The sequence below is a fragment of the Platalea leucorodia genome, assembly GCF_965183815.1.
Source record: "Platalea leucorodia genome assembly, chromosome: Z".
Taxonomy (NCBI): domain Eukaryota; kingdom Metazoa; phylum Chordata; class Aves; order Pelecaniformes; family Threskiornithidae; genus Platalea; species Platalea leucorodia.
The window spans coordinates 20,957,900-21,029,486 of NC_138858.1; the positions used below are offsets into that span (position 1 = coordinate 20,957,900).

The 71,587-nt window shown below is 41.2% G+C and overlaps 1 protein-coding gene across 11 annotated transcripts; it reads left to right on the forward strand.

Annotated features, from left to right (window-relative positions):
- Nucleotides 1–367: 367 nt before the first annotated feature.
- On the forward strand, nucleotides 368–36,510 carry GPBP1 (GC-rich promoter binding protein 1). 11 transcript variants are annotated; one of them, XM_082336688.1, is made up of 15 exons: nucleotides 368–466; nucleotides 1,251–2,390; nucleotides 3,177–3,238; nucleotides 5,247–5,897; nucleotides 6,043–6,170; nucleotides 16,275–16,394; nucleotides 21,611–21,768; nucleotides 22,268–22,491; nucleotides 23,145–23,211; nucleotides 25,652–25,836; nucleotides 26,642–26,782; nucleotides 27,258–27,422; nucleotides 31,654–31,838; nucleotides 34,705–34,807; nucleotides 35,891–36,510. In XM_082336688.1, exons 6-15 carry the CDS (start codon nucleotides 16,342–16,344, stop codon nucleotides 36,047–36,049), a joined length of 1,440 nt encoding a protein of 479 aa, XP_082192814.1. In that variant the 5' UTR covers nucleotides 368–466; nucleotides 1,251–2,390; nucleotides 3,177–3,238; nucleotides 5,247–5,897; nucleotides 6,043–6,170; nucleotides 16,275–16,341; the 3' UTR covers nucleotides 36,050–36,510. The 11 variants fall into 11 exon arrangements, 10 of the variants coding, with proteins under 10 accessions (XP_082192814.1, XP_082192815.1, XP_082192809.1 ...); XM_082336691.1 differs by having other exon boundaries at nucleotides 370–466; nucleotides 21,645–21,768; nucleotides 35,891–36,430; XM_082336689.1 differs by lacking the exon at nucleotides 5,247–5,897.
- Nucleotides 36,511–71,587: the final 35,077 nt, after the last annotated feature.

A 71,587-nucleotide genomic window follows, 5' to 3' on the forward strand; every position in this document is an offset into this window, starting at 1 on the left:
GGCCGCGGCCGCGCTCACCGGCCGTTCCCGCCCACGTACGCGGCGCACGGAACCTTCCGGCGGCCGGCCGGGGCCCCGCGGCGCCCGGCTGGACCGACCCGCGGCCTGAGCCCGCCGGGCGGCTGCGCGGGCCGGCGTCGGCCCCGCAGCGGGGGGGGCGGGGCGGGGCGGGGCCGCGCCGCTGCACGGTTCATTACGGCGGCGCCGGGGAGTCCCGCGGGCGGGGCGGGGGTGGGGCGCGCGCTGGGGATTCCCCCGCCGCCCCGCGCGGAACGTTCGGGATCGTCCCGTGACGTCACGGCCTGGGGGCTCCCGCCGGCAGGGCGGGGGCGGGGCCGCGCCCTCGGCGGCGGCCGGGAAGCCCCGCCCCGGGCTCCCGCGGGGTCGCGCGGCGCCTCTCGCGAGGCTAGCGCGCGCGGAGCACTGCGGCGGGCGGCGGCGCCATTTTGGGAGCGAGGCGAGCGGGGTGTGTGCGGGGTGTGTGTGTCTGCGTGCGCGCGCGCGCGGGCGGGGGGTGTGCGCGTGCGGCGCTCTCGCGCCCCTGCCCCCCGCGGCTCGCGGCGGGGGGGGCGGCGGCCGCCGGCGGGCCCGGGGCACCCCCAGCGGCGGGCGGGCCGGCCGGCGGCGGCGGGCCGGGGGCGCCGAGGCCGGGGGCGGGTACTGGCGTGCGGGGCGCCGGGCCGCCCCGGTCCCTCCCCCGGCCAGCGGCCGGGCCCGCCCTCGGGGAGGGCAGGGGGAGCCGCCCGCGGGCCCCCGGCGGGGCGGACGGCGGCGGCGCGGCCCCCCGGGAAGGCAGGGCGAGCGCCCGGCGCGGGCCGGCGGAGCGCTTCCCGCCGCGGCAGAAGGCCGGCGGTGGCCGGGGAGCGGGGGGCCTGCCCGCGCGGCGGGCGGGCGGCCCCGCGGCGGCCAGGCTTCCCCCGGGCGCGCCGGGGCTTCCCCGGGCGGCTCCCGCCGCTGCCCCGGCGCCTCCCGTGCTTCCGCCCGGCGTCCCTGGCCCGGGCCGGCGCCTCCCTCCCTCCCTCCCGGGTGCCTTCGGCAGAGCTGTTCATCTTCCCAATAAAATGAGAAATGCCCCTTTCCTTCCTTTTTTCTTCTTTTTTTTTCCTCTGGGGGATGAGAGGCAGGGGAGCGTTTTCGCTGCGTTCCCCGGTAAATATGTCTGCTGCTTTCTGCGGGATGCGAGGGAAGGTTTCACCGAGGCTCCTGTACTCGGGTTCGGCTCCCTGACTGCATCTGTGTTTGCTTTTTAGGGTTCAGGTTTATGTGTTTGCCTAACGCCAGTTCAGATTTCAAAAGAGAAAACTGATTGTTCCGGTTCTTTTCACCGTAGGCAGTTTGGATTACAAAGAAAGTCCTGGATGTTCGCAGCCTTTTGCCTCAGCTGGTAGGGAGGGGAAAAAAAGGTGGAAACCGACCTGCAGCACTTGCTTCTTCTGGAAGGGGAGACATATTGGACACTGTTCTGGGATTATTTGTCCAAGCGCTTCGTCCCGAAAAGGCTCCTGAAACGATCAGTAGGCATCTGAGAAGCAAACTGGAAGTCTGAAGTCCTGAGCTTTTTCTTTCTAGCAGTGCTGAGCACCTCACCCTAGGACGCTTTTGTCCCCGTGGCATGGATACATGGCTAAATTTATCAAGTTCTGAATACTTCAGCTGCCAAAATAAAGTGCTTTCTTGCTTTTAGATACTGTTTTCTTCTAGGCAGCGTTCTGTGTGAGTCATAGACATAACCAGTTTTGTTAACTGGCTCCGGGTTAAATGCAGCCTGAGTCACTGTGTAGACATTGCTGAAAAGTTTCATGGCAGATATTTTTCCCCTTATCTTATTTTTTATATTTTCTGACATAGCCTTCTGTCATTTTGCAATGAGACCTACTTTCTAAATGAAGAATCTAATAGACGTTTGTTTATCATTTTTTCTTTTATATTTTATTTAATGTTTTTGTGGAAAAATGTTGTTGCCAATAAGCAGTATGGAGGTATCCAGATAGCTGTTGTTTACCAATGCCTCTGTTACCGGAAGCTAGGAAATGTTCCACAGTTCAGATGTGAAATTTGGATTTTTGGCTTCCCAGTTTGTGGTGTAAAAAGTGTATTTATTTCACCTGGAGCTGATGCTTCTTATACTGATATGTACATGGAATAGACAAGAGAAGAAGCTGTCAGAGAAAAAAAAAGCTTTGTAAGACAGAGAGTTGGCAAATTTCGGAAATAGCCTCGTGGAATCTGTAAGCAAGAAGGATGGGTAGGTGATTTCTGTGAGGTCAAATCTATGTCAAACAGCTACGAATGTAGTATCAACAAGAACTCGGGATATTATCTCAAGGAAAACAAACTGGAAAAATATAAATCAAGCAGCACTGACACCTTGTGCGGTCCTCTCGGATTAGGTAAGTATTGTAGTGTTCATAAATCAATTTACATTTGAATAAACACTTTTTCGGTAGAATGGTTAAACCAGTAACGTTTACTGCCTAGATGATGGTGGTTTTTTTTGAGAATGTTGAAATGAGCTTGCAGAATCTAGTTTTTACTAGCTGTTTTTAATAAATAAGGGTATAATTCTTTTAAGAATTTGAAGAATACATGTGCAGGGAGAAATGTGTAGGTATGAGTGTGATTTTTCTGGGAGATTAAAGAATAGGTACACCTAGACTGAATCCATAGGTAACTTAGCCTTCACTGTAATATTGTAATCTCAACAATGAGCTATTTTACTTATTGAACAAGTCTGCTGGATGGCTTGAACATCCCAATCTTTGTATTAGATGTTTTAGCAGCATGAAGGTACTACTAATGTGGAGTGGGTTTTGTTTTGTTTTGTTTCCTTCCACTCTTCTTTGTCACTTACGGAAGCCAGATATTTTTTACCAAAAATTAGTTTGCTGCCTATGCAAACTAGCTTTTTAATGTGTTGTTATTTTAAAGTTGGGTTCAGAGTAATTTCTTGTTCTGTAATGGGAATGAATGAGTCTGAGTGGTCTGCAAGTGTAACATTACAAAAAACCTCTACCTTTTTGGAAGGATTCAGAACAAAACCTAGTGGTGAACTAACTAATTTTACATGTTAGTTTTAGATGTATTGCTGTCCCCTTCCTCCTGTAGTGGTTAAATATTTCTGAAGATAGATAGAGTTTAAATGTTGAAGTTAATATATTCACAATAATTTTTTGTAGGTTTGCATTCAGCTGAATTGCTACTGCCTCAAAGAAAATGGACAGAACAACTTAATTCAAAAGTCAGTGGTAATTTTACTTAAGCTCTCCCCCCCCTACCCCACATTGATTATTCATAAAGCTTTAAATAATTAAAGCATTATTGGTTAGACTGTAAACTGAGTGTCTGTAAAGGTGACACATTTAGTTTAGTCGCCACCTTTTAAAAAAATTTTTCAGAGCTCCTGCAATACTGAAGTATTAGTAGTAGTGAGCTAATGAAAAAAAAAAAAAAAAGGTTTTCTTGCAGGGCAATGCAAAGATGTTTGGGAAGATGGCTTGTGTTAAAGCCTGGTAGAAAAAGTAAAGTTAAGCATGTGAAACTGTATGTGAAGATTACTACAGTGTTTTCCCCCCTGTAGCTTGTTATTTTGACCACAAATGAAAGACAGACTTGCATCTAAATAAGTTTTTTTTAAATTCTCAGTCTCACTGAAGTGGTTCTGTTCTGTATGTTGTCTTGTCAGTATCTAAAAGTTAATCTAGCTTCAGTATTTTGCTTTCTTTGGATGGCCTTGCTGTTTTGTTATTTTAACTTCTATTTCAATTTCGTTGTTTTGAAAACATGGAAACTGTGGAACATGAATAGGAGGCTGTTTCTGTAATCTCTTGTGGCTGTGGCTTGTGGCTCTTCTACATTGAGTCTCAGTGTGGCTGGGGATTGACTGAATGAACTGAGCCATATGCGAAGGAACCAAACCAACAGAGAAGAACGATCTTCTTCATTCCTTTAGTTGGATTAATCTGTGTTTTATTTGAAAGCATTTGGTAAATGGAAAGAGTTCAGGCATGAGTGGCCATTTAATTTGATTTTTGCCTATTGTATGGTCATAAACAATAGCAATACAAGTACTTGCTTCTTAACGCATAGAAAAAGTGATGTGTCTCTTTTTTCAAGCTATTAACTTTCAGTGCTATGAGATACTTCTACCTCTTGACAAGAGGCTCTCACTGAAATCAAGGAGCTGCCTCCCCCACTTACTGTTTTGGGTGACATCTTTGTCTGGACTCTTTCCCTTCTGGATGTTTTGAAGAGTTTGCTTTTTAGCTTCATTAAAGTAACTCTGTCTCCACATCTCTCTGTTTGCTAGTAGGGTAATTCTTTTTTTCCTTTTTGTTGGCACTTGGGAAGTGCAGTTGTTCTTATTTGTATGCATATGTATTTGACAAGGATTCAGGTGTGTTTTACAGCTGTGCCCTTGTACCCAAAGCAAAATTCATACTTGGGTGAGGCCCATTGAGGAGAAAATGCCTAGCATGCTGATCCACTTTAATTCCTTCTTTAGGTATTTATTTGTATAGTGCTGACAGTTTAAGTGGTTTGCAGACAACTATGAAGATAAGGTCCTTGCCCCCAAGAGCTTATACTTTAAGCCTTGATGTAAACATAGCTTTTGTACTGGAATAACTGTCAGCAGCTTGGCTCTTTTACTGATGCGTTGATTCTGGTAGAATCCTAAAATGGGTACGTTTGTATTGAGAAATTGTCTTGAATGGTGTAGACTGCTCTGCTGTGTGAAGAAAAACCTGTTGGTGGAAGCTTTTAAGAGTAAGCAGAATCTAAACTTGTAGTGAAGCTTAGGTGGAATTACATCTGTAAAGTGATACAGGGAAACTGTGTAGATATTTAGCTTTGTTAGTACTTCACAAGTTAGTGTACTTCATGCTCCTTTTTTTTTTCCTCCATTCTAATGAGATTCTTCTGTTTAAAATGTGTGGATAAAACAACGTGACAGTGATAGTTCATCAGTAACTTCTAGGGAACTTGCTTTTATTTGGTTTTTAGTACTAGGAGTAAATTCTGTCCTGCAAGAAGAACTATGTGCAGACCTTATTATAAACAAACTTGAATGAGTCTTGGCATGCTTTTTGTTTTGGTTTTTGTTACTGTGTGTGTTTGAGCAGTAGTATTACATAGTGACTGATGATAATGCCCTGTGTGGTGCTATCAGTTCTTCCACAATCACCTCCTTTCATTTTCTGGGTAAACATAGCTGACATAGAATTGTTTTTTCTGCTTTGTATGCTCAGGATATGTCAAACCCGCTACCTTTTTCAACTGCTTTTTCTTCAGACCCTTGTGAAGACTCCAAAGTGCAAAAGAATTCCCGGTGATTTTGTTACGTGATGTGTGCTGGACGGGGTGGTGATGTTACTGCACTAACACTTCGGCTCTTGGACTTTGAACCTTGCAAAGGGCAAGAGATTAGTGTTTGTCTAGCTTTCTGCTGAGTGGTACTGGAAGTGTGTAGGGTTTCAAGCAGAAGGAAACTGGTTGTAGTTTACCTTCAAACGTGAAGTTATTCTGTATTACAAAACAGTTTGCGTTTTTTAATTTACATTTTGGTACCATGCAAGAAGAAAAAACTTTCTTGATAAAAGTTGTGATAAAGTCATCGGAAGCTCTCTCATTAACTTTGGCTGTTTCTAAAACATTTTCTAAAAGATGTTTTGATGGTTGTGACATGAACATTTGATTCACAGAAGTGATGTAAACCCTGTTGCTTGTGACCCATACCTATATATAGAAAGGGGATGGTACGATAAAGAGCAGCGGTTGGGATTTTTGGAACACCAGTGTCCCCCCAAGTCTGCCGACATTCTAGATCCTTATGCAAAACAAAGTGTGCTTTAGTTGATTCAGCCTCACATAAGGAACTTGAGCCATAAGTAAAAATCAAGGTGGGTTTTCCTTTTTTTTTTTTTTTTTTTGTTTGTTTTTTTGCTAAGTCACTGTAAAGCTAGGTTTTAGGGCTGTGGCTGTACTAAAGAATGTATTGGCTTTAAATGGTGAAAAAATTGACCATTACCATTTCACTCCATACAGTTCTCATACTTAGGCATGTCATAAGACTTTTGGAGGTGTTCAGATTTGACAGAGGACCTCGCTTCTTCCTCCATGTTCTGCAGGAAGCCTTAGTTCTCACACTTCTTTTTAAAAGATCAGGCAAGAAGGTAAATTAAAAAAAAAAATCTGGATATTTTCTTTTATACTTCCTTATTGTCCAGGGCTAGAATACTCATCAGAACAGTTCTGTATTGGGTGGTGGGCACAGCGAGACTAAAATCGAAGATTTTACTTGCTCTGCAGTAGCACAGTTGAGAAAGAAGAGGCTTCAGCTGAATTGTTCAGAACTTTTTAATGTCTGTTGAACCAGTGGGAGAGAAGACCTTCACAGGTTCAGATCCCTTTCCTTTTATTGGAGGTGTGAGTCTCGGACAATAAATTTTAGAGAACCAAAGAACTTGAGAGAATTGCAATACCCAGACTTAGCCTTGTTTGTAAGTTATATGTCCATAAACAGTCTCCTACACTGAAATGTAGTGGGGGGAGCGGCATGCACACTTTGCCTTCAGAGTGTTAAAAGGTTGTTTGTAACGGTGTAAGCTTACTCTGTTGTTGTGGCTGTGCATTTACATGGAGAGAAAAGAAAGGAAATAAATAATCTTTAGTTCAGGTAGTTGTCATGCTTTTGCAGCAATTTGTGATCAGTAGAAATACTTCCATTTAAAAAAACTCTGTGAAGCTTGTGTTAGGGTTTGAATATTATTTTCTATTTTATTAACATGCAAATTTTGATAGCAAAATAACTTGAAATTAGCTTATTTTGCTTTGTTCAAGCTAAATGAATCACAGAGTGAGGAAGATCTCTAATAACCTGTGTCTTTAAAAGGGAATGAAAATTGAGAGGTATAGGGTTTAAACAAAAGTATTGTTTAAAGCTTACACTTAGCAACTTTACTTCAAATTAGCACTACTCTTGACTAGAGATAATGGGGAAGGATCTGTTATCACAACTTTTTTGTTTAAAAGAAAATGTGTTCTGTGGCAGAAGGAAAAACTTTCCATGGAGTGGTTTGTTTTCAAGGCCTGCTTAGTTTGTGAAGAATCCTGAACATTTCTCTTTATGAAGGATGCAACAAACTTGAGACACTGAATAAAATATAACCTATTTTTTTTACTGTCATAACAACATTATAGCGTACTTTAATTCTGATGGCTTGCAACCTTCTTTTACCCCATTTATAAATATGCTAAAAATTATGGTGACAAGGTGAGTGTGGGTTGTCAAACAAGTGTGTAGCTGAGGGGTGGAGGTAAGGTTCCCACATGTAGTTTGTGGTGTGCTGTACTTACCGTAATAATAATCTGTGAGGCATTAGGTTAAAGATCATAGAGTATGTGCCACTTCGATATGCATACATCATAATTTTAGACTTTCCTGAAAACTATGAATATGCATATATCCATGTGCTGTTAACATTTATTCTGTTCATGGGTTTCTCTATGCAAATCAATAGACTGAATTTCTAAACTGATCTTCAGGTAGCATCAAGAAATTTCAATTTGTATCTCCCATCTAACTTTGAGAATTCATGGCTTGAAGCTTCCTTATTGTTTTTTGCCCTGTTTATAACTTTGCTACTCCACTCACAAGCTTCAAGTATTCCTAGCTATTTGAGTTTATATTGCCTTTTATTTTAATCGTCTTCTGACAATCTCTGAAATACCCAGTGTCCCAGAAACTGCTTCCTGTAAAAAAATGTAGGCTATCTACAGAGCATGGGAAGTATAGAAGCTGAAAATTCAGAACTATTTTTCCTTGTTTCTAGGTTCTGGTGAGATATGTTCAGCTGTCAGGGTTTTTTTTTTTCCTAATTTTTAGCATTATTTTAAAGTTTGTTTTTTCCTGTAAAATTTTTGTCAGCTCCATTTAAATTGGATGTATTTATTTATGTGGTAAATCCATAAGATGGCCAAAAGCATACAACCTTTTAGTAAATTAAGTTTTTAGGTTGTAGGTGTTGTAGCTATTTTACTATTCTACTGACCAACCTTTTCCTTATTATAGTGATGTCACCATTTTTATGTGTTTCTTCATGCTGGGACATTAAGAAAAAGCAAAGCTGTTTTTATTTATTCTGGTAGTTCAGACAAATAGCAAATGTATCTCACCAGCAGTAATGAAGCCTGTCTTAAATATCTAAGACAGCTTTCTGGGCTAGGGAAATATTTTTATTTTGTACACTTGAAGAGACCTCCCTGAAGTTGGATCTCTTCAATACCAGTGGGACTGTCTTTCCTTTGCCAGCTGAATACTGGTTAGACAAGCTAAACAACGTGCTCTTAAAATTGGGTGGGGACAGTCTCTGATCTCATGTCCTTGTCATCTTAAAGTTCTGCTGTGCTTTCTTCTCCACCCTTGGTGGAGAAAGAATCAGGTTAGGAAGCACTTCAGTAAGATACACGTAAATCCATGGGGCTTGACAGGATGCTGCCATGAGTACCGAGGGAGCGAGCTGATGTCATTGCAAGGCCATTCCTTATTATCTTTGAGAGGTCTCATGGTCATTGGGAGAGGCTCTTGAGTACTAGAAGAGAGCAAATATCAATCCTGTCATCAGGAAGGGTAAGAAGGAGGATCCAGGGAACTACAGGCCGGTCAGCCTCACTTCAGTCCCTGGGAAGGTGGAACAGCAACTAATCCTGGAAACTGTTTCCAAACAGGTGAAGGACGGGAAGGTGAGTGGGAGTAGTCAGAATGGCTTTATGAAGGGGAAATCAGGCTTAACCAAGCTAATAGCCCTCTACAATGAGGTGACTGGCTTGATAGATGAACGAAGAGCAATGGATGGTCTTTATCCTGACTTGAGTGAGGCTTTTGACATTGTCTTCCATTACGTCCGCATAGAGAAGCTGGCAAAGTACATGTAGGGAAGTGCATGATGCGGTGTATCAAAAGCTGGCTGAATGGCCAGGCTCGGCTCATCAGGGTTGTGATCAGTGGCACAAAGCCCATTTGGAGGAAGCAGTTATTGTTGTACCCCAGGGTTCAATACTGGAGCCCATACTATTGAACATCTTCATTAAAGCCCTGGACAATGGGGCAGAGTTGACCCTCAGCAGCTTTGCAGATGATACAAAATGGGGAGGAGTGGCTGATACAGTAGATATTTGTGCTGTCCTTCAGAGGAACCTGGACAGGATGGAGAACTGGACAGAGGATCCTCATGAAGTTCAGCAAAGAGAAAATGCAAAGTCCTGCCTCTGGGGAGTAGTAGCTGTGTATGCTAGTACATGCTGGGGGCTGACTAGCTGGTAAGCAGCTCTGCAGAGGAGCACCTGGGGGTTCTGTTGGGCAACAGGCCAACCATGAGCCAGCAGTGCATCCTCATAACAAATAAGGCCAACATCTCCCTGTGCTACTTTAGGAAGAGAGGTGCCAGCAGGTCGGGGGGAGTTCATCTTTCTCTTCTACTCAGCCCTGGTGAGGCCACATGTGGAGCGCTGTGTCCTGTTACAGGCTCCCTGGTACAAGAAAGGTATGGACTTAGTGGAGCAAGTTCAGCAAAGGACCACAAAGACGATTAAGAGACGGGAGCATCTTTCCTATGGGGAAAGGCTGATATTCTTTTTGATCTTCTAAGGAAGTACAAGCTGGTCCTCAGTCTTTCAGAACACTCCCTGGATTTTACATTTTAATTTTTCAGAAGATACTTTCCAGATTTAAAGTTAGTAAGCCATCGAAGTCCTATTATTCTCATGTAAAATTCTGTGAAGGTGAAAATGATGAGGGAGACTTTATCTTTGTTAATGCTATTGATGGGACTACAGAGTGTTGGGACAAGAGTTGGACAGTACGCCATCAGAAGGGTGTTACCAAGGTAGCGATGCTTCGTTACAAGGTGATGCTTAAAGTTCATAACCCTGTCTGTGATAAATTGAAGAGTTGTCTTGTTGAGACATTCCTCCTATAATCTGCAATGGGTGTGGGCCTGGGAAAATAAAAGGTAGGATTACATGTTTTTAAACTTGATTCTTATGAGTTGCAAAATTCTTACAGTGTTTATAGTTAAATATATTAAAAATGTGATACCAAATGCATTTCCTCTAGTTAGAGCTACTTAAACCAAATAATGAAAATAGTCTCAAAAGATCACAGCAGTTAACTGTGAATGCATATTACCTTATATGCTGTACTCCTTTCAGGATTCTGTACTTTAATAATCAGGCTCATTGTTTCTTATTTCACCTGTTTATAGAAAACAAAACATGGAACTAAAATTCAGAATGCTTTAATTACCTCTGCTTGCTCAGTGCTCTGCCCTGGCAATATCCCAGAAGATCATTTCTTCCCTCCACCACCATCTGTGGGCTCTCATGTCCACTTACGCAGCCAGTGCAGAGATTCCCTTGAGATAAATTCTCATGAGAGTCAGTTTTCGAACTTCTGAAGAGTATTATGCACTTCCAGAGATGTTGTATGGCTATTTTTAGTGTTGTGTAAGTAGACAAATAGAGAGAGTTTCTAATGTTGGAAAGATTTGATGAATGGAAGTGATGCTAGAAGAAACTCTATAAGGGAGCAGGAGTGATCACTTAAATTATTTTTTATGTAACCAGTTTATTCCAGACCTCAGAAGCCTTTGTTTTCTTGATAATATGTTTAAGGCCAGTTTCAAGACATTTGTAAAGGAAATTACTATTCTTCCACTCTGTTAGCAGGAGCAGTGCAGGAGACATTATATGAATTTCTAGTATATGAAGGAAGTCAGGTTAGATCATAAGTGTTCCAGTGTTTGAGTTGGAGACTTGTGGGGTGTTTTTTTTTTTTTTTTTTTAATTTTAAAGCCTTGTTAGGTCTAGTTGTTACTAGCATTTTATAGATGCCTGGCATGGAAAAAAAAAAGGTCTAGGTCTGTCTTCTTGCCTTATCCTTTTGCTCCTTGACTCTTGGCAGCACAACTGCTTCCTGATTTAGTGCTGCAGCTGAGTGAGTTAATAAATGTGCTCAATTCTGTCTGTAGAGACTCTGCAGCTACCCTGACTGTGATGAGTCTGGTATGTGACTGCGCTGTATTCCCATTTTTTATATGCTAAGCAGAGATACAAGCTGGACTAACAGATGCTTGTTAGGGTTCTGCACTATACTTAGCCTGTAATTCTCTCACACTTCACTAGTGGTTAGAAACTGCTGCCATGTATTGCCAGTCTACTTACTTGGTGAAATTGTTCAGGAGTGAAGGAGGGCGAAATCTGTAACTGACATAGTTGTGGTGGCAGGAGTCCCTAATTTACGACAAATGGTATGAGAATGAGCAAGCATCTTCTTTATTTCCTCCCATTTCCCCCCATTTCCCTGTATGATTTTATTTGTATCTTTTTCTGTGATGATTTAAAAAAGAAAAATATAGTAGTGCAGGGAAAATTGACTATACTGTTTAATATTTGATTTCTTAATTTAGTGTGGTAAACACAAGCTAAACTAATGATACGTGTTTTAGTTCCTTTTTTTTTGTTGTTTCTGCAGAGTTTTTTCTTAGCCTTTTTTCAAGAGTCTTGACTCCTGATTCATGCAGTGGCTTTCTGCTTCCCTTTTCTCAGCATGTTACTTCTTTTTCTAAAAGAGGCAATATATTAAATTTTCCCAAATGCTCTTCAGATGGCACAAATAAGTTTGTTTAAAAAGTAGTGTTTCCATCTGCTTTAAAACTGGTGAAAGTAGTTTCTATCACAAAAGGACCTTATTAACTCAACCATAAAAAACCCCAGCCCAACTTTTTTTGGATGTTGGTTAAGCATACTTGGTACAGTGTTCTTATTCCAGCTGCTAATGTGGCTCAAAGTGGATGACTGAGTTATATGTATGACAAATCTCTTCACTGTACACCATTTGGAACCAGCTGTTCATTATTCCTTGACATTCACTGCCTTATTATTGAAGAGCATACTTCACAAAACTATAGAATTAAATTTTATATAATTGAATGTTGGAATAATTATTTCATTTTACCTGAAACAAAATGCTTTACAGACTTCTCTGAGATCCCCCGCAAGAAGTAAAATTTAATAACAGCTTTTTTTCTTTGCTGTAAACTATTCTACTATCCAAACACAGCAAAACATAAATTTTATCTAAATTTATGGGCTATGGAAGACTTTATTTTCTGAAATCACTACGCAGTACTTCAATCAGACACCAGAGGCTATTGCTGAGATGAGACTGAATATTTTGACCGGTCTGATTAAAGAAATTTAAATGCATTTGAGTGCTAATAGTATGAGGATAGCAGTATTTCAGTATCTTTTTCTTACCTTTCTAGAATTTTGCAGCTCTGCTTCAGTAATAGACAACCTGAGCCAAGTTAGCTTTTATGACACTTTGGTTAAAGAATAGCAGATACATTTTAGTTTGTGCTGCTAGGGAATGGTGATTTAAACATTCAGTGATAAATTTGGGGCATACTCTTTTGTTATCAAGAGAATTTCTGAAAGCAGTGGAATTGTGTTTGGATATGTGGTATTTACCTCAATAAGCTTACTCCTGATAGCTGTATTAATGCTGGGAGTACAACAGTTGTTTTATCAGCGTTAATGAACAGCAGTTGATCTGTTGTATGGTGTGTACATAAGAGAAGGCTTGCTAGCAGACAAATGGGTTCTTAATGTCTGTCAGTATAATTAAAGCAGTTTCTTCTAAATGCAGGTATGGGTGCATACTACTGACTTTCATTCTATTAAAATACTTTAAATGGTTATATTTTTTTGTTTGTGTGTTTTTGTTTTTTTTTTTTTTTAATTTAAAAGGAGTCCTGTGTTTCTGAAAGGCAGAAGTGTTCTTCTAAAGTAAATTGCTGATCAATGTTACCTATTTGCCTTAGTGGCTCCTCAGTCTTTGTAAGGGCAGCTCTTGCTTGATGTCAAGCTGGAAGGATGTATCAAGTAGATTTCTAAAGAAGTCTCTTCAGTATTTGTATTAATAACTTCAAGCATGAAATAGAGTTTATGCTTATTAAATTTGTAGATAGTATGGATGTGAATAGAGGTTGCAAGTGTTTTGGGGGACACAGAATGCAGAAATGTCTCTGACTGCTGGGGATAGCTTAGGTAATGGACCTGAGTAGCAGGAAAAAAGACTTAGGTCAGACCTGGTAAGAAGGAACCTATCTAGTGATGGGATGTGTTGAAGAATACTGTGGTAGTCTCAGTTGTTGGTCTAACTTAAGTTGGAAAGCAAGCAAGCAACAAACTGGTGTTTGGCAACCAAGCGACCACGAAGGGTTTAAGCTTAGTAAATCCTGCTTGTGGCAGCAGAGTGGTCTTGCTGACATCCCATTCTCACTTTTTGTGGTCTGTTTTCAATTTGCCAAAAATATGTTCCTGAGAATGAAGAGTATCCTAGAGCTATTGAATATTTGCCAGATCATCAAAACAGAGCTCATGCTTGTAATGAAAATGTTTTTACATTAAAATACATTCTAGGACAAACTTGTTGGCACCATCAGAAAGCTCGCATCTGTAAGACTATTTGTGAAGCTGCGTAAAACATGGAATTGGCAACTTAAAGCTGGGTAGGCTATGTACTCTAAAATATAGTTTTAAAAAAATGTTATATTTGTCCTTTCCTGATCTGCTGTTAGTTTTCCAGTTTAATTATGGCTACAGTGTTTGTGCCTATTAGAAGTTAGTAAGGTTTAATAACCAAAATACTCAATTTTCCCGTGTCTAATTGCTAGGCCAATAATACGTACAGTCAGATGAGAGAAAGTGTTTTCTTGACTTTGGCGGTGTGGAGGTCAGAGTATCCTCAATAGTTGCTGTTCTTGGTAGTCTTTAACTGTAAACCTGTGAAATTGGTCAGATAGTGTTCTAAAAATACATCTGTGCTTTTGTTAACTGCTGTTCTTTTATCAAAACTAGCTGGAAGAATTAGGCCTAAGAGAATTTTTCTTTTACGAGCTTATTGAAATTTACAGGTATTCTGCTGCTAGCTTTGCACTCTTGAGTATTGTGTAGTTTTGGCCCAGGCCTCTGTCTTTACCACTTCACTATGCTGCTTTGTAGGAAAGAGATTGAGTCATCTGACAGAGCAGCACTGTCAAAAACCGTTTTAGAGCTTTTAGTTGAAGAACTGAGAACATGAGGAAGACTTGAATCTGCTTCTAGAATAATTCTTGCAGGAAGAAACATAGACCCATATCAGTGAGCTGTGGACAAAGGTCTGTTAAAAACACCTTTCCAATCCCCTGATTCTTGGTGATCACCAAATCTCACCTGAGCCCTTGATTTATATGCAAAAGGTAAGAGTTAGGGATGTTAGTGAGTTAAAAATAAATTCTTTTCATGGCAGTTGGATTAGTAGTGTTAGGAAGCTTGACTAGTTTTCTAAAAACAGTAAGATTGATTTATTAAGAAATCACATTGTTAGTGCCTTTGTTGTCCCATACCTACTAACTGATTCACCAATAACTTGGTAATACTTCTTGGACCCTTTGTTATGTTCTTAAACCTAATCTCTCCCTTTATTATTTTCAGACTGTAAGTGCCTTGGTCTGAAGATTTTGTTGTTACTGTTGTGCTCATCATCCAGTGTTGATACCTGTCTTGATCCTTTCTAAAGATTTCATGGTTCTCCTGCTTGGAGATGAGAACTGTATCTGAGGGAGGAGGAAAAAAAAAAAATTTCTCGCTGCTGTCTGCTCACATTTAATTTGCTGTTTCTTAATTTAGCATCTCTTGTATTTGTTCATCTGTAAACACATACCCTTTTCTGTTTCTATACCCTTGCTGAACATGATTAATCAGGAAAAGTGACCTTGGTTCCTGTTAGAAAGAGAAGCCATTTTTGTGACGGTTCCATGACTCTAGAACTTCCTTTATTTGTTTTTTACTAGTCTGACATAATTGGATTCTTTAGAAAATTTCTCTGGAATTTTTGTTGAAGTTAATATAGAACATAGTGTTGGATGACTTCTGCAGAGCAATTTATAACAAGTTATTTGGGTGAGACATACTTTTAAGCTTGTCTCTAATGACAGTAGGTTTCACGTATTTTACTTTACAGTTTAACTCTGGTATCAGAGGTACCTACAAACCTAGGTATGAGCTCGCAGCATAAAAAAAGAACCGGCAGCTCCACTCAGTGCAGTTTAACACTTACAAATGTGTTAGACTTCCTTTTAGAAGCTGGAGCATTCTTGTTTGTCACTGGAAATCTGCAATAGACTGGTTTAGGCCAGAGTACAACAATAATTATCAGTTACCAAGTTCAGGTTCCACAGCTGTTACTAATACTTACGTTACAGCAGCCTTAGATTAAAGTGAAGTACATCTAGGTTCGCTGACTAACAGATCTGTACTCTGTTGTGCAGAGATGTGGAGTACATGTTTATTTGGGTCTCCCTATGAAATGCATATGGGTGCTTATTATGTTTTCACTAGCTGAATTTCTGATAGTGTGTATATTGTACTTAAAATATTTCTGATTCATTGACAATTTTGCATTGTCTAGCTGCAGAGCATGATTCAGATACCCTTATAATTCAGGCAGCGTTTCATCCATTTCTTTTCTTTCTGTACTATAGTTCAGCTTCAGGTAATATAGTTCACATTATCTTGCATTCTCTTGCTTACTGAGAGATGTTTTCTTACCTGTGGGGAGAGGGTGGAGTAGAAAAACTATTCTTGGGTTTTAATCTTAAGCCATTACTTTCTCCTGTGCATTTTCAAACCAGAGAATTTTACTGGATTTTGACACTGTTTCTGGACATGTAGACTCTGTTTCCATTGAATCTAAAGGTAATATGGGGTTTGTGGTGGCCCTGAGCATCTATTTTTTTCGTAAAGAACCTTATTATGGCCTCTGAGACTAACTTTTAGGGACTAATTAAAAAAATCCATTTCTTCTAGGAAGCTAATGAAATAGTCCTGAAATCCATGCTAGATAGTACCAGAAAGTATTTCAACAAGCTAATTTTGCCACAACTTTCTGGATGAGACTTTACACAAGATGCTTCATCCCATCTATAACAGGAAATAAAGGAAGGAATGTTACAGTTGTATTTTCATGATACCTACGATATATTTGATTAGTGTGACACTTGTGTAATGAAAGCACAAATGTGATGTTAGAAACAAGATGAGGATTCTAACCCAGATCAGTGTGAGAAAATAATACCAGAAAACAGAAGGGAAATAATGATCAAAACACCACAAGTGTAATCTTCTTGTAACGTAAGCATCTGAAAAGTACTCACTTCTTGTTTTTCCAATTACAGGGACTTACCATGAGGTGCTGAAGCCTTGTTTCATTGATTCGGAGAGACTGGACCTAAATGGCGCAGCATGACTTTGCTCCAGCCTGGCTTAATTTTCCTACTCCACCATCATCAACAAAGGTATGTTCTTTGTTGTTCTTTCAAACAGGCACTCTCATAAGAGAAGTCTGAATGTTGTAACCTCAATCATAGTAAAAATGCAAATTTCTTCATGAATAGGGTGACAACAGATGATATCTAACAAGTTTTGTTGTGATTTAAGTAGTTGTACTGGGTTGTCAGGCTCATACCTCCAGTAGAGTTTTTTGCTTGAACAGCTGAGCTCATGGAAAGAAGCATGTGCCCGGCCACATTATCAGAGCTGTTGTTGGATTAAGATTGCCTTCATCAAGGGTTTAAAATCAATTGTTGTATTTTGTGCTATAATTACCAAGACAGAGGCATGTGCTTGATATTCTTGCTTCTGATTTTGCTCTGTGCCCTATAAATTTTATGGAAGTGTTATTCTATCATCTGAATAATTAAAAAAAATGCTTTTGAAATAGGCTTTTTGAAATGGCTCTTCAGTTGCTGGTGGGATGCTTGTTACTACTGGTGGAGTGTGGCACTTTCAAATAGTTGTGCATCTTCAGTCTGATTGTTTCATCTGGACTACTTTATACAGTGGGACAGTTAGCTTGGAAACAGGAAATAGCAATCTCTAAATCGTTAGGATTTGTGAATATTCTAGGAAGTTATGAGTACGTCCCGTAAGTGTTTCTTTTTTTTCTGGCCTATCATTCTTCTCTTTCTTAATTTGTGTGAATGCAGCCGCAGAGGCAGCACTGGATATTCAGACTCCTGTCATCTATTTTCCTATTTGTAGACCTGTCTACTTTATTATAATCTTTTGAATGCAATATCCATATCTGCAGCTATGAGAGTGGCATTGCCTTACTTTAATGTATTTATGTAAGTTTCTTGCTGTCTTTCACGTCCATGGAAAATGTTTAGCCTTTATAAACTTATAGAAATAGGCTTGTGCTGTTGTTAAATGCACAGTTAGTCATCAGTATTAGTTGGGTTCCATTGCTTTGCTTATATGTGTCTACACATACATGCATGCATTTTTTTAGTTAGGTTGTTGAATGTCCTTATTCATATTGCCCTATTTATCTGTCTTCTATGCAGTCCTAGCTAGCTTCTTTGTTCAGTATAGTCTATCAGCAACTCTCAGTTGCTGTTCTGGGAACATCAGGCCTATCTGTTCCAGGGTGGTTCCCGTGATCTGCTTGTTTTCATTCTACTTGATTTCTGATATATTCAACTCTGGATCTGCTTTTTCCAGTTTAATACATTTTCAATTGGAAAAGTAATCAGAGCTTGGTTTAATATGGTGTCACAATTACAAAACAATCTTCACCACGTATTTCAAGAACCCGCTGGAAGAGCTCTACCTGCATGCTTAAAGTGTCAATATAGCGGGATAAAAGTAGGTTCCAGAACTACTGTGTTACCACTCGAATATATCTGAGGTATGGGTTGTATTTGTCACCTCACTCCTGAGTTGTGCGAAATTTCATTGCAAGCACATGCTGCGGATCCTCTTCCCTTCCATGATTCTTTGCCTCAAGGAGCTTAGATAGACTTTCTTTCATCTCTTCCAAAAACTCTGTAGTTATATGCTTTCGCCGTTATAGTCTTTGTGCTTCATTGTTTGAAATGCAGCTTATTTCCCTGCATTACCTCCTCCTTCAATGATCAGCATTCTGTGATATACAGCACATTTTGATATTAAACACTGGCAAAGTCTTTTTGGTCCTACCCCATGTGTAGTAGTTCTTAGTTTACAGAATAAGGCTTGTCCTGTCATTCCTCTACAAGAAAGGTCTCAAATGTTGTGGCCCCCTGTCCCCTCTATTTCCTAGAATAGATTTTTATTTCTGCTTCCCATATATCAACAAAACAGCTGAAGAGCAGAGCAGGAGGAGGGATGAAGCGGAAGGATGGGGTGAGGAAGGCAAGGCATCTCATGTTTCAGGCAGAATGGAGCTGGGGTGAGGCTATGGTATCAACAGCATTTAGACTTGAGAAGGAGAAACGGAACTCTGCCCAGTCAGTTTTTATTTCCCTGAAGAGACGCTTTTAGGAACTGCATCTCTAGGAGCTGGGTTTTCCCCCTTGATCCTGGGTAGCCAAGCCTTTTCCTGACATACGTAAAAGGCTAGCATTAGAAAAACCTGATGCCAGGAAGCTGGGATTGTGAACAAGCTTTCTTAATGTGACTGACAGATTACAGCTTGATTGAAATCCATCTCACCTATTGCTGATTATTTCCTCTTAAGGATAAGCTTTTACATCATCTTCCTGTCACTTACATAGCAAAGTCCACCTAAATAGCTGGGTATCCATTGCTCAGTAGCATTTGTTCAGGTTTGGAGCTGCTATATTAGCATCAGTGCAGTATTGCAGTTGGGCAGATGGAAATGGGAGGTGTTGTGAATAGTGAAGCCATCTTGGGATGTGGACGAAACTATTCAGAAAGGATTGCTGTAAAACATGTATAGGGAGATTACAGACAGACTGTAAACTCAGTTTTTGCAAGCTTACTTTTACTTTGTTTTAAGCAATAAGACTACTACTTATACTTCAAAAATCTCTTTTGCTTTCTTTCTTGGCTGACTGAACCTAGTCAGATAATTTCTCAACTTCCAGAAATTGCCAATAGATGTCCTGTTGATTACAAAGTTTACTGCCATCTCTGCCACAAGAGGCTTGATAGACTGATATCTCCATCATGTGGGGAAAATGCAAACTGCATGATCTTTGCACACAGTTTAGAGACTTTAGATTCATTGTATCATATACAACTCAAACACTATATATAAAATGCTGTCAGTTATACTTCGTGAAAATGTGATTGTTCTTCAAAGTTCATACAAAAAGATTAAAGTTAAACCCCAAAGGCAATATTAGAAGGTTGTCATATGTAAATGAACACATGAAGCTATCGTCTAAAATTTCATCTATGATCAACAGATCTGGAGCTTTCTGAAATTTTTGGCAGCTTATTCAAAATTTGTTTATAAGGATTTATTTTTTACTTAAATATTGAGATTCGTTATGATAATTTTTGAACTACTTAGATCTTTTGATAGTTTCTTGTGGTTTTCTGTTTTTTTTCTCTATCTCCAAGTTTGTCAAGGAAGTAATTAATTTCCCAGGTCTCAAATTGAGAGGGCAGTCCCTTTTCATTTGACTTCTGTATGGTTTGGAAATACATGCTTTGTATTTTAAAAATCTCTGTTGCTTACTTGAGTTTGAATTTTAAGCAGTGAATTTTGAACAGCACCTTGAGTTCTGCTGGGGCACTGTCAGTATAACTTGGGTGTCATTTTTTTTGTGTGATTGTCTCTTGCGGGGGAGGTAAGAAGAAGGAAATTTTCTTCAACGTGTTTTCCAAAGTAGTTAAACGTATTACTGTGATCCTGCCTCCCCCTTCCCTCCCCCCTGTCCTGGTTTCAGCTGGGATAGAGTTAATTTTCTTCTTAGTAGCTGGTAGAGTGCTGTGTTTTGGATTTAGGATGAGAATAATGTTGATAAGACACTGATGTTTTGGTTCTTGCTGAGTACAGTTTACACTGGTCAAGGACTTTTTAGCTTCTTGTGCTCTGCCAGGTGCATAAGAAGCTGGGAGGGAGCATAGCTAGGACAGCTGACCCAGACTGGCCAAAGGGCTATTCCATACCATATGACATCATGCTCAGTATATAAGCTGGGGGAAGAAGAAGGAAGGGGGGGACGTTCGGAGTGATGGCGTTTGTCTTCCCAAGTAACCGTTACGCGTGATGGAGCCCTGCTTTCCTGGGGATGGCTGAACACCTGCCTGCCGCTGGGAAGTAGTGAATGAATTCCTTGCTTTGCTTTGCTTGTGCGCACGGCTTTTGCTTTACCTATTAAATTGTCTTTATCTCAACCCATGAGTTTTCTCACTTTTACTCTTCCGATTCTCTCCCCCATCCCACCGGGGGGGAGTGAGCGAGCGGCTGCGTGGTGCTTAGTTGCTGGCTGGGGTTAAACCACGACACCCCCCCATTGATTAGTGGGGTACTTTAAATATTAATATAGCTCGATTAGACATTAGTGCATAATAACTGTTGAAATAAACTTGGGGGTTTCATTTTCAGACATACACCATTACTGCTGTACTTTTTTGCCTGAATGTTACTCGATCTGGAGAGGGAGTGCGCTTCAGGCAGCGAAGGTGATACTTTGGGTGCAGAAAAGTTGATACTCCCTGGAATCATTAAGCTTAGTTTGCTGACACAGTACATTTCCACACGGCTGTGCATTTAAGCATTTTAGCTCTTACGGCCTTGGGACGTGTTGGATCTCTTGTACGCGTGCAGTACAATGGATGTGTATGCGCACAGCAAGTCTGCTGGGAGAGAAGGGGGCTTTGCTTCCTCTGCATCAAAGGCTGGCTGTGTGGCAGGAGGTGCTGGGTAACACAGCCCTCTGCTGTCGGTCACTGGGAGATGTGTAGTGTGAACAACAGTAAGGCTAAGCACTGCTTTTGCAGAATGAAAATTTATTCTTGAATTTTTAACAAGTAACAGCAAAAGAAATGTTATAGTGTTAAAATAGTAAAGCCAGTTAGAAGTAATAGGGAAAACAGCTGCTGTAAAACATGATTTTTTTTGCTTTAATCCCCTTAGGTATGAGTTCTAGTCAGGATATATTTTGATTTGAGTGCTATTCTCAATAAAAGGTTTTAATTTATAAAGTACTTCATATTAAAGATTTATTTATTTAAAATTTCTAAAATGCCTACTTAAAAGCTCATAATTTGAAGTATATTTGTGAATCTGTGCACTTTTGACTCTAGGTTTTATTTGTATTTCATAACTAGTTGCATTTGCCTTATTAAGTTATAATGATAAGACTAATAAATTGGGCCTTTTTTGGGTACAGCTGCCGCTGGTGGAAGTGACTCCTTGCTTTCTATGGAATGCATGTGTAGTTTCTGACCAACCAAATTAAGATCCCACACTTCTTTTTTGCCTTCCAAACTGTGATTTCCTCTCCTTTCTTACCCTTTTTTATTTTTCCTCTGCTGCAACACATGTCACTTGTGCTCTGTTCTGCTGCCAAAGCAAAATAGGCACTTGGGTTTTTTACTTTGTGTCACAGGCATGGTCCTCAGCGCTGTTTCAGTGTCCTGGAGCAGAAGATACAGCTTCCATTTTGCTAGCATGGGAGATGGTGACATTCAAAGTCCTTTTAAAAATGAATTGTATATACCATGAGTAATGTGCATGTTACAGTTCTGATAACTCAGTTTTGTTATTAATCAGATGTCTCGGGTCTACCACTTGTGCTCCTTTACAGTCATCATTGAACTTTGAGAAACATTCTGAAAATTTTTCGTGGACAGAGAATCGTTATGAAGCAAATCGCAGAAGACACAACTCTTCAGATGGGTTTGATCCTAACATTGGACGGCCTAATGGAGGTATAATTTAGCTTTCATAGAACATTCTGAATATGTTTCCAACGTTGCTTTGTAGCACTCTAGTTAGAAAAAAAAGTTTGATGATAATAGTGCTCCTATGCTAAATTCTTATTCTGTAGTAAAATAGAGGTAATGGAAAGACAAATCTTTTGGGAGAGGATGTGATGACTGAAGGGTTGGTTAAAGTAGTGTGATTCCAGGTGTATTTCTCTCTTAAGAAGAATAAGAGTGTTGAGTTAATATTCTAGCCAACAACATATAACTGAGCAGCCAGAAAAGGAGGTTGTCTTATCTTAATGTTGGACTACAGTCCTCTTTCTCTGGCACTGTTTTGTAAGATTATTCCCTGCTGCTTATGTGAATGAAAACTGAAGTTTACTATGCTATCACATCCCTGAGTATAGAGCTGCTGACCTAACTTCTCTAACAATTTTGCAAAATTAGAATATTCTTTTAAAATTGTTTGTGATTGCATTTCTTTAAAATTTAAAAATCTAAGGGCATTTTGGGAGAAAAGAGAAGAATGGTTGGCGTTCACAAGGCAGAAATGGCACAGAAAATATAAACCATCGTGGGGGATACCATGGTGGAGGTTCCCGCGCTCGTACCAGCACTTTCCACTGTGGAAAAGGCCAAGGACTGCATGAAAACAATGTACCTGATAATGAAACTGGGAAAAAGGAAGACAAAGAAGTACCCAAACAGTTTGAGGCTGAGGATTTTGTAAGTTAATTGTAATTATAATAAACAAGGTTTCATTGTTTCTGCAAGTGCCATTTTGCCCATTACAAACTACTTCATGAGATTTCACCAGTTTCAGATCATCATATAAGGGATCACCCTTCCCATAGGTAAGAGGGTGTTAGTCATTTGTCCACTAACTTTTTTCTCCTTTTATATCCAGTTTTTATCATTATATGTTTATTATTGTCACTTAAGTGTTCAAGTGAAACTACAATTGGGTTCCAGTTTACTGTGGTATGTGTATGTATTAAATTCTACCTTACTAGAAATCTGAAGTACTAACAAATGGATGTTTCTGCCAGTGGCCCTTTGAGATTCCATACTTCAACCTAGAATTGTAGGATGTAAGACGAAGGGTGAGCTTCCGCTTTGAAGAACCATACATCACTGTTTTTCGCTTTCTCTGGACAGTTTATGTAATGGTACTGACAGCTGCCTGAGATGTTTTGTTGCAGAAAAGAAACAAGTGAGCATTAACCTATTTGGGTTGCAGAAGGAAGTGTCTAGTCTGCTGCCATTTAAAAAATCTTTGACAGCAGGGCTCATACTGCTGATATTATTGTGATTCTTTATTTCGTTCATCCCAGAATTCAAGACTTATTTTTTTTAATAATGATAAAACTTTCTTTCAGCCATCGTTGAACCCTGAATATGAGAGGGAACCAAACCAGAACAGATCTTTAGCTGCAGGTGTGTGGGGTGAGTATTTTTGATGTTTTTAAATGTAAAAATGTAGTGGAGATCTGAAGTTGTTTTACTTGAAACATAGGATTTTTTTTTTTTTAGAACTATAATGGTATAGATTTAAGTTATAAAGGTGTAGATTGAAATTGATGAAACTTCAATATTATTACAACATAAGTATCTTTTTGTTAGAGAGGTAGCATTTATATTTGAATATCAATCTGTTGGTCTGTAGATGTAGTCACAACTAGGATTCTTTCCCAGAACAAGTATACATCTTTTTTGTAAAGATGCCAAGAATTTATCCTCATCTTTATTTTCAAGAGGAAATGCAATCAAGGTGGGTCACCTAAACTAGCAATGTGATTGCTAGCTGAAGACTTTGTAAAAGAGTGCTTCTGACTGATGAGAGCTGTTGGAAGAGTTTGGAGAAAAACCTGGGTGGGCTGAGAAGAGCAGGTTAACTTGCAGAGGTTTAAGGTCTCTTCCTGGAAGCAAATGTCTTAAGCTTTTGATTGTGTTTATGAATTACTGGTAACAAATACAATCCTGAGAGTGGGCCTTGAACTGAACTGTAGTCTGGGATTGTTTTCTCATCTCTACCTGATTAAATTTGGCTACCACTTTACAATTTTGTGGGCTTTATGTAGTCAATTTTTCACCCTTATGAAAGTGGCAGCCTTAGACAGCACAGGTTTTAAAGTAATAGACTTACTCAAAATAAGAACCTTTCTCTTTATGAAGAAAGAACTTTAATTAAACATAAAGGCTACTACTTAAACTGTTGCTAATACTGAGATCTGAAACTTGTTGCTCATTTTAAATGTTACCTTAATTTGCTGATTCTTTTTGTTGTACTTCCCCGGTATGTCTTGCACTCTTAGGTAAGACTAGATGTAGGCCAACCCCTCAATATAAATACCTAATTGCTAAGAACTTTTGCAGGAGCCTGAACAATTGGAGTGCTTTCCAGTTTTCTGTGTTTAGCAGCTTTCATGTGAAAGTCAGGAAATACAGTTATCTTTCAATAAAAGAGCAACAATAACTAAACTCTTTCCTAACCAAGCTGGGAAAAATTACATAGCGATTTGAGTGTTTTACAACCTTTGCAGCACTCTGGCTGTGCCTGTTGCGTGATGTGGCTCAGTTTGATCTGAAGGAGGGCAAGCTTTCCAAGCTTTTTGAATATCACTCTTCACAAGCAAAGGAAGGAACAGTTCTGTTAGCTACATAAAATCATAGAATGGTTTGGTTTGGAAGGGACCTTTAAATATCATCTAGTCCAACCTGTAAGCTACAGTGCAGTGGCTTGTTACAGCTTACAGCTTGGTGTATCTTACTTTGTTACAGCTCTGCTATTGCAAATGTTGTATTGTAATTGAAAAAATGAAATTAAGGCTATTATTATTCCCTTTTAAAGGAAACAATATTCAAGACAGGAGGAATGTTACCATCCCCTTCTAATGCCCGTTCTTCTGTTATGTATGCTTCTGTTAAATTCCATTTTACCTTGTGTATGTGTGATGGGAGCATGCGAGTAGTATGAAAAGTCTTTTCATACAGTTTAATGAGAGCTGAATAAACAGTTATCACAAATGTTTGGTAACATCTACCTACTAAACAAAGCTAAAGTCACTTAAACTTTTAAGATAGGTTTTTCTAAATGTAGGATGTGGTGACTCTGCCTGTGAAGCAGACGTGCTTGCAGGGAGAGGAGATAATCTTGGAAAAGGCTGTTAATGCAGCATTGGAATGCATATGCAAAAAAAAAAAAAAAATTTTTTCACTTTTTGAAAATTTTAGAACTGTTTTTAATAGGTGTTCTATAAAACTGTTAAATGTTATTTACTTAGTATGACAGCTGACTGTATGTCTCTTAATTCATGCTGTCTTGAACATGGAAATGTTGTAAGCTTCAGATGTCCTGTTATGCCCATCTGAGGCATGGAGGTAGAGAAACTGGTCATTGCCATGGTCTAGAGTAGTGCATATCTCGTCTCATGTTTACAGAGCCTTGGTGTGGAGCATTTGTCTCTAAACTGAGCTGTTAACAAATATATAAGTAAGTATTCCTTTAGTAACCTTAAAGGGAAATATGAAAACCATAATCTCTTTTGAATATTAGGTAACTATCAACAACTAATAGTGTTTGGACTTTTGATTTGCAACAAGAGCTATGTAGCTGGCTTCTTTGAAAAATATCTTTACTTTCTGAAAGTGTAATTCCTGCATTGCCAAGTGAAATATTTTATAAATGGTGGTTGTAGAAAATGGAACAGAACCCATGTTTATCCAGGTTTGTCCGGTGTGTTATTTGTGGAACTAATTTTGGACCAAGTTCCTGATTTATGCCTGTTTGCTCTGGACCATATGTCTATCCAGTACCTTATGAATGAGAAACTTAAGACTGTACACACATGCACACATATATATACACACTTCTTTTTTTTTCCAGAGTACCCTTTGAATCCTAAATCTAGATCTCCGAGAATGCTGGTCATTAAAAAGGGCAGTACAAAAGAACTGCAGATATCTGGATTCCCAGTAGTAGGAAGTCTTCATTCACAGCCAGTAAGGAATGGAACTGGCACAAGTGTTTATAAAGGATTAGTCCCTAAGCCTGTGACTCCACCCGCAAAGGTGAGTCTTGGATACCGGTGGCATGAACAACATGCTGAAAAAAATTATGCTGTAATTCTGAATGTGCTTGTTTCACCTCAGAGAGAACTGTTCTTAGACTATTACGCTTTCAACTCTTGCTAAGTGCAGCGCACCCCAAAAGTGAATGGAAACAGCTTTTTCTCATTTTTCTTTTTAAATTGTACTGTAATTGGATCTCTCTTTGTTTCTCATTTACCTTTTTTGAGAAGTGCAAGAGCTGTCCAAGTGAGAGTGAAAAGCATATTTTTAGCTTATAGAATAGCAATGCCTTTTGTATATATGATTTTAACAGAAAAATAGATACCTAGTGGAGAGATATGGTCAGCATAAAAATATCTTCAAAATTTATCCCAATTTTTGATAGAGATGATGTTGCAACCTATTTGTGTCATTCAGGTCCCTTTCCAAATGCAACTTTCCATGTTCATCTCGTGATTTTTGTTCAGGAATTTTGCTGTGCTCCTGAGAGCATATGATGGAGTACTTCTTAACTCTATAACATTCTACATTAAAAACAATGCTTTCAGCTGTTGAAGACTCATATTTTCATTCTTAATACCTCAAATATGAGGGTCATAATTGTTTTGAAGTTTTAGTGTTTATATAAAAAGTGTAAACAGTATTTGTGAGCAGATGAATTGCTCATAAGCAGTCTCTTTTCCACAAGAAAACAGATGTTTGGACTAAATTATTTGCTTTTGTGTAATCATTTTTCTGAAGATTCCTGAAAATAATCCTATTGTAGTTAATGACTCTTTAAATTTCTGTTTAAATTTTTGTTTAGCCTACACAGTGGAAAAACCAAGCAAAAGAGAATAAACTTGGGAATCCATTTCCTCATGAATCTGCATATGGTGTTGGCAATTTCAGTCCTTTCAAATCAACTGCTAAGGCATTTACTGTATCACAGAATTCAGTGAAAGAGGTAAAGCAATGTCTGTAGTTTCTATCAAATCTATAAAACATTTAATTTGGTTAGATAAGGGGATCAGTAAGTTTTATGCAGAATTGTATTAAATTTTTTTTGGAAGTTAACGTGTGAGAAATATGGAATGCACATCACTGGTCTTTAAGTACTGTACAATTTGCTTTGTACGTTTGATTTGGAGTAAAAATGGTGCGTTAGGAAGTATAACCTGATAGCTTTAAACTTCAGAACTGCTAATGGCATAATACACTTCAGACGGTCCACTGTTCCTTAGCAGTGCTCTATAAATCTGCATCTCTGGTTTTACATGTAAGAACTGTATATACTGAAATACAAATATCTTCCCTCTGCTTTTGACTGTGGATATGTGAAACCTGAAACTACAGGTGCCAGGGAGCCTTTGTCTTTCACTCAAAGTTTTCTAAATGAATAAACTTCTAATAGTATTTCTTTTTCTGACTCCCTACATTAGTGTAATCGGTCAAATTCTTCATCCCCTGTTGACAAAGTTGGTCAGCCTCGTTTAACAAAATTGACAAGAATGCGGACTGATAAGAAGAGTGAATTTTTGAAAGCATTGAAACGAGATAGAGTGGAAGAGGAGCATGAAGATGAGCATCATGCTGGGCAAGAGAAGGTAGTTTTATTCATGCCTATTGTAGATCCAGCAGTAGTAGTTTTCAGATGGACCATAAACTACTTCTTATTTTGCTGTAAACAGCTCTTAAGTCATGGTCTTGGATCTCTAAACGAAGGAAAGGAATTACACTTTGAATTTAAAAACGTGATTCCAGGTACTACTCTTCCTCCGGTGCTTCTTAGTAGTTTCTCTTTTTCTTTCTGCAGTACCTGTTCTTACATGTTAATAACTCAGGTACATCTGTGTCTTTAGCAACAATAAAAAGAATAAATTAAGCTTAGTACACTAACCTAATCATAGAATTGTTTAGGTTGGAAAAGACCCTTAAGATCATCAAGTCCAACTATTAATGTAATGCTGTCCACCACTAAACCATGTCCCTAAGTGCCGCATCTACCCGTCTTTTAAATGCCCCCAGGGATGGGGAATCAACCACTTCCCTGGGCAGCCTGGTGCAATGATTGATAACCCTTTTGGTGAAGAAATTTTTCCTAATATCCAATCTAAACCTCCTCTGGCACAACTTGAGCCCATTTCCTCTCGTCCCGTCACTTGTTACTTGGGAGAAGAGACTGACTCCCACCTCGCTACAGCCTCCTTTCAGGTAGTTGTAGGGAGTGATAAGGTCTCCCCTCAGCCTCCTCTTCTCTAAACAACCCCGGCTCCCTCAGCTGCTCCTCATAAGACTTGTGCTCCAGACCCTTCACCAGCTTCGTTGCCCTTCTCTGGACACGCTCCAGCACCTCAATGTCCTTCCTGTAGTGAGGGGCCCAAAACTGAACACAGCACTTGAGGTGCAGCCTCACCAGTGCCGAGTACAAGGGGATGATCACTTCCCCAGTCCTGCTGACCACACTATTCCTGATACAAGCCAGGATGCTATTGGCCTTCTTGGCCACCTGAGCACACTGCTGGCTCATGTTCAGCTCGTTGTTGACCAACACCCCCAGGTCCTTTTCTGCCAGGCAGCTCTCCAGCCACTCCTCCCCCAGCCTGTAGCGTTGCATGGGGTTGTTGTGACCGAAGTGCAGGACTTGGCACTTGGTCTTGTTGAATCTTATACAGTTGGCCCCGGCCCAATGATCCAGCCTGTCCAGGTCCCTCTGTAGAGCCTGCCTACCTTCAGGCAGATCGCCACTTCCACCCAACTTGATGTCATCTGCAAACTTACTGAGGGTGCACTCGATCCCCTCATCCAGATTGTTGATAAAGATATGAAACAGGACCGGCCCCAGTACTGAGCCCTGGGGAACACCACTTGTGACTGGCCGCCAACTGGATTTGACTCCATTTACCACAACTCCTTGGGCCTGGCCATCCAGCCAGTTTTTTACCCAGCGAAGAGTGTCCCCGTCCAAGCCATGAGCAGCCAGTTTCTCCAGGAGATTGCTGTGGGAAATGGTGTCAAAGGCCTTACTAAAGTCCAAGTAGACAACATCCACAGCCTTTCCCTCATCCGCTGAGAAGGCCATCTTGTCATAGAAGGAGATCAGGTTAGTCAAGCAGGAGCTGCCTTTCATAAACCCATGCTGGCTGGGCCTGATCCCCTGGTTGTCCCGTACGTGCCATGTGATGGCACTCAGGATGATCTGCTCCGTAACCTTCCCCAGCACCAAGGTCAGACTTGGCAGGCCTGTAATTCCATAGATCGTCCTTCTGGTCCTTCTTGTAGATGGGAGTCACATTTGCTAACCTCCAGTCAACTGGGACCTCCTCGGTTAGCCAGGACTGCTGATAGATGATGGAAAGTGGCTTGGTGAGCACTTCTGCCACCTCCCTCAGTACCCTTGGGTGGATCCCATCTGGCCTCATAGACTTGTGAAGGGCAGTGTTTCATACCTTGGCTGTTAAGTTATCTTACAAAACAATTAACGGAAAAACATGGTTCTGCTTCTCAAACCATTTCTTTTCTAATTAGAGCATTTAGATAGCCAGAAGTTATCTATCCTTGGACTAGTCTTAGGAGCAATAGTTCAGTTTATGCATATGTAAAGAATCTGTTTTTACTTCTTAATTGAGAACTTGGAGGCCTATACTGTCTGTATATAATATGTGTCAGGTTTCTTTCAATGTGTATCGGCTTATGCAGTGCTTGACTGGCACCAGAGAATATTTGTGTCAGTGCTAGGAGCCACCAACAAGCCATAAGCATAGTTATCGTGTAGTATTCAGGATGAGGTGATTACAGGCCTGTTCGCTGTGAGTGAGTGGTTTAATGTGTTTTAACAAAACAAAAAAACATCATAAATTAAAAATCAGCCAGATAAATGAGTGCATTTCAGGAGGCTTTGTTTGGATTCAGAGACTTAAAAAAAGAGAGTGCCAGTGTGCATTGCTCATAAAAGTAAGATTGACTTTTCTGACCCTATTCCTACTTCAGGCAAAATAAAATTTGCTGTAATGGTACTGTACAACTTAGCTGTATGTGTGAGTTAAGAAAGGTCTGCATCTTTCCGTTAGGCATTCTGTGACTAATGGGCTAACACCTGAGATGGGTGTTGGGGGTAATGCTGTTCATGTATGTTTAAGAAATACACAAAGATTTTGATGCAAGATTAAAAAGACATTGGGAAACACTGTCTTGAGCTTCAGAATTCTGAAAGTAGTATATGAACGTGGTGGGGGTTTCTGTTTCTGAAATTGTCTTGAGTTCATAGTATCTTTATGACACATATGTCAAATGCATTTGGTTGTCCCATTGTACACAGCTGATTTTCAGAAGTAAGTGTATTTAAAAAAAAAAAAAAAAGGCTTTTAGTAGTGGAAGTTGTAGTGTCCTTGGACAGGTGTATGCAACACATGGTTGTGAGTAAGTGCATGCTTCCTTTTCCCTGCCGTTGCTGTTTCACTAGCAGGTGTGAAAAGATGTTAATCATATAACTAATAGTTGTCCTACTTCCAGCATTCATTTTAATGATCATCAGTAGAAGACATGGTGTGCAACTGAGTGGATGGGAAGATAACTGCAGAGAACAGTCTTGTATGACATGATCCTGTTGATGGAGTTTTAAGGCCTGGAGTAATAGATTTCATCTCTGAAATAATGAGGCAAATCATAAGCAGCAGCTGAATCATGCTTGGAAGAAGCTATTTTGCCCTATCTATATTAAAATTGTTTAATATTTTTATGAATTTTGATAATCTGAGATTTGTTCTTCAGGTGTATGATTTATGAGCTGTATGTATGTTTACGGGGATACTTGTTCTTAAGAAACTTTTGCTGAGGATTCTAAAATTTCTGGAAGCAAACAACACTATGAGTGGGAGGGAAATGATGATGACGGTCTTGATCCTGGACTCTGAAGTATGGTTTCTTACAAGTGCAGAACTGGCTGATTGAGTGATTGCCTCCTGCTATGGATAATGCTGTTAAATGCCCAGTTGAGGGGTTTTGGTGTCAAAAGGGTGTTAACTAGATAATGATCATACTCTCCTCTTTGTTTTTACAGTTGGTAAGACTTGTGAGGCTATTGGGCTCATTACTAAATAAGAATTACAGGTTGCTGGATGAGTAGAATAAAAAGAAACATCTCTGGTTTATAGTACTAAAGAGCTTTTAATGTTTGAGTGAACCTGAACAGTCTGCTTTCTAAATAAATGTTCTTCCTAGTTCTTATTTTATGGCTAGTAAGTTACAGTTGATGTTAGCAACAGCCTGAGAAGCTGTGGTGAGTGCGTGTGTGTAGGGGAAGTTGTCTGAACTTAAAGAGCAGTATCCAGTCTTCCTGAACTTGTGGCAGATCAATTTGCTGGTTGAGGTATGGTGACTGTGACCTGCCCCTTAAGCTAAATAAACTTGAGAACTCATATGCTCTCAAACTTCTCCTGACACACATGGCTCTGATATTTAATTAGGAACATTGCTTGTAAGTTCGATAGATAACCTGTTATTTCTGTAAGCATGAAAGGCAGCTTAAATAAGTTTGAATTTTAAGATATGTGTGAAACTTTGTAGAAAAAAGGTGGAGGCAGAGCACAGGAGTTGCTTTCTATATTACTTGATCAGTGGCGTAACTTAAGTGTAGTATCCAGGTATTGCAGTCTCTAGAACTATGAACAGAATTACCCTTGAAGTAGTATCCATTTAAACTTAATTTAAATTAATTTAAATTAATTTGATTAAATTAAACTTAATTTAAACGGTGTCACTGAATTGCAGCACTTGCAGACATTTACTTATGAATGGAATTTACTTTTAAACTTTGTAATATATAATTATTTTTAACAGGATGATGAGTCCTTTAACTTGCATAACAGCAACAGTCCTCATCATGAGAGAGATATAAACCGAAACTTTGAAAATGAAATTCCACAGGAGAATGGCAATGCTTCAATTACATCTCAACAGATCATTCGATCTTCAGCTTTCCCTCAGGCAGACGTTCTTTCAAGCTCACTTGAGGCAGAGCATAGGTACGTACTTTATATAATATAGTGTTCCTTCATGGTAAGTGAGCATGTCATAAATTCTTACTAGTTCAGAAGTCAGAATCTGAAAACTGAGAACACTTAAAATGTTTAAGGAGTACTGTCAAAGTTTCAACTTTTAGACATGTACTAATTTAACATGGAATATACTTTGTTTCTACTAGGCTTGTGTAATGACTTAAACTTGCTTTACTAAAAATTTGATGTATTTCCTTATAAAGAAATGGTGAACTGCATAGTGACTTCATCCCTCTGATTTTCATCTGCATGCCTAGGAGGAGCAATGCATGTAATTAATAATACTTTAAATGCTGCAGCTTCTGTAAAACTAGTGAGTTTTTCTCATTGTTAAAGTAATTAATTATTTCTGTGGCTGACTAGTTGACACTTTCAGTGATATCACAAGACAATGCACTGGAAAGGGAGAAAATAACTTCAAAGGTTTGAAACAATTCTAGTATCTCATAAAAGTAACTGCAGTAGCAACTGCTAGGGATGAGAATGAAGCTGCTGGGAAATCACAACTCAGTCTGGAGATGAGCTTGTCGTGAGCTCTGTCAGATTCTTACTGTTTCTGGCAACTACAGAATTGCAGTGACAGATTAGGTAGATTTTTTTTTTTTTAATTTAGTGATAGATTATATATATATATATATATGCATTGGACTAGAGAACTTTCCTTTGTGTAGTACTTGAAGAGGAAACTTTCATGACCTCTTATCCCTCACAAGTATGAAAAATGAAATGCACCCTGCTCTGTTCCTTTTTTCCCACCGTTGGTTACAGAGACAGAAATCTTTGGCCACTAGAGGCTGCTGCTGCTGATTTTTTGAATAGAAGACAGAGTCAAATCTAACTCTCATTTTTCAATTCAGATGACTTTGAATGGCCTTCATAGGGTTTCTGGGCAAATGTCTTTCCTTTGTGGTGTCCCAGAGAGGCTGTGTCTCCATACAGCCCTTTGGCTGTGACCTCTGCATGCATGTAGACAGATGTTATGGTAAGCCTTTTTGTGGTAAATTGGACTTGAAGTGACCAACCTAACTCACAGCATACTTGTGCGTGCCGAGTAACAGTATTGGCACATCTTGTACGAAATATATCTTGAGCTTGCTTTCTGCTGGGGAGGTTTCCAATGTGCAGCCATCCTGTTTGTGTCAAGTTTGCTAATCTGAAGTTTAATTTTTTTACGTAGTTCACACTTTTAACCCTGCTTTAAAGGGACAGCAGTCCTGCAAACTTTAGACAGTGTTGCTTAGAAGTTGATTAGCCATTGCCCTAAATTTTATTTGCATTAACAGGAGCTCTGTAACTATTCACTTAGCTGTACATGATACTGTTACCATCTTAGCTTGTTTGCAGTAAAACTTTCTAGCTCAAATTACTGTTGCCAGAAATACAGTTATCATTGAACTGCATTTGGCATTGCGAGTCTTTTTCTGTACATCTATACAAATGCACATATTCTCTTAAAAGAGAGTTTTGGATGACTTGCATATTATTTCTGCTGCTTCCTGAGGATTTAATTGTTCCTGGCTGTCACATTGTGCAATTTGGTCCAAATACTACAGAGGATGTGATTTCCATTTCTGTTATTGTCCTGTCGACTTTTTTTTTTTTTTAAACAGACTAGTGCTGTTCTCCCCTTCTCCTTCTACAATTCCAGGCTTTTATTATTGTTTTAACAACAGTCATTGGTGTCATTGGTCACCTGCAAGTTTGCCCAGTGCACATCCATTGTATTGGGACCTAGAGTTCTTTGTGGGGAGGGTTATGTTGAAGGGCATTTTTTGCTGACATCTGGCTAAATGAAGTACCTGGCACATGACATCAACTGTTTATTTAACTTCCCTGCTTTAATATATTCACCATTCTTCAGCTCAAAGTGTCAGTTTCTTGTGTCAGTTCTGGCTTATACTTTAGAAACCTCTTCATGTTTTGTGAAATAGCTTTAACCTCCTCTAACATCTATGGTCAACAGGTGCATGGTTTGCCTGAAAAAGGTGCTAATCCCTTTGGAAAAAACTTTGCAGCCAGAGAACTTACTATCTTCATTGTTAAATGTCACAGTATCTTCACCCTCAGATAACCCCTGTTTTCACAGTGTCTTCACATGTAAAACCACTTTCTTCCTGCTCAGATAACTGCTGTCCCACTTTTGGCATTAGCTAAAACACGTTGATTACTGCATCTTTGGATATCTCAAGCTTAGTCATGAGAGGAATCAGTCTCTTGTTTCTTTTACTCCTCTCCTCCCAAAACTCACTCCTAGTTGTAGTCTGTCTGTGCTGAAATATCAGTATCTGCCATTGCGTGAGGCTCAATTGCAAAGAAGCCTGTCCTGGCTCTGACATTAGCATGTGCTAGAAAAAAGAAACTATATGAGGCTGTTGCATCCTGAATTGGTTCCCATGGAGGGACACCACCAGTAGTCCTCATGACTGCTCTGTTATCCAGGAAAACCTGCAGATTCCCTCAGTGTGATTCTTTGTCTCTTCATACCGTTTTCAAGGGGGGTACACTGCTGCTGCACCAGAGCAGTTATGCAAAGGAAATATATTCTTAGTTTTCCACCTGACACAAATTTCTTGCCTTAAAATGAAGGTACAGTTTTTACCACATGTAGTGGTAAAACAGGGTCATCTGTGAAGGACCTGAGAACTTCTCAACTTCTACATTTTATATATCTTTTGTAAGGCTTTTAACCTACTTCTATGCAAGAGTTTGCTTAAAAAAAATTATGGACTGGTTAATGCATTTGTTACAGAACTTTACACATATATGTAGGCAGAGCTTGAAATGTCTGAGTGTGTGTAGTAAGTTCATTAATGTTTTCCTTTTTAATTTAAAGATTGTTAAAGGAGATGGGCTGGCAGGAAGACAGTGAAAATGATGAAACATGTGCTCCACTAACAGAGGATGAGATGAGGGAATTCCGAGTCATTAGTGAACAGGTAACACTAAGTTAATGTTCCATGTTAATGTTCCAATTTTGATGACTAGGTATGTTGCTGTTTCAGTACCATTTCAGTATTGTGCTTTTGAAAGAATAGTTACTTTAAAAAGAGAGGGGACCAGTGCTTATTGTAGGTAAGGCCTGGTCCCAACATATCAAGGGAGGGATAAGGGAGTGCTTCTGAGTAGTTTCAGCATTGCTGGTAGTAGAACTGTACAGGCTTTCCAGCTCCTCAGCTTAGCCTGAGGAAAGGGAATTTTCTTTCAAAGTTTTTATGCAGTTTCCTTGGTTCTCCAAAATTTGAATTTTTTCTGTTGAAAATTGAGACATTTAATTCACTAGTAACAAAGTCTGAAACAGCAATCTAGACTTGATTTTTTTTTTTTTTTTTTTTTTTTAAATTAGGAGTGTTGTATATACCTGATGGGGTTGGTGAGGAGTAGCTGGAAGGGAGAATCTTGTGCAATGTTAAATCTGAACATTTGTTATTTCCAGGAGTCTGGCCACACACATATTAATTAGAGCATTTGGAATATTAAACTCTTAAACGCTTGGCTTATTGCCCAGCTTCTGCACTATGTGTGGAAATGCAGTAATTCCTTTCTTCTTGTAGAGTCAGTTGTTTCCTTTCTCTCCAGTGTCTTTGACTTTCCAACTGAATCGGGTAGATGAGGATACCCATTCCTCCCTGCTGCTTCTCCTCTTCTGGGCCCCTTCCTTATTGCAGAGCCTGCCCTTCTTAGCACAGATGTTTGCTGCACTGTGGATAAAGAGACTGCATCTCAGGAGAGACCATATGGGAGGAGGGGTCACTGGGGCAAGATGCCTGAGGAAGTGGGTGAGAAGAGGCTAAGCTCTCATTGACTGCAGGAGCTTAGCACAGTTGGGGGTGCTTGGATACAGGTGGCTGGCCCAGGAGTGAAGGCTCTCAGGGGAGTTTTTCCTTTGTGTGTACATACGAAAAGGTAGTGCTGTGGATCTAATGTAGCTCAGAGATGAAGGTGTAGAGAATGTTGAAATGCAACAGATTGTTGTGTCTAGCTTTTTCATTCTCTGAATACATCTTGTTTTCTCATTTCAGTTACAAAAAAATGGCCTTCGGAAAAATGGCATTTTGAAAAATGGATTCATCTGTGATTTTAAATTTAGCCCCTGGAAAAACAGCACTTTCAGACCTGCTCTGGAGAATGAGGATTCTGAGACGAGCAGCAGTGATACATCAGATGATGATGACGTATGAAGACTTCTGTAACATCTGCGGAAGCCTGTTTTGATCTCATGAAAATTTGGGGATGTGTTGTCCTAAAAAAAAATTTCTAATTTATGTAGTAACATACCCACTAGAGGAAGAATGATGGGACTTTTCTCTGAAGAAAGCAAGGAATGTTGTGTTGGGTGTGCTGAACATTACTATAAATTCTTTGTAAACGAATGTTGTAGAATGAGGACTTGGGTTGACCCAGCATTGACTTTCTTCATCACTGAAGCATTTCTGACTAGCAATGTGACAATGTAACAAATCAGACTTTCTCATTTAATAATAAAAACAAAGAATTGTGTAATGTCTTGCAAAGCTTCTGTCTTAAAATGTCCAAGTCTATAAGGAAAAAAAAGGGCAGCTTGACACAATGTTTTGCTTGCCAAGTCATTTCTTTCTTACAGTGGAAATCCTTGAATCCACTTTGTACGCAAAAAGGGCAACGTAGCATGTTGGCTAAACTGAGCAAAGTGCACTAAAACTCTTTTCCTTAATTGAGCTGTTGTACTGTTCTACTTCTTCCACACATAACTGCCCTTTAGCCATTTGTAGTGTAGTCGTCGTTATTAACAGCAAAAGACCCTAATGTTACAGTTCCAAATTTCTGAAACTAGCCTTTAAATTGAAAGCTTTATGGGGTATTGCAAGATCCAGTATCCTCACAGTGAACACATTTCTTGTGGGAAAATAAGCACTTTGATTTTACTATTCACATGCAGAAAAATAATTACACTGACTGGATTTGTCCACTACATGGAAAATAAACTGATTTACAGAGTATTGTCTCAGTGCATAGCATCGAGGGTATTGTTTTTAAATCTGGTAAGTTTTGTTTGCATTTTAATTAAATGTACTCTGGCAGCAGTGACTGCATTTCAGAATGAGGTAAAAATATTTTGATTAGCAGATCTTGCATTTATAGCAGCAGGAGTATATCTATGCAATAAGCACCTGTTTTGTTTACTTTGTATCAAACTTTTTCTTTATTATCACACATTTAAAAATCAATATTGTATTATTTATAGTTTTATTTGGTTCATTTTAGTTTTTTAAATATTTTCCACAGGGTTGTACAAATTATGTAGCATTAATTCATAAGTACAACTGCTCTCGGTAATGTCACAGACATTTATAACATGGAATGTCTATATATAGACATTCCCCCTTCAAGATATTTTTGAATTGTACTATTGCTTAAGTAATTTTCAATTTAGAACGCTAAAGCAAAAATATTTATAAAGGTGAGATTTTGCCCATATTTAACTTCTTGAGGAAAAGACATTTTTTGTAAGGTGGCTTCTATCAATTTTGGGCCAAAGGTGGTGTGTGTGTTTTTTTTTTTTTAATTTCTTTAAATAGAGATTTCTATTCAAGAGGTCAGTTTTTGTCTTGGAACAGGCATGCAAGTGTTGATGTACTTAATTTTGGCACAATGTATTGAAATACGCCATTTTCTCATCTGAACTTAAGAGGATAAAAATGTTTGTTTCTTTTAAGGAGAAAGCTGCCATATCTGTAATGAACTGTTTCCTACCTGTATGCCTTACACACCTTTCTCCTTCCCTTTTCCTGCAGTTTTTTTTTATTAACTTTGACACCTTGGTGTAGTCTATTCCCTTTTTTGTTTTCACATTCTATTAACAGGATCTTCTCCCTATCCTGATTACTTGGTAGTATGTGAATACTCTGTTTTTATTACTAAGTGAAAACTTTTTTGCCTTGGTATTTCTCAAAGTGGGATGTAGACTTCCCCACCACCACCTCTTTATTCACTTTAGTAACAAGTGTCACCTCTGTAATTAACCCTTTAGAAAGATACTATAATCGTAGAAGAATTGTGGTAGTATACTAAGTATATAGACTTGAAAAATTTACAGGTTATAATTGAGAAAATTCTCTTTAGAGAAAGTAGAAATAAGAGTTATACTTGGTGCTTCTGTTTTGCTAGTTTATATCCTGAAGCTGGTAACGGAAGCACGGGTTATGATGAGCTGTGAGCAAAGGAGGTAGCAGGAATTGAGCAGTGGTTTTGCTTTGTAGAATGAAACACCTTTACAGCCTTCCGTAACTTTTTTTCTATAAGTGTGTGGCTGCTTCTCTTGTATGTGCTGTGTTGTCCATCCTGGCTCTATACATGCAACATAATTACTCTCTACTCCTGCTACACTGTGTTTGTGTTTCTGAAGTCTGGCGTGTTTGATACCGTGATTTGATGTTTTGCATACACATAGCTTTAACCAACTGATACTACTAGTTCAGAGACGTGTCAGAGGTCTGCATAGCCCCTAGCTTAAATGGTTATGTGTGCTCTGTTACTTCAGTTTGCCCTTCGCCAGGGTATGGAAGTGGGGAAGCTTTGATGTTTCCACTGAGGAACTGTTATATTTTCTTATGGCAAAGCTGAGTAGTGCATTGGTCCTCTTTTTTGCCACCTTAGTCACTCACTGAAGAACTCTGTTTTCAGTTAAGTTTTTGATTTTTACTTTCCTGGGAAATGTCACTTGAAGCAAAGTGTGGTTTTCATATTTTACTTCCATAAAATCTATGAAAGCATTCTTTTGTGCTGTCCCCCTCCCGTTTGTTCAGTGTTTGAGGATGTAAAGCAGAATGAAGTCTGATTCTCTAGTATGTCATAATGCATCTTTTTACATCTTTGACTTTGTTCCTTTCCCAGGGCAATTTTAGTAGTTCATTAGCCTTTTTCTTCTGTCATACGTAAACCACAATCCATTCCCAGGATACATCCTCTCTTTTTTTTCTGCTTAGGCAAATTAAACACCAGCAAGGAAGTCTGCCTTAAAGGCTTGAGAAGCTGGTGGGCTAAGCTTGCCCATTCCCCTAGTAGGTTCTAGCAAGCTTTGGATGTTAAAGCATGTCTGCTGGAGACAGTTTGTCAGTGCTGGGCTGGAAGAGCTTGACTTCAATGACGGTAATCGCTGACTGCTTGCTGCATGCAGACATGGCAGTGCTGTATGATTTGCAGTCACTGCCATGCCTCGTCTTCATCCTGTCTTTACTGACAGAGAACCGCATCTTCCTGGTTCTCCTTTCCATCCTTCCAAAGGGATGCTGAGTGATGACTCAGTTGCTGGTTTTCCGATGAGGGATGTGTCTGCTGGTGGTATGGAGGGTACTTGTGTTTATGGTAGGGAGCTGGGACTCCTTTACTTCATCTAGAATGACCAGGGGCCTTCCTCACTGACTTGTACAGAGCCCTTTTCTCTCTCTGCTAAGAGAAGCTAGTTACCGTTCCTGGAAAAAAGTGTTAATTATAGTAAAGTTGTCCATTGATGCATATTGGACCCAATCAACATTCTGGAGTAGATTTTTGCTGCTTGTCATCCCAGTCTCTGAGAAATGTTATGAAGTGTGAAGGAAATGGATTTTTGTTCTCCTATGCAATTGCCTGTGGGGGGGGAAAAATCTGTATTTATGATGGCGACCTCAACTTTAGTGTTTCTTCTTTAAAGAATACCTGTTCTTCAGTAAATACATTTAAACTGCTGGTTGCTAGAAACTGGAAGGAGAGTTTGTTCAAGGATGTCTTTGTTTTTCCCTGTTTTCTGTTTGCTGCTAGGCAGTGGCTGAGGCAGTTTACTCAGCTGCAGGGAACTTTTGGTCTGATTAAGGATTATTGCTGTTGTGCACCAAGAATTATTGGCTCATTAGGATGATAAATGTGCTGACTAGCTGGTCAGCTTTCCTTGTGCTGTTATTCATAGTCATCAGGGAGCTTTATTGCAAACTGAATGGGGTTTGTTTCATTCCCTGGATCTCTCTTCAGCCTTCTCTAGAGGTAGCTGGCAATGCATTTGCTAAGCCAGCACTGGCAGCGATTTGTGAGGCAGCCTGGCTCTCTGTGAGGCACAGGTGCGTATCGAAAACTTTCTTCTGTCTCTGGAGGTTTGCACTTCCTCAGAGATTTGTAAGCAACTTCTGGGGTCTGTCTCTTAGTGTTTTGCCATCTAGGAAAGACCTTCGGACTAAAGAAAAACTCGTACCTTCGACCAGTTGGTTAGTAGAGTGTACTGCTCCGTTACTGAATTCAGTGTCTGCCAAAGCCTGCTTCCATTTCAGTTTCTTGTGCAGATGTGATCATCTGATGGAGATGTGAGGTCTTACAGGGTCTATAGTGGCACGCATTTCTTAAATCTCTGTAAAGATACCTGAGAGTATGCTTGCTATTTAGGCTTCATTCTGTATACATCTTCCTTGAACATCCTCTTAGTATGCAGCTATTTATTCCCCTGGCAATTGCATGATTGTTACAGAGAAATGATGTTCCATACTTGCAGGGCAAATGCTCATTTACCTTACTCTGCTATCCAGGTCAAAGGTACAGCTCTGAAGTAGAAGGGAGTATTTTTGGCAACTGGTATGATTGCTGATGTCCAGAGAAGCATCACACATCGGGCTGAGGGACCTTAGGTCAATATGAGAGAACTTGAGTTCCCCTTAGGAGGTGTGGGGAGATAACTGGTTCTGGTGGTACTAAGCAAGGCACTACAGAGTTTCAGCTTAGGAAGCAAAGGAAAGCAACCTCCTTCCACTCAGCCAGGAATCAGTCAGACTTGAGAACTGATTCAAGAAATTCCAAATGCTTGATGGATGAACTTGGGGCAGCCTGATAGCCTGAGCTGCTGCATTTTGCTAGATTACCAGACTGGCTGTGTGCTGTCCTGAGTTACCACCTTCTAAGCCTATAGGTTCTGAAACAGGCCTCTCTGCATCAGGGAGCAACGGACAGCTCCTGACCTCCTCTGAAGCCAGACAGTATCTACTGTTGCCTTAGTGCTCTTGCAGTTAGGTCAAGGAAGGTGATGTAGCTTTTCCTCCAATCCGTTACTCGGTATAGCCAAGAGGAGGACATGAAGTGCAGCTGTGTGATCCTGCTTATTCTAGTATGGTGGCTCTGCTACAGTGGCTTCCTTTTGATTCTTATTCCTTCTGTGTGATAGCTTGATGTCTGGGAGCTCTGTGCTATTCTAGTCTTTGCATATTCCATCTCCCATTGCTTCGTATTGCAAGACTGTTGAAGTGGAACCTAGCAAGTTACGGAGCATCCTGTCTGAGCTCAAGTGACTGCATCATAGACAGATGAAAAATGGTTGAGCTTTGAATCATCTGGCATACATGTGCACACACACAATTTGAATGTAATACAAGGGGACATTGTAGAATTGTTAGCGATAACTTATTTTCTGCGCTTGCCACTTGTACCTGTTGGTGTTATTGGTGGCTCTTGTCATGAGTTTTGTGTTCTTTCGCCCAGGATATACAGAACTAAAATTATAGCCAGGCTGAAGGGCCTCTTCATCAATTACCAGGTTCACTTTTTTCCTGTAACATTGCTTTAGGTGACAAGGTATACTCTTTGAAAGGATGTTTAAAATGAGCTGGTCTGTAAGGAATTGACATGTACTGTAAGCAGCCTACTGAATCAAGCCACTGTTTATGCTAAGCTGTTAACACTTCATTACCAAAAGCTGAGAAATACTTCTGTCTGCATTGGAAAGCTGTTTCAAAAAGAAGCTCGAGTATGAGTGTGAAGTACACAGATATTTTACTAAGTCCTCACATGAGCATTTTTTTCTGCTCTCTTTTTTTCCATTGTCCACCTCCAAAGTGGGCATGCACCAATAGTCTTTGTACAGAATAAAAACATTTTCTTAGTTGAGATTAATGAATTAGTTATTCTGAAAATGCGATGTGGAAATATCTTAATGTTCCAGCTAAACTATAAACTAGTATAATTTAATTTTTAGTCTTTTGTTTGATGAAACTACTGAAAAATGAACACATTCTTGCAGGTGGAACTGCTGATACTGGCTGTGGTTATGCTTACACTGCAAGGATCTGTTCTCAGTCACTTAACTGTCAAATACTTAACTTTGTGGGTCCAGTTTTCTCTGGCTGACCAGGTCACTGGGGATGCAGCCTCAGGGTGGCAGAGCCCAGCAGGTGGGCTGAAGGCAGCTAAAACTGGGGAGAACTCAATGGCAAAAGACAGACAAGAAATTTCAGTGGCAAGAATAAATGGGAGCAAACAGGACGGGGCACAAGCTCATAACTTTGAAAATAAAGGTCTGCAATGTGTTTCCATCCAGATCATGCAGCTGAGAGTCTTGTCTTCTGATGCCAGTGAAGCGTTCCTCCCTATCTCTTAGTTGCTAGTCTTGTGTTAGAAGATTACAGCCAACATTTGCTGCGTGTGATGATCTCAAATTATGCAGTTGCATTGTAAGAAAATCAACATCTTAGATCGTTCATATAGAGGTTTGATGTGGTTCTCTTATTTCTTGTCTCTATTTTTTTTTTTTTCTTTATGTTGAGAAAACATACAGCTGGCCAGGTTTAACAATGAGCAAGCAAGATGTTGATTTTAGTGGATGTTTCTGAAAGTTTTTATCTTAATCTTGGTAATTTATGTATTTGGAGAAAATGGATCATACTGTGGGCTAACCACAAGGGTAAGAAAGTAAGTTAATGTTGGTGAAGGACTCAGTACAAGAGTACCAGAGGCACACTTATGAGGAGGGGAGTAGTTCTGTATTTTGTGCACAGTGTGGATTATGTGTTAAGTATGTAAAAACAAAATACTGCATAAGGCAGGTGTCCTGCCAGGTGAATGGTATGTGTTTATGCAATAAAAGGCTAACAAGTAACCACATGCCGGCAAGGGCTTGAAGATTGCACAGGCTTGTGCTTCGTGGCCTTCAGTCAGGTTCAGTATTTCTCATCTTGCAAGTGCTTAACCTTAATTTTCTTTGAATACCGTTCTCTTGCTGCTTAACAGAGGTGGTCCTGATGTTAGAATAGTTTCCTGTTGTATGAATGGGAAAATTAAGATTGAAAAAGGGATTAGAAAAAAGCTGGAGCTTCTGAAAAATCCTGAAGGGATTTTAGGAGCAGGCACAGTCCTGTGGGTGAGGATGAGGGCATCCTCCGAGTAACCCAGGGTGTAGAAGTGCCCTTACCTAAAGGGTGCATCACTGCTAGAGTAGGGCAGGAGTGGGAAAAGGCCAGAGCTCTCCAAGGAGGTGAGGCTGGTACTTGACTGAAATGAAATCAAAAGAATTATGCGCAGCCTGGCTTAACTTGTGCATTGGTCAAAACTGGGCAGCTACAGTGTAGGTTAAAACTGCATTTTTCTTCAGCTTTTATTGGTTTTGTCTGGCTGCTATTAAGACTTCTGAAAGGCAGATGGCCACACCTTTGAGTTTTTGGCAGATTTTGTGGCACAGAGACAGTGAGTCAGTAGCAAAAGGACAGGCCTAGAAGCTGCCCCACTTGGGCCAAGGCAGCAGGACATAGACCAAGACACCTTCACCCACTAGTACTCACTCACTGTCTTCTTCCCCTGGATGCCCAATGACAGGTAGCAATTACAGCTAGAGCTGGCTTCAAGGACAAAGGCTGGAGACATAAGGCTGGAGCAGAAACTGCTCTAATGAAGAGTGGAAAGCAATTTCTAAAGAAATAGTAAGAACAAAGGGTCAAGAGGACTATGCAGAGGCATGGCTCGTGGGGCTGGGCAGTGGAAGAGCTCAGTGTTTAGCAGAAACAGTTGAGTAAAATGAAGGATGGGCAGCTTGGCTCTGCTGAATACAGGGGCTTCAGCAGTGCTGCAGCTGCGGATCAGGAGCTGCTCCTTATCTCCCAGGTGGGCCTGAGCTGCCTGGTAGGGCTGGGGGAGCAAACTGGCCTCTGGGGGACAGCTGTGAGGGTGGCCAGTGAGGTCTTGGTGCTGCACTAGCTGCAGGAGCAATTGGTGCCATGTGGGTGGGGGGCCCAGCAGGGTTTGGGGGGCTCAGAAACATGCCTGGGGGAAGAGAAGCTGCAAGGAGGAGGAGGACCGATGGAAAGCCGTGGCTTACAGCTCCAGGCTGTACAGCTGGAGGGCTTCATACCACAGCCAGTACCTGGTGCGGGCAGTGAAGACCTGCAAGCTGGTAAGTTGGTGTATGAGTGCTTTAATGGTGTTTAAGCCCTGTCAAAGATAAACGTGGAAGGAAGCAGAGGAAATGTGGGTGAAATAATTCTGGCTGAGCAGTGAGTTGCTGGGCAGTGTCTGAAGGAGGTGTGTGGATGAGGGATGCATGGGAGCTGAGCAGACGAGCACAGTTCTGCAACTGTTGCACTGTTAATTGTTTGAGAAAAAATGATAAAAACCTATCTCTGCTACATGAGGTAACTGTGTTAGGATTTGCCAAACCAGGATGGACAGACTTCATTAACTAATACGTAGAAAGCCTCAGCAAAGAAGAAACCTTTTTGATCACCTTTGAAACAGTGCCAGTCTTGGCAGAGCTGCGGGGTGACGGGGCAAATAGTGTTGTTGGCTTTATTGGGGGCTGAGGGGGAGGATCTGGTGTGGAGAGGTGGATGGTGACCGGGGTGAGCCCTTGCTCCACCAGGCATGCAGGGAGCACTGTGGGGAGAGCATGTGTGGTCCGAGGAAGGTTATTTCATAACATTTGCTCATGTTAGGGGTGCCCAGCAGCAGTATGCTGGCTGCTGTTATCGTCATGTATCGATGTATGTGGAGTTAATGGTTATGCTTATGGCTGGTTTTCCTGGTCATTAATGGTGTGGGGAATAGCAGCTTGTCTTGGAGCACAGGGAGGGATCTCCAGGCCTTGCTGCTTTGGTGTCTTCCTCTCTGCTCTTGAGGAAGTTCTCATTCCCAGGAACTTCTTCAGTATGAGCCTGGTCCTCCTGCAAAGCTCTTCTGTGACTGGTACCTGAATGGTATTATCCCCCTCATCATGCAAGAAAGCTTGACCCCTCAGGGACAGACAGGCCATTTTATCTTTGGCTTACTTTGGCAAGGTCCTAGGGTAATGTCAGTCCTTCGCCAGGCCAGGTGACCTTCCCCTACAGCTGCCTGGCCAGGGCCTTTGCATGGTCGTCCCTCAAAGGTGTTTTCCGTTTCTTAGCTCCATGCAAAGCGATGAAAGTCTGGGCATCGGGGGAGCTCTATGACTCCAGGGAGAAAAGACCATGGTGTGGCTAGAGAGCACAGAGATGAACTGCTGATGATTGCTTTTTGAAGTATCTGATCCCCCAGAGGAAGAAGCTGCTTAATGTTGTGTGACCCAGATCTCAGAGCTATTGACAAAAATGACCTAAAATACCAGTGTGACAGGAAGAAAAGTGAATGGCTCCATGGGGTGCAGAAGCAGTATTGCTTGGCCAAGAGAACAAAGTTCCCAAGCAATGGTCTGGTTTCTATTTTCTTACTTTTAAATGGTATCTTCTGACCATTTCACTCTTCACTTTCATTCCTAATTATTAACTTGTTATCTTGTATCTCTCTCCATCTGTCACAATCTGTGGGTTCTCATAACTGCCTCTAGCTGTTGCAGATCTTCACTCTATAACCTATTCTGCTCACGTATCTCAAGATTCTGCACTGGGGCTCTTCTCATCTGCCCCCCTCTTGAGTCAGCAGCATAGTCTCCTCAGCACCGTGCTGCCCCACCTCTCTCAGGGTGATGCTGCCCAGGTTCTTCTCCTATCTTTGATCCTCTCTGGCTCCTTCCATGTATCTCCTGCCCCTGATTACATTAGACATGCTTTTGAGCCCCCTGCAATGTAGACACTCCCAGTCAATGTGTCACTTTTCACTTGAATTCAAGAGGATGGCATCTGCCTTGGCCAGTGATGCTGGATTGTGTCATCCATGTGGTCAGGGTTGAAAAGGGCATCCTTATACTTTCTTTCATGCCCTCGCTGGAGGTCAGTGAAATTTCACTCTTCCTTCCTGGAGATGGTGTCTGACACCACCCCTCCCCCCAACCTTCCAAAGTGAAATGAAGCAAAATGAGGAACCTTGAGAACTCAGGCTGCTCTGATCTCTGCCTGGCTCTTGGACCACATTGTATGTGAATTGTCTCTGCTCTTCCATCAGTCTCTTGTAAGCAGTTTTTCCCAGTGTCTTTATGTTGTCTCGTACGTAAAGGTTCTGGCCCTGGATCTACGGCTTCTAACAAGTACAGTAACACAAATAACGGATGCTGAGACTCATAAGAACAATATCGCAACAGTTGAAATTTGTTCCTGAAATTTTCAAAACAATAGGATGTCCTATATTGTTCCCTCTAGTGCTGCTGAGGGCACTGGCTTCCCATCAGCTCGCATCTAGGTGTGCATTAACTGGGTCTATCAATGTCACCTGAGCAGAAGGGAGGTTTTTAGCTGCGGCCGTGCCTGTGGGCCGCAGGAACCAGAAGAGGGTGCTGGAGATCTTCGGCTGGCTCTGGTCTCTGCTCCTGCTCTCCTCACAGATTTTGCGCAACTATTATTAGTTAGTCTGGTTTTGTTTTTCTAAACTAGTGTAACTAAGTATTCTAGGGTTTTTTGATACTTTACTATACCATCCCCTAAATGCAGAGACAATTGTACTGTTCATAGAACTGCTCTACTTTGGTATAATTTATGGCTATACTCATGAAACAACGGAAATAACTGCCTGTTGTAGGTCGGAGTTTGCCTAGAGATGTCCTTAAGCAGAACAGCGTGCATATATAGGTATATTGTAAATCAAGGAGGGAAAGACAACTCTGTTATATTGTTAGCTACACAACCTCTGTGCATACACGAACATTTGTTTAAAGAAAAGCTGGGAGCAAAATCCATTCTGCCACCATTCTCCCCTGAAGTAAATCTCCTATTTGAAGATTGCTGGTTGCGTTCATGTGCTGCAGTGACACCATCCGAAATTTTGCAGTTGGATTTGGGGAAGCCTGATGTTTTTCAGTCAAAACTTGGCCTCTTTTCAGAGGTGTCTCTACCAGTGTTCAGTGTTCACAATAGGACAGGTATTTCTTTACTTTAAAAAAAACAGTTAAAATGGACAACAGAAAAAGGCTTATTCTGATTGTGTTCATCACAAAAAGCTGACACTAGAGGACAGAAAAGATGTAGTTGAGACATGCTCTCATTTATGTATTTGCAGTTAGACTGCTTCTTGTCAGAGTTGGGATGAGATGGTTTTTTATAGTCTGCAACTTGCAGCTCACTTAAAGGAGTTTTCTTTTCCACTGGATTTTTATAAGAAGTTTTTATCTCTGCCCTGCACTGCAGTTCTGATACTGATGCATGCTTGTTGGAAATGAGCCATGATCACTTATAACAAGTTTTTGTGGCTTTTGGACAAAATCTTCAAATCTGGGTGGCTATCATGAAGCACCTTTATTTTGACGTGTAATTGCCTCATTTTTCAAAGATGGAGAGCAACTCCGGTCCTGTTCATCAGTGGGAGCAACAGATACTCTGTGATTGAAAACAAGACTTCATGACTGGGTTTTAGACTTTTAATTAAAAGTGATTTTGTTTTAACTATCCAGACCTAAGGGAGTTGGGGAATAAGATGTATTAATGTGCCAGCCTGTCTGTGGGATGTGAGGTGATACTCTGCCTCTCTTGCCCAGGGAGGAAGACAACATTTCTCACTAGTTTCTTCTGTTGTCACACTAATTGGGTAAGAGATGACGCAGGTGTTTTCATCCTGGGTTAAATGCCCTCTAGTTCCTTGATCACAAGTTTTTTTGCACTTGCGGGCACATCCTCCTGCAGGAACAGAGATCTGGGGGGCTAGAAAGCTGTTGAAGGATTTTTATAAATAAAAATCAAACGCTACATGTGTAATAGAAGTCATGCACTTACACAGTACAAAGGTCTTTTATGGTAAGGTTGTGGGGATTCATGGAGACTGCAACTGAAGGAGGAGAGGCAGGCTTTTATTCTGGGATCAATCCAAGTGAAATAAAGCTGCCTGCTGCTGTCTCCAGCTCATTGGAAAACAGCAGGAGGTGTCCTTCCAGGAGGGGAGAAATAAATCCACAGGTCTTGTTCTTGTTACTTGTGGAGGAATTATTCCCCTATCTGCCCATGCCTCAGCTTAAGTTAAGGTGATACTCAAGAGTGTTTGCTATAGCTCTCATGCAAACCTTGATTTTGTTCACCATTTATATCAGGGCCTAGATTTTCACTCCTTTAAAAAAAAACAAAACACATCTGCAAAAAGTCATTTAAAAGAAGTCCTCTGCCCTCATCTTTCACCACTTCTTCAATTGCTTTTTTGCCCTGTACAAAGAGCTTGGGCATTTCTGTTCTCCCTTTGCTCAGCTGCAATATCATGCAGTGTTTCAAATATGAGGATTTCTCCTTATTATGCCAGAGGCAGAGCAGATTACATCTTTCACACTTTGATGATTACAGCAATGCTGCACAAGTTGGGGCATGCACAGTGCATCACGCTGCTGTAAGCAGGTAGCGTTGCTGTGCAGCAGTGCTCAAGTCCGAGCTGTGCAGCAGAAGAAAGACTAAGAGCTCCAGTCCCATAAAATTATTTTCATTGCCTGTAAGACAGGCCCAAATCATTCCTTTATCTAGGAAAGAACATTTTGTAGCCTATCTTACTCTGCAGGTAAAAGCAGAATACATAAAGCAGACCAAAATGTGAGGGATCAGGCTGCCAAGGCAGTAGATGTTTGAGAGAAGACACTGGGTGTACTCACCACTCTCTCTTTTCTAGAGGAACTGGACAATAGAGCAAGGTGAAATATAGGGGAACCGAGCAACCATCTCATAAATGTCACCATATGATGTGATGTAGGATGCAGTACATTCTAGAGATGAGAGTTTTAAGCAGGAAATGTACTTTTCTTCAGCTGAAGACTTGAGGATTTTTCTTGTTAAACCTTTTGTAACCTTCTGTTGGAGATGGAAATCTACTAAAAAATCAAAAATATACATTGTGGGTTTGCTGATTTTTAATTGTTACCCCACAGAAAACTCTTTACAGCCAATGCATATGTGTGTGCATGTATATGCATATACATAGATTTTTTTAAGCTGTACGAAGACTCCAAGAACAGATCCTATTTCAGTCCTTAGTTTCTTTTTAAGCCATCTCATTTTCAGTGGGATGTTTCATTGTTCCTGCCTTCCTTGTTAAAGGACACACTGCTCAGAAGTTTAAAACTGTTGTAGGCACTAAGGCCCAGGTATCCAAAGACACATAGGTCGCTGCAGCAGGCAGAGATGCAGCTTTTGCTGAAGAAAGATGAGGACGTTCAGAGGAGCACCCAACTGCAGCATGTGCTGCCTCGTGTAAGCAGAATATGCCTTTATCCTCCTTCCAGGCTGGGGCTACTTCCTAAGAGTCACAAGAAGTTAGTGTCTGTTTGTTACTGATTAAAACCCTGCCTTGGTGAAGCAAAATATAAATTCTCTGCTGAAGCTTGAGTGCTTACAGGTTATTTTCAAGTGTGGTAGGTATGGACTGAGTAAGTCTGAGTGAGGACCTGGAAGAGCAGATTAGGAGTAATTGTGCTGTCTCCTTCTTGTGCTGCCTGTTTAATAATCCATCGATGGCACCTGTGCCAGCATAATACCTGCAGATCTTTCTAAAAACATCTGTTCAGTGGATACTTCTTGTGCTGGCCACTATCATTTTCAGGATATACTAAACCACATGGTAACTTTTGAACATGTCGAGGGGTTCTCTGCAAAGCAAGGAGGCTGGTCTGCCCCTCTGTCACGCTCTCCTTCGTCACGACAAGCATTGCAGGGCACGAGGCTGACTCTGGGAGTCACTTCTGGGGTCACCACTGCCAAGTGCACCCACCGAGCGCAGGACAAATGGTTCCACTTTTCAGGACTTTTCAAGAAAGCCAATTTTTTTTTCCTGAAGTATGTGATTTATGTTCATGTTTGAGCAGTGAATTGGCTTACTATGCAGGGAAATTGGAGGCAGTCTTTCCAAAGGTTATTTACCATATGTCTAAAAACCACAGTGTGTAATTGACAAACAGAGAGCTCTTCTCACAGAGTGTTTGTACATACAGCTTAATATATTCTGGGGTTAAAGCGAACACTTAGTCCAATGAACTCATCATGTTTGTTTGTTGGTTTTATAGACCTTACAATGTGCATAGGTTTACATTTGGGAAACAAAAGCAGCAATCAGCAGCTCTTGGCTTTTGTGTATCAGATCTTTCCTAAATGGAATGCAAATACGCTTTTGTAATATTTAGCTTTGTGTTGACATTATTTATTATATTCTTACCTAAACATCAGTGATGGTCACATTAATAAAATAAAAGGGTAGGAGCAAAGTAAATTTTTTTTTTTTTAATAATATTGCTGTAACTCACTACCTGCAGGTGTTAAGGCTTCATTTTCTTCCCTGTTTACTGAGCAATGAAAGTAACTCATTTCACATCTTACTGATTTTGAGCATTTTCATGTTCATACTCATTTGAGCAATTTTCACTTTTCTTTCTGGATCTCTCTAGTATTCCTACAGGCAGGTCATATAAACTGCAAGGCTCCCATACACCAGAATAAGATTTGATTTGCAGCCATGCAGAGACAGCTTGATTAAACCATTTTTCTTTTCTACTCCTCAAGAAAATATTTCCATTCCTACTGGGCTCTTACTAAAATCGTATTTATATAAAGATTTTCTTGGACCTAACACCAGCTGGCAGTGTTCATCTAAGTATGCTGATTTGCATTTTATGGGTTTTAAAATCTCTTGTCATGTTCTGGTTCTAAAATCCTCAACAAGAGCACTGGGTGGAGTTGGCCACATTGTAATTTTTATGAATTTTATATATAGCTAAACCAGAGTTACACAACTGTCTTCAGTAGGAACTGACAGATCTTAAGATTTCACAGAGTCACAGAGTGGTGAAGGCTGACAGGGACCCCTGGGGGTCATCTTGCCCAACCTGCCTGCTCAGTTAGGGCTGCCTAGAGCTGGTTGCCCAGGCCCATGTCCAGAGGGCTTTTGAATATCTCCAAGGATGGGCAGTCGGTTCAAATTCATCAAGATTACTCTTGCCTGTTGAGGTAACGTGACCCTGGGCTGCCTGCAGCTCCCACCTTCTGCTGGGGGGCCATCTCCAGGGCCATGCCACCTGGGCTCCTCTCTGTGGTGATGCCAGCTGCTTGGGGCTGTGTGCCACTGCAGTGCAGGTGCAGACAATTTAAGGGGCTGCAATGGGGCCGTGCATGGTGCCACGGGCTCTGCAGCATTGTGCCATGCTCTGGTACAGCTAGTGTGACCCGTGCTACAGGGTGCTGAAACGCATTGTGCCATGGAGCTGAGCTCTTCTCTACAGACCTGTGTCCCTGCTGAAGGGAGGGACACCCTGCTGGTTGGAGATTTGCCCTCTTCTTGCTGCAATAGAGACAGTGCGAAAGCACATGCGTGTCCCGTTATTATTGCACGCAGAAGCCTGCAAAGCCACCCTGAACATTGCGGGTGTCGGTTCTGGCTGCTGTTCTGCCAGAACTGCAGTGGTGCTGGGAAAGGTTTCATCCCTAATACTGGGTTGTAGGAATATGGCCGCCCTGCTGGGTCTTTGGTGCTTGCTAGGTGCTAAATAACTACTGACAGCAGAGAGCTGCCTGTGTTCACTGCTATCAGTCCTCTGTGTTTATCACTAGCATAAAAGTAGACAGAACAAAGCGGGGGAAGCAACTGGAAATGAAATGGATAGGAACGCAGAGAAACAGGCTTTTCTTTGTCTTTGTGCAAGGTTCGTAGGAAAAGTTTTAAAAGGCCTGAATACCTGGCATTTGTCCGCCTCAGAGGTGGTCCTTTTACAGATAAAACTGCTCTCCAGGGTCTAGATATTGGATAGCATCTGTTGTTAAGAGTATGAGAATTAATCCTTAGGGAGTGGGAGAGGGGGGGAAACAGTCCTCGGAAAGAGCTGCGTAACCCATGTCCAGAAGAGTGGTACCAGCTGCTGACGTAATCACTTTGAGATGATGGAGAAAAAGGTGGATGTCTCTTGGATTCCTTCAGGTTCTTCAAAGTTTAACTGCGAACACAGGAATGTTTTTGCCAAGATAAACAAGCAAGTGGATATTTAGAAAAGCAAAACAAAACAAAAACCGTCTGGAGTTTGGGAAAATGCTTATGAATGGTTGGAATCTGCAGCAGGTGAAAAGCTTGTGTGTTAGTGGTAGTGCCTAAACACCTGGTAATGTCAAATGCTCTTCAAAGAGGGGAGAGCCGTTGCCCCCAAACAGCTTGCAACCGTTTATTCAGGGCATAACTTCCTGGAATTAAAAACATGAAGGATTTTGTATGCAGGATGTGCCACTCGCTTGAAAGCAGCACCAGTGCCTGACCTGAAATATTGAATATTATACAAATGAAAGAAGTGCAAAAGTAACTGGGAGGATAAACGTGTTAGCTCTGCATTTTTGCTGTGCCAGGGCATGAAGAAAATGAGCCTTCCTGACATGCCCACACAACTTTTTCCCATTTTTCATAGAATGTTCTATCAAAACAGAGCCAGCTCCAGGGTATGTATTGTCTTCAAAGTGAGGTTGTAGGTACTTCCCACCAGCTATATGCAGGCATGGGAAACTGGAGCCAAAGTGACGGCTCACGTGTGCGCTGGAGTTGGCAGTGGAACTTGAGATGGAGACTTTTCTGCTGGCACCCAGGTCTCTCTGCAGGCGGGGCTCCATCTTTGTCATGGGTTTGTGGTAACATTAGCTGATGCTGGGGAACATTGCCAGGTAAATTGTCCTGTGTACTTCTGTGTATTTATTATTCCCAGTGTTCCTGTTCCAATGGCCTTTGTCTTGCTTAAGTAGTGCAGTAGTTTTAGCTACCTTTCGTCTAGTTTCCAGCCAACTGTCCTGTGATAATTCTGTTGCATACCTCTGGCTTATAAAGCCTATAAACCTCCCTTTTCACCGTGCGGTAAAATTGTGATTAAATCTTTCTGCTTCTTAAAATGTACTTATAAAATTGAGCTATTTTCACACTTTTTTCTGAGCACTCCTTAATATAATATTAACAGTTGTACAGTGTTACTATTCATATTGCTATAATATAGCAGTGGAATGGAGTGGAAAACAGGCAGGAAGTTATTTCCCCAGCCATTCTGGCCTCCTCCTCTCCTGTTGTGCACTCTTTGGAAACAGGTCAGATTTTCCTGAATCACTTTATTTTTTTGTGAATGTCTTTACAATCTGGATAGACTTGCACAGAACAGTATTAGCTAGGCCAGCAAGAAAAGGAGAGATTTGAGTTTTTAGGGGTTAAGGTATAGAAGAGATGGAAAACAAACCGGTGGCAATTCTTCTAACAGACATGTATTTGATGCTTTGAGCGCTGTGTAGAGGAACCAGTGCCCTGCCTAACTCTCTGCCGACTCCCTTCCATCACAGTCAATCAGATGTGCATGCAAATTAATGAGCCCTTTTTCAAACAAGTCCTTAATCAGGAGCTGGTGCTGTAGTAATTACATCCTAGTTCCTTGAGGGCTTCTTGGAGTAGTTACTGATTTAAGGACATCTTTGGCTTGAAAGTGTGTATGTGAGGGAATATTTGGAAAGCAGTAAGTAGCTCTAACCTTCTCAGAGGCCATGTTTATTTGATTGTAATATAAACCATGTATCACTGCAAGGTCAGCCTCTTCCAACAGCTGGGAAAGGTTGTTCCTCGTGTGCATTCTGGTATAGGCAAGCTAAGTTTAGTGTTTGAAGAGGATACACCTTGAGAGGGTTTTCTATATTTAAGAGTTGGTGTCAGCTTCTAAATCAATAGCTTATTTGGGAGCTCGTGCACAGATTTCATAAAGTGTGTTCCTGCAGAGACCAGAGACAAGCACTGCCCGCACGTGTGGTGTTACCTTTACCATGAAGTCACACCACGAGAAGCTGTACATAATGCATGCAAAAGGTAAAGCTCAGTGACTGGGGTGGAAGATGAGATTTCAGGCAAATGCTAAGCATGAAGAAATCATAGCTCACCAGAAACTGGTTAGCTCTTACTGTGCTGGATGTTGTGTTTGATATCTTAATGCTGAAGTTAAATGGCTGATCCTGCAGGTCATCTGCTATATAATAGAAGGGCAAGTGCTTTAGATTATTTGATCATCTGTAATTATTTATCCAAACAATGACAGAGCTTCCCCCAGCCTCATTTAACAGAGGCCATTAATACTCAGGGTGATTTCTTGTTCCGTCACCTTGCAGTGCTGGTTTTGGGGATCTGTGAGAGACGGCATATTGCCAGTGTGCACCAGAAGGCACAGTTTGCAGGCGGATTACATTTGTTGTACTCAAAGACAGTCAACTTTCTTTTGAAACATGAGGAGTGTTTTCCATACCTTATATTAAAGAAGTTCCGTCTACGTCAAACTCTTGATTTCCAGGAAAGATGAAGACTGTCCAGCAGGATTATATCAACACTGGATTTTTTTTTAACCTAAACACTATCTGACTAAATGCAAAAGCCCTAGCAGAAACTGCTGACCTTTTGCATGATTACAGCCTCTGCTCTGCTGAAGAACCGTAAATGAATCATCCTGCAGTGAAATGTAAACAGGATGCGCCTTTCCATTGCTGCTTTGCTTACCAACATGTGCTCCTCTGAACGGCAATGATATTAAATTAGGTGACAACAGCAGTTCGTAGCAACACAGGGATCCAGGGTCAGAGCTGTGGGAGTGGGTATTGCTCCCCGGGTATTGCTTCCCTTCTCCACCCCCTTCTTCCAAGCACAAACTGAAGCGGAGGAGGTCTCATCCTCTTCTGTCAGGTCTGAATAGTCTTGTTTTGAGACTGGTTTGGATAAAAGTTAGCAGTGATGTCTGAAGTGCATGGAGTGCATGATTTGGGGCTCTCTTCCTTTTGTTCAGGTTTCACCTGGAACCACAAAACCCAAGCAAGTCTCACAGCAAAATGAGAGTCATTGTCTCTCTCTTCTCCTGCCAGGTTTCTTACCCACATGAAAGTAAAACAGTAAGATGCTAAAGTAAGTCCTAAAAGTTCAAAGAACATGAAACAGGGTGGCCAATATAACTATGCTGGTTTGGTTCACATCCATGCAGGTTGGCTGTGTCTCCATTGTGCTTCCCCATGTTTCTTTTTTTTCTGTGCAGTGTGGGTCAAGCCATGGAAATCCAGCTTTGCCCTCTGTCTTCTGTAATAGCAATAGGAAAGCAACCTGATGGTGGATTGAAGCAAAGCAAGTAACAGCTGAGCCAAAGTTGTTCAAGAAGGCCTTGGGCAAATTAATGGAAATAGATTGAATACACAAACTCTGGTTCAGAAAAGCCTGTAGGTACAAAATGTTGGAAGCTGAGGTAATGCCTGGAGGAATTATCACTATGCTACCATTCTTCTTGCATCCATACTTCTGTTCCTGGATGCTGGGGAAGGCAGAGTACTCAGGTGGACCTAGTCCAAACATGAAATTGTTCTTATGGGTAGATTTGGTGAGGTTTGGATTCGTAACAACAACTTCAGTTTTCTGTGCTCGGTTGACTTTATGGTATTTTTGGAGTTTATCATGCTTTTGATCAGCATTACTGGGCTTTAGAAGGGGGCACTGAGTCTTATGCTCTGGGCATCCTGCCACTATTTCAAGGTCTGAGGTTCTTAAAATTGGTGTGAAAGCCAGCATCAATACATAGCAAAATTATAGTACAGTGTGAAGGCAAATAAAGAGGAGAGACACCAGTGAATTCTATGGATGAAAATTATTTAGAGATGCTTTAGGGAGTGAAGAGTAAAAGAGCGCAAGGATATGTTGGTGTTTGTAAAAACTGAATTCTCAAATTCAGCTGTAGTAACTCCTGGGAATTTCTGTGCCTTTTGCTCTCAGTTTACTCCCTTTTGGACAGTCTTGTGTTATATTACATCTGTTTTCATAAGGGGAGATGATCGAAAGAAGATTTAAATCTGGTCGTGGGTCCCAACCCACAGGACAATCAAAGAGTTCAAAGATTATTAATGATCTTCCTGAATCAAAATAGCTCATGTTTGGTTTGGTTTTTTAACATTTAAATTGGATAATCCTGGAGATAGCGCTTTAGGATGCTTGAGTTTGTTTCTTACCCTGATACTTTCCTCTTTGAAAAAAATTTGGCTACAGAGGAAAGTGACTCTAATTTCCAAACCAAGCACAGAATTGAGAGGGATGGCAGGAACCGGACACAGAAGTCTAAAATGAGTCTGAAGCACAGGATTAGGCGAGCTCGTGTGAGCCAGTGACACGTGCTGATGAGTCCTCTAGTCATGCCTGGTTGCGTGTGTATTTGTTTAGTTATGGACTTCAGTTTTGTTGTTACAGCAGATGCACTCAAAAATATCTGGTCTCTAAAGGTATCACGGGGTGGATACAAACAGCCAGAAATCCTGGATGTAGAGTTGTCACTTGCTCAGGAAACAGAAAACAGGGGAGCAGGAGCACAAAAATGGATTTTTTCTCCACTAGATTTATACAAATGAACAAATCTCCACAGGAAACTTCAGGGTATCTTTTTTTGTCTGTCGTCCTTCTTGGGATGGTGGGAGGCAGGGAGTTCTGTTTATTTTGTTTTTCTTTTTTACGTAGGTGGATTCTAGGAACCACATTGTATTCTTTGTAAAATATGATCTATGCTGAGGCTTGTTTGCTACTTGCAGGGTGACAGGAATGAATTTGAAGAGTTTTCACTCAAATTAGGGCTTTTTTCTACATTAATTTTCAAAGTTTGCATGTCCATGTAAATACGTACATGCTGCTAGCAAGTCATGCTCTTGCCACTCACGAGAAGGAAAATAATGTTCCAAAAAGGCTCTCCATGCAACTTATAATACTCAGTTGCAAAGCACACTTGGACCATGAAGAGCTAAGGTCAAGTCTCATATGCCTATAAAAGGATAATATTCAGGTTTTGGATTTGAAAAGTTTAATGTCTTGTCATGGGATCCTTCTCAAAGATTGATAAGTAAGTCTTAATTTCTGCAACAGTTGAGCTGGGGAAGGAGAGTTCCACCCTATGCAACTACAGAGATAAATGCAATTGCAGTTATAAAGTGACCTTGTTTCTGTTATGCTAACTTGAGAATTCATAATATAATTTTTCCCCAGACATCCAATGGTAGTTTGTGCCACTGAGATTCCTGTTGGTTTTAATTCAGGCTTTTTATACCAGAGAACAGGAAAATGGCACTGATTTAAAGTGTGTTACAAAGGGCCATAAGGATTTGCAATCTGATGCTGATAATCATGCACATCACAGACACCTTCAAAAACTAACTGTCCATTTAGTTTTGTCCCTTCCTCATTATTTCTCAAAAATTATATTTTGCTGAGAGGCAGCAAGCATCTTACTTATTGCTGTATGCCTCTACTTTGTGGTCGTGGTTGTTGTGAGGTTACCTTTGTTAATACTGCCCAGGAAAATCCTAGCTTTGTGCTGATCCTTCTGCCTGGGAACTTCTGATGCTGTGTGATTAAGCACCCTCTTGGATCAGCCAGACGACTCTGTCAGGAAGAAAGCCATTTACCTTTCATCCATTCAGTGGCCACCTTTACCTCTGCTAACCTGGGGTTAAGATAAAAATTGGGGTGAAGTTTCATGGCTCTGGCAGAGCCAATCTATCAGGTCATTGCTATCAGGAAAGGATTTTACTTCTGGGGCAGTTGCCTGCTGGCTATGTGATCCTCCATGCTCCAGTCCCGCTTGAATTGGCTCAGATGTTCTTGATCCCTCAGTGAGCTGGTTCAGCTCGTTAAATTGGGGGAAAAAAATCCCAAACCTATTTGATTTTTTCTGAGAAGAGAGTGGGACTGTCTCTTCTGGTGACTGTGAGCTGTTCGCTTTGCCCATCTTGTAAAATGTGTGTCTGGGTTTCAAACAATCTGTTCACATGCAATTCTTGCTGCAGTTGTTTTTTTTTGTTGTTTTTTTTTTTTTTTTTTTTAAGAAAAGAGATTGTTGGTGTAGCTTTGCCGCTGAGACTCTTCCAAATGCTTTCACGTTAGCATGACCCGTAAGTGTAGCATCTCATAAATCAGCAACGTGATCTGAAACCGACTGAGCCAGAAGGAAGCACACCAAGCGCATACAAATAGCGTGTTGTTTGGAAATTGCATGGTTGATAGAAATGAAATGGTCTTTAGTGTGCATCTTATCCTGACAAAGCTCGTTGCTTGTTTGTTTTCTGCTGTTTTGAGCTAATGGGCTCAAACCCAGACTTTTTAATATTATGCAATGAAGTCGTAAAAAAACATTAAACAAAGCAAGGACAGTTTAACTATTTTGATATGCTCTGCTTTTCCTCTAAATCAGTCAGAGCCCCTTGCAATTTGCGCAAACAGGGTGATTAGGAGAAGCATGTGGTGGGAAGGCAGAGGACAGAAGGACAGCATAGGGCAATTTCTTAAATATAACAATCGTGTTTGTGAAGAGGGAAAAAATGCAGTTGAGAGCCTGCTGTCAGCCAGTGGAATGGATCAAGACTACTTCTATGTTTGCTAGATTTTATTCAGCCTTTGATTTTCCATAACTTCCTCATCAGCTGCCTAGTTCAATCTATTGTTGTGGGGTGCTAGGGGATAGTTTGACCCCCTCTGGCTGTGCTCAAGCCTCCCAGCATCCATGACTGACCCTAGTGCTGTGCTTGGCAGGATGGGGAACAGGATGGTGGAGGGTGTGCAGGAGTCAGTGCTAGCAACAGGCTCTTTTCTGGATGCAGGATCTGAGTCCTGGTCTCCTGGAGGCTGGTCCTCCATAAAGGAGAACATTGACCTGTAAGCCCTCAGGCTTAGTAATGAAAATGAAGCATTGGAACTGGTGTTTTCTAAAACGTTACCTTGTTTTGTAAATATCACTTGTGTTCATCTCTTACCTTGCCCTGGTTCTGGTGCATAGTGGGGTCAATGCGGAGTGTTGATATTACTTTAAAGCTTGCACCGTGCTGAGTCTCTACACTCATGGTTTTTCTCTTGTGACACACTACTCATGCTGTCTTAGCTACATTTTCATCCTAATGTACCATATCTGAGCCCTTAAATTCACAATAATAACTTCCGTCACTACTAGATGCCCCTTACTGTACAACTGTACACTGGAAATTGTTTTCAAGCCTAATTCCAGGTGAACAGACTCTTTCTGAGTTTCAGGTTTTTGGTAGATATATCAGTGTTTCAGAATTCCTTGGCACACTTTTATTTTGCAATTGTTGACCTAGTTCGTGAAGCAAAGTAGGTCTTTTCCATTTTAGAGATGGTGAACTGTTTGGTTCAAATGTGCTTCTAATACCATCCTAAGGTGGAAAAAAAGGTGTGGGAATGAGCAACCTCTGTGGGTGCTTAGCATTTTCTTCATATTTATCAGCACACAACTGCTCAGCTCTTTAATTAAATCAGATAACAACTAATAGTCCAGAGTAGTTACTTTTCTTATCTATCACCCCCAAGGACACCTTTTAATGAACATAACAGCAAGTTTTGAAGCTGCTGGAGCGGTCTTCTCTTGTAGGTAGCGCCAGGTCACCAGCCGTGCTGCGGTGGATGTGCTGCGGTGGATGTGCTGCTGTACTCCCAGACAAGGGCAGCTGACAGTGGTTTAGCCCTTGCCAAATTGCAGAGCTTTCTCCTAATCTTTGTGTGCTGCCATCGCGTTTTGGCAGGTGCCTGTAAGCCACTCCTTGAGCGACTTGTGATACGGACAGGCTGCAAGTTTGCCAGTGTCCCGCTGTGCCAGGCATCGCTCCGCTTCTCCAGGTTTCTGTTTCTCCATCCCAGTCTCCGTCTTGGCAGACTGCAAGGTATGCTCTCTGGCTCTGGGCTCTTTTGGTGCCTGGCAGAAAGGGACCCTCGGAGCCACTTCAGGCATAGCTGTAGCTTGAGCAGCGTCAGCCGTGGGAAACTGAGTGCCTCCAATGTGAGCTGCAGCTCTTATTCACCTTGCTTACTATGTGCTACTTCTGGGATGCTTCTGTCATTACCTGTTATACTAAAAACCACCCAACCCCTGTGACAGGACATTAGGTGTCTTGGTAGCAAATGTACAAATGTCTTTGTGTGTGTGTCCCCCCTCCCCTGGCCTTTCTGCTTGCCATTTGAAAGAAATATTATGTCCATGTGGGAGGACAGTAATGCTCTCTCACCTGTGCCATGCACCAGGAGAGGCTAATCTCTTTACCTTGGGCAAAGCCAGTGAATTCGGAATATGCCGGTATTGGTGCATGGCAGTGCAAGAGGCCTCTCTGGTCCTGCCTGGTACATGTCCTCTCCCTGCAGTAATTCCCCTTTCTGCAACAGCAGCATGATTTCCAGCTTCTGAACCTGTAGGCAGGTTTTGAAATATGGAGTCTTTGACCTACCCAGGGCCATTGCTTTAAATAATGCATCTCTCGAGTCTGTACCACCAATAACCTCTGCCTGTGATGCTTATTTGCTTTATAGACTCACTTTAAAAGAGAAGGAAATCTTTACCTTTCTGGGGTAAAATATAAGTAAGTGTATATTACTAAAATCCATGAACTAATAATAAACAGAAGTGCTGACATCACTTGCCATGCCTTCTTGAATACCTGAGCTTGCCCTTGCAATGGCACAATGAGTGACTCCGCTGTAGAGGAGGAGGACAGTCAGTCAGGCCTTGACCTGTTTTGATAAGGCATGGCATTTGCCTAAAATATGGGAAAGAACAGGAGAAACTAAAGGAGTGGGAAGAGCCACAGCAGGCAGGTGTGGGGAGAGAGGTAAAAGATGGGAAAATGCCCTCTAAGAAGGGGAGTCAGGTTTGTGTTCTAAAAAGCCTGTTGTCTCCTTCAACAACAACAAAAAATCATTATTTATTAAGGCTGCTTAATGCTTTCCATTAGAAGACTTTTTAGTTTCTTGTTACTTTGACAGACTTTAACTGCATGGGCTGAAATTACATGTGTCAGGAGTCTGTCTCAAGCTCACTCATGTATGTATTTATTTTTGAAGGGGGTTGGTGGACCATGGAGAAAGTTTTGCCCATGGCTGCCTGTGAGTTGCAGGCAGGGAACATCAGATGGGAGGGGATACAAGTGGCTGGGGACAGCAAACCCACCAAGTGATGGTTAGCCTGGGCTGGGAAATAAAAATACCCTTATGATGAGCAGAGAGAAGCAAAGCAGTGGCTATAAAATGGTACTAAAGGAAAAAGATGTAACTGGGACAAGAATATATTGAGTGTGGTGAAGAGGAGGGTGTCACAGCCGGGCAAGGTCAGGCGGAAGGATCTGGGATACTCCTGGGGAGTCTGGGAAGGGGCAGTGTGGATGAGGACCACCATGGTAAACCTCAGCAGGAGAGTAGCAATTATGTTGTCTGAATGTCGTTTGAATAGTGGGCAGTAAATAAGACATGAGGGTATGTCCTCCACAAGGGGAATCAGAAATGCTGATCGAGCAAAAACATTTGTGGGGAAAGGGCTGGTTTAACAGCACCACCCAATCAGATAGTTCTGGGTAAAAACTTCAAAATTGTCCATTTTTTTTTCTTTTCATTTAGAGACAAAACTTGTATTTTTTTTAAGTGCAAAACAATTTTTCACCCTAAAGATTTAGTTTATATGAAAGAATTCATAAAATGAAAAGGCCAAAATCAGAACAAAATGTTCTGAAAATATTAAAAGAAAACAGTAACTAAGGCAATAGTAATTTTCAGAATGTCAGCTTTTTACCTCAAATCAAGCCGAGAAGCAATTCCAAAACATCAGACCTAGCTAGAAAAAAACATTGCAAATGCAACTCTGATTCTGGTGTTCTCCACCTTGCACATACTGACTTTTCAGCCTTAATAATAGTTTTCTCCCGCAGTTTGAGCGTGAGCTGGAAGTACACTGCTCAGGCAGAGGTCCAGGGGCTGTAATTCTGGCTGGGCTGAAATTTCAGGGAGCTCCTTGCAGGTTTTGCTCTGTTTTCCTCTGTGCATTGCCACGCTTGGCTGCCTTGAGTTTTTCACAGTGAAGGTCTGCTTATCTCATTTGTCTGTGGAAGAGAGAAACAGAAAGGAAACATGGAGTAGAGGTGGAAAACACTGTGTGGGAGCCTCTCTTTCAGGGCAGATGGTAGATAAAAAAGACTTGGCCCTGATGCTTGGCTAACGAGCTCCTCCTGGGAGGGGCAGAGGGGCCCATGAGACTCCTGTGCCACGCTTGCAGCCTGAGCTGAATGGGCAGGAGACTGTATTCAGGGATGTCTGAGGACTTTGGTGTTGCCATCGTTGCTTTACCATAATAATTTGTAGCAAAAGCAGTTTCGACTGAGCAGAGGCCAATAACTCCATCCAGTCCAACATTCAACTTGCATTGAGTATTTTCATGAAATACCTTCCCAGGCCGCCAACCTATTCCCCTTCATTAATAAGGCCTAAAGCAATAGGCCTGTGGCTTCTTTTATAAGCCCATGTTTATATTTGTTCTCCTGAAAGGACCTAGTTTTGACATATTTAATTAGTGGTAAGAACCCAGAATAAAGGCTTGCAGGTCTGAAGGATACATCAGCTCTTTACATGCAACTAGTAAATATTTGCTCTCAGAAACTTGCTGTGGTTGATTCTGGTTCAGATAATACTTTAGTGTATACGCTTTCATCTGCTGGGCTGCAGTCCCAGGAAGCCCTGACCAGGCACACAGTTTCTAAATCCCCATACATAATGATTGACTTCTGCTTGACTGCAATGTGCTCTTTACTTGCTTGAAGCTTCCCATGTCTTGGGCCAGTGCTGTATAGCTGCTTGTATATAATATGCATAAAAATCACTGCACCTTGCTGATACATAGCCATTCCTGTAATTGTGCACAGCAGCTGCCTAGCCTTGTAGAGCAACACTAAATTTCAAATTAGCATGTGAAAGAAAAATAATAAAACTTCAGGGATAGTTCTAAGGAAGGGTATGATAAATTTGTATCTTGTGTCATTCTAATGCCTCCTGGGAAGTAATTTTTAGTTAAGAAAGAGATTTTGTTTGCTTTGTAGATTTTCTATTAAATGGAGCATATCTAGGCCGAAGCTGCTGAGATGCAATAAAACCAAACCATAAACAATCAACTTTTATGGAGTTGCTTTTCAAGCTAAGACCACATCTCTGAGGAAAATCTGTTGAAATTCGTATTTACCCAATGCATCTGGCTGTGCTGGCATGTCTTGTGGTAACTTTCATTGAAGGTTGTTGTGAAATGTTTACTTTATTCTTTCTCTCCTTCTTTCCACACATTCCTTCCTAACTCCTGCTCCCCCACCCTGACCTGACAACAAAGAGATTAAGCAGTCTCCACCACAAGCTCTCTGGAACAAAAAGAAAGGACATATTTTTCTTTGTGAGGAGAGAATGTTGGTGATGATCCTTGGCTCCGATTTTGCAAACACAGATAAATGTAGTTGGTTTCCTGGGCTTTTTGTATGTATGAAGTAAAAAGAGCTACTCGTGAGTAAAATTAAATGCATACCTCGGTTTACAGAATTGAAGCTATGCTATCAGACTTTTGGATGTTTGTTTGCTTTCAACAATTAATTAAAAATGATGAAAAACTGCTTTTAATGTGCCATTAGGCAAAAAGTCATTAGAATTGGTAATCTATAAAAGGCATTTAGGTCATGGATAATTTCCAGACTGAAATTAATTCTGCAGCATTTTAATGACCGTGTCCCCGGTGCACATTCTGGCAATTCCACTAATTCTATCAGGGCGTTCTTGTTTCCTTGTCTTGCTGTTGCTGTTTCCGAAAAAGACTTCCAGGATGATCACAGGTGAGGCCAATGTGGGCAGAGCTCTACTGGCATGCTCTGTAGGTCATTGAGGTAACAGATGGCAAATGTATTTCATTTCCAATAATGGAATAATAAGTATGAGAACAAATAACTCCTACTCGGTAGCCTTGCATTTAACAGATTATCATTCTGTTATGTTAAAGATTTCTCTTCCAGGAGGGCTTGGGGAGACATGGTAAGATAAAAAGTTCTTGTTCCACTGGACTGCTACAGAGGAGGCAAAACGCAGAGTGCTTCCAGACTGCATGTAGTAAGAATTGAATCTGCTGGACTGTAAATCAGAGAAGATACCATCATAGCATATGGCTGAGACGAGAGCTCAGCTACAGTGCTTCCTTATCAGCCTGTAACGCACTGGCATGAACTGATGCACAGACACTGTTGAATAATATCAGTTACATATATCTCTTGCCCACAAGAAAAAAGAGAAGCTGCCCTGCTATCTTTACCCTATTAAGCACTTCTGTTACAGAGGGAAGCACTCTTCCTGTTTGTTTTTTTTTTTAATTAAAATAATCTCTTAAGTGATGAACTGAGACTGAATGAGAAGTGACTAAGGTTTTCCTGCACTGACCAGTGTTCATGCTAAAGTAGGTGCTGCAGAGGTACAAAATGTTGTTGCTTATGCAATGAGCTGGAGAAGGGTTTGTAGGGGGATTCTTTCTATGTGTATGTTGTGCCTTAGGAAAAAATAACAGCATGCAATTAAAGGTGAAGTGAGTGTCAATTTGAAGGACCAGCACATTTGCAGCTTGTATATATCCAGAGCTGTATTTTTGGATGAGGCCCCAGAACTCATTGGAGTAGGTAGCTTTTGTGTTTGCATGAGGTATGTGGAAGTGCTTCAGTAGAGGGCTTTCATGCTTTTTTGAGAGCAGACAAAAGGATAAACTGTGGTACAAAAGTGCATTTATGTCTTTGGTTTTGTCTGTTAGTAACTGCAGTGATTTTCTTTCTGTGATTCCATGTGTTGTGGTGTATGGAGTGACGTCCCAACACACTGAAAAGACAGAAATCATTGTGAGGATGGGATAGGAAGCTGTCCTAAAGAACTTTCTCAGTGCTCCCATTCCCACCTCAGCTAAATCGTCTGGGCTTCGGCCGGTACATGGACACCATGAGGGCAGTACAACAACTGACGTGTTGTGCTTTGTGAATAGAAAAGCATCCAGGTCATTAGGAAAATGGAAAGGTTTACGACATTTCAATACTGGCCTTGAAAGAGGCATTTTCTTGCCAGATGTATAGTCCAGTAGATGCCAAATAACCTGAAGAAGGATGGGCATGCCCAGAAATTTGTCATCTCTTCCCCAACTATAGTGTTTGATTTAATGAGACATTTTCTCTCCCTGCAGACCTTGGTTGGCCAAATTGCTCCTTCTATGATTGATGCTACAATGCCCTTCCTGGACAGCCAGCCCCCACTGCTTTTTCTGAGTTGCCTGCCAGATGCTGTGCCCCTGTTCCTGTGGGGCGTCATGCTTTTGTGGACCTCTATCATTTTCTTTCTCAGTTGTTTCTTTTTCAGACTGAGGTGTCTGAAACAATAACCAATAAAGTTTTTGCTTCCTAGGAGGAAACAATCCGCACCTTTAAGCATCTTTGTTGTCCGTTCTCTGAACCCTTCCGAATCCTATTATGTCCTGCTGAAGATGAGAGTAGTGGAACTGCACACAGTATTCAATTTGTGGATAAACCCTGGGTTTGTACAGGGACATAATGATGTTCTTGGTTTTATTCTTTGTTCCTTTTCCAATAATTCTTAATATTCAGTTTGCTGTTTTGACTGCTACTGAGCACTAAGCTGATGTATTTATAGAACTATTTGTCATAACCTCAAAACTTCGCTCTTGAGTGGTAATGGTCAGCTTCGAAACCATCATCTGACATCTGAAATTAGGATTTTTTTTTCCTTTGGGGTTCACTTTATGTTTATCTGCCCTGAATTTCATCTGTGTGTTATTACCCAGTCATTTAGTCTCATGAGGTCCTCCTGAAATTGTTGAAGATTGCCCTTTTCAACTACCCTCAATAAATAAGCATCAGCAAACTTTGTCACCACATTGCTGTTTCCAGATCATTCTGAATTTGTTGAACACCACAAGTCTCAGTGCAGACCCTTGAAGAAAGTTGCCTGTCACCTCCCTCCATGGCATAAGCTGACTGTTTGCTTCTGATGTTAGGGCTGCTGAGTTTCCTTAGAAGTCCTTGGTGGATGACCTTGCTGAAAGTGTTAGAAATGCAGAGAGATTACGTGTCATCCATACATCCTCCTCCACAGGCTTGCTGATCCATCCAGAGAACTCAGAGAGGTTTGCAGAGGAGGACTTGCCTTTGCAAAACTGCGCTGAGCCTTTCCAAGTCTACCCCTCTCTTCCCATGTTCGGTTAATGTACCCTCACCCTCCTTGATTCCACCTGCTTGGCTGGGAACCCTCCTTGCGATATTTTCCTGCTTCACAAAAGAGAAAGGCATCCTATTGCTGTCAGGTCAAGGAAATGCTGAGCTGGAGGGGTCAGTTTTGGTGTGGGAGGCTCAGTGCTTTGGTTAATCAGGCTCTGAGACCTTCTGCTTCTTGAAGTGTATTCTGCTGCTTTTCTCTTCATACTCCTCAGGTTTGTATTGACAGATTTAACCAGTGGACTCCTGTATCCTTTACTCTAAGGCTATTAATGAGAATATAAAATAACATGGATGCCCTAAGACAAATGCGAGGGGACCGTCCCTCCAAAGTGACAGTTCTTCTTACAGCACAGCTTACTGTCAGCTTTCCTGTAGCTGCTTGCATGCCTTCTTAACAGTTCTTGCAACAATCCTTTCTCTGATTGAGCAAGTAATCTTCCACAAGATGCTAGCTAGTGCTTATCAAAGTTTGTTTCCTTTGCTTGCTTTTTAAGAAGCTTTCTTTCCTTCCTAAGGAAAAATAATATGTTGGCCTGGCTTTGCCTTTGATACACTTGTGTTCTCCAGTTTCTGTTTCACTCTGTCTTTCATTAGGCTGCCTTTCCTAATTTGCTCTAAAACTTTAAATGTCATTGAGGTTTGGCTAACATAGGTCATTTTGCCTCGTTCATTTTATCTCCCTATTCTTTGAATATGGATGTTAATTTCCTATTATCCACCTATATCGTGCCTCCACTAGTTAGAGGAGTTTATGGAAAATATTTGCTACCACAGCTGAGATTTCATAGAGAAGAATATTAGAAGTTTTGGGATAGAGTTTGTCTGGTTGCTTTAATCCAGAATGCACAAAATCTTTCAGTTGTGCTTCCACTTTATTTGAGGTGATTTTCATTTTTATAGTCTTAGTCCCATCTTCCTTTTGCCCCCTGTATTAGCATTTTCCTTAATCAATATTTTACTTCTGATTTCAATTATTTCCAGGTCCTATCTACCCATCCTTGTGGTATTAGAGCTGTACTGACTTATGTAGCTGAATGTAGCCAATTGTTTAATTTGTTACAAAGACACACTCATCTTAATTCTCAAAAGTTTTCACATCATCATCATGCTTCTTTACTCATAAAATATTGCTTCCTTTTCAGTCTTTTCTCTTTCTTGCCAGCTTCTTTGACTACCTGTGAAATTATTGACACATAACTCATTATTTTGTACGTGCAAGTGCATGTTTCGGTAGATGCTGACTCTTGCCCAGTAAACTACATTACTATGTATTAACTTGGTCCAGTAATAGTTTTGTAGAGTTCAGTATTTAGTCATGCCTCAGGCTAGTTTGTTGAAGTTCAGCCTTGAGTAATACACTTACTCAGCCTTTGGAATATGTAAATATTTCCCTTCAGTGTAACTCCGTGAGTTGCTCTGGTAGATGGTGAAATTACACAGAAAATGCATGGTTTTGTGTTTCCCTCTAAAAGGACTTAAACTTTAGCATAGAATCACAGACTTGTTTAGGTTGGAAAAGGCCCTTAAGATCATCAGGTCCAACCATTAACCTAGCACTGCCAAGTCCACCACTAAACCATGTCCCTAAGCACCACGTCTACCTGTCTTTTAAATACCTCCAGGGATGGGCAATCAACCAGTTCCCTGGGCAGCCTGGTCCAATGCTTGACTACGCTTTCAGTGAAGAAATTTTTCCTAATATCCAGCCTAAACCTGCCCTGGCACTACTTGACTTTCCTCTTGTCCTATTGCTTGTTGCTTGGGACCGACCCCCACCTCGCTACAACCTCCTGTCAGGTAGTTGTAGAGAGTGATAAGGTCGCCCCTCAGCCTCCTCTTCTCCAGGCTAAACAACCCCAGCTCCCTCAGCCACTCCTCATAAGACTTGTGCTCTAGATCCTTCACCAACTTCGTTGCCCTCCTCTGGACACGCGCCAGCACCTCCATGTCCTTCTTGTAGTGAGGGGCCCAAAACTGAACCCAGTACTCGAGGTGCGGCCTCACCAGTGCCAAGTACAGGGGCACGATCCCCTCCCTGGTCCTGCTGGCCACAATATTCCTGATACAAGCCAGGATGCTATTGGCAAGAAGGCTTATATTCAGGTGGCTCTCAACCAGCATCCCCAGGTCCTTTTCTGGCAGGCAGCTCTCCAGCCACTCCTCCCCCAGCCTGTAGTGTTGCATGGGGTTGTTGCGACCCAAGTGCAGGACCCGGCACTTGGCCTTGTTGAGTCTCATACAGTTGGCCTCAGCCCATTGATCCAGCCTGTTCAGGTCCCTCTGTAGAGCCTGCCTACCTTCAGGCAGATCGACACTTCCACCCAACTTGGTGTCATCTGCAAACTTACTGAGGGTGCACTCGATCCCCTCATCCAGATCGTTGATAAAGATATGAAACAGGACTGGCCTCAGGACTGAGCCCTGGGGAACACCACTCGTGACCTTTACATAGGTCTTACAGGATGTGAGCTAAAACTTCTTGTTTTTTCATCTGGGTATGATCAAGCTTGCAGGAAAGTTCATGTGCTCTTGATTGAAAGTGTTACCTGGTGTTGCAGTAGCAGAAAACAGCTCATCACTGAAGCTGCCTGGGGTTTCTGCTGTGTGTAAGAAATGGAGAGAACATAAGGTTGCTATGGGAGTGCTTTCTGCTGCTTGGATAAAACATAGCCAGGTCCAGCGACGCAGCACGCTGCCCACTGTGAGTGCGGCGGCTCAGGCAAAGCTTTCATTCTGAGCAGCACTATCTTTTCCACAGTGATACGAGCCAGGGAAGGTCACAACCCTTCCTTGCAGTGGTACACAAGCAAGGCACTGTTGTTGGTGCCTGCTGCAGAAAGCCTTTGTCAGTTAGGCAGGCGTCATAACGTTGCATAGTGGTGTCTGAGATAAGGGCTGTCAGGGACTCGGATAAGATTGCTGTATTTCCTCTTATTCAAGGCTAAAGAGATATTATTGTTGTTTTTATCCACAGAACATAAGATCTACTTAGCAATGGGTGATGCTTTGTTTCAGTAAGAAAGTAAATGGAGCTTTATGACCATGTAGGAGCACGAAGAGGGGGGAGTGTGTCACATACCTCCCCTGGCATGCACAGCCTCCACCTGTCTTGAGTGCTACCTGGATCATTTACCTGCAAAGGTAAAGCTCCCATTGACATCGGCAGCATCCAGGTTTCACCCCCAAGGACCACATTTGCAAACGTTCTTGGGGATTGTGTACCCTTTCCACGCACCTTCTTCAACCTTTTTAAGATTTTTTTGTTATTTGCTTATTTTTATTTTGTTCTAAATCATGGCTGTGTATAGAATTGCTAGAAATCTAGAAATGATAGCATAACATCCATTTGCTCTGTGTGTGTGTATAAATAAATTTCTAGTCCTGACATTCTAGGAAGTGTTGTTATGGCATACTAGTCCAGATGGGATCATTTTCAGCACTGTATAAAATATATTTCCTTCTAGATCTAGCACATATGTTGCATTTATTACTATTACAATAATGAGTCATTAAGACAGTCCAAGAATTTGGGTTAATTGCTATCCACCACTAACTTGAAAAAAAGGACTTTTATTTTCCCCATCAGATGATACAAATCGACCCCATGACATCAAACAAGATATTGATTTGACATCTTTTACCTCAGACTAATTTAAGGTACAAAGCAAAAATATTTGATGTAAGCAGTACCCTAGCTGGTACAATGTTTAGACTCAGGCATAAAAGGAGCAAGAAGAGAGCAGAACACAGCGAAAAATGTCTGACAGCTGGTATTAATTTAATAGATTCAGAGGATTATACCAAATTAAGCCAGCCAGAGAAAAACTTTTCAAACTGCTGCTTCAGTGGAGATATTCAGTTCTGCTCAGGGGTGATCTGACTGACACAACACTAATAATTTTCAAGTGAGAAGGTCTAAGCCCTTCTGCTGCTTTTGCCTAATAGTGAAGGCCTCTGTGCTCTCGTAGCAACAAGCTTAGGAGCAGGACCCATTCTCCTCTGTCCATGCTTTACAGATTACAACCAAATCCCCAAAATTAAAGTTCACAGGCATCCCTGCTAGAGAAACGACAACCTCATCCCATGGTATTTCTCAGGTAATTAATGCTTTGCTTCTGTTTTATTTATATATACTAGTGCACTGACACAAAAACTATGTAGAAAGGAGATACTAGGAGAAATTAGGGTGGCAAGGTTGTGTATTTGTAACATAAGGAATACCCAAAACGACAGTGTTTTGAGCAGCCTTATTTAGCATATGCGTTACAACATCATCTCTAATTACAGGATGATGTATCCTGCTTCTGGCCCAGGCCCTCTGCCTTCTCCAGTACTGAGAGCTGCTCTGAAGCCTCACTGAGGCTGAAGTGCAGATGAGGCTCCTTTTTGTAGGAACAGCCTTATTTACATTGCTGTTAGAGATGCCTAACAAGCAAGCCAGGGAAGAGCCCTGGCAAAGCAGGGCAGAGTCCCCATCCCGGTCAGGTCTCCTGCCTCTCATCTGAGGGGCTTTTACCTCTCCTACTGGCTGGTCCAAACCCTGCTTCTTCCATGCTACAGGAGGATCAGCAAGGTGGTCCATTGGTGACTCCCGTGCTTAGTGCCAGCCCCCAGCTGCCCCTGTGTGCTTGAGAGCCCAACTCACCGGCCAGCACAAGCAATGCCCAGTTGTTGAAGGCTGCAGAGAGGCTCAGCTGCTCCTGGGGCACCAGCTGGAGCTCTGAGCAGCTGAAGCATATGCAGCAAGCCCCTGGTGTGTAAGTTGCTCTAGTCTGGACAGATTTATATGGGAATTGCAAAGACATTTTAAATGACTAAGGTTGATCCTCCCTTTCTTGTCCCTGTCTCATATTTGGCTCTGACCCTAGACATGTTCTAAGAAGGATTCACATATTTCAAGTGATTTCTTTTTTTCCTGACTTCCTTCTCCAATAAATGTAACTGTTTTTGCTGGAAAATTCTAGAAAGATTGTCTGAAACAGACATCCAGTATGGAGGACTTCAGCTGGAGCAGTCTGTCAGGGAAAGCTGAAATGGGGAACACAAGGATTTAGTTGCATAAGCATGTATGGTTTTCTAGAGGAGCGTTAGTAAGGTAATTAAGCACACAGTACGTTAGTAGTGATCTGTGATGTCTTCTGAGAAGAGGAATGGCAGATGATAGAATATTGGGATTGCTGTATAAACAGTGGTGATGCATTCTTTCCAGTCACATAAGGATTTTTCTAACACTTCATTAATTTATTAAAACCAGATAGCAAATCTTGAATAAAATAATGGCAATGATCCCAGAATAATTAACCACAGATGGCAAAGTCTGTTTAGTTTAAAAACACACACACAAAACAGGGTACCATTTATTGTGACTGTTGCTGTCATCTCTGAATGTGCATGTTGACTTATTAATGATTTTGGGGCACAGTGAATGGTTATATCTTCCTGCTATAATTAGTATTTGTTTTCAGCAGCTGTTGAAAGTTGTTGTTTTGTGATACTGAATAAATTATTTTAGAAACAGGAAACATTAACTGTGAACCATCTGTTTTG

What these genes read in the sequence shown, in the direction of transcription:
- GPBP1 (XM_082336688.1), top strand. Translation starts at nt 16,342, where the DNA reads ATGACTTTGCTCCAGCCTGGCTTAATTTTCCTACTCCACCATCATCAA. An exon ending in CATTGGACGGCCTAATGGAG is followed by an intron (nt 21,769 to 22,267) that starts GTATAATTTAGC and finishes TAAAAATCTAAG; the next exon opens with GGCATTTTGGGAGAAAAGAG. An exon ending in TTTAGCTGCAGGTGTGTGGG is followed by an intron (nt 23,212 to 25,651) that starts GTGAGTATTTTT and finishes TTTTTTTTCCAG; the next exon opens with AGTACCCTTTGAATCCTAAA.